The following is a 72,089-nucleotide window of genomic DNA, read 5'->3' on the forward strand; positions in this document are numbered from 1 at the left end:
CTTTTCAGCAGACGCAAGTCCTTTCAGTCTATAGACGTCCTGATGGCCGACTGAACATTCTGGTAAATTGGAGTTGAGTGTCAGTGTTTTGGGCAGTGCCACCCTCTTTCAGTGTTATCAATGGAGAATTCACAAGGCTCGCACATCTCTGCCTGCCAGGTTCTTTGCCGGACCCGTCATAGTTTTAACCTTCACTCATGTCATCTGTGGGGCAGGAGGTCAGCGCATGCCGTCGTCCTTCATGGGAATTCCAGGGCTTTACAAATTTGTTTCAGTTCAGTGAGAGTTGACTTTTTTTCAGGAATGTTGGGTGTGTCTTCAGAACCTGTGAGTTTATTGGCCAGTCCTTTATTTTATGTATCACAAGGTGCGTTGACCTGATAATGTCCAACTGCAGAGCCAGAACAGCATATATCACTGCAGGTCTATGGCATCAGAAGTTATGAGATGTAAGTTAAGGTTAGGGTTAGCGTGTAGTAAAAATGGTGAAAGTTAAGGTTTGGTGTGGTCAGCGTGTCAATCAGTTTGAGTTGTGACCACCTATGAATGTTTTTTTTACCAAACTGCTGGTCTAGACATGCGGTGATGTCACTTCTGCCCTGAAGCTTCTGGTGTAGTTCTGCAGTGACGAATGGTGCTGTGGCTGTGCAGGTCAATACAACTCCATTGAACTGGTGGTGTGTCTAAACCAAAGGTTGTTACTTTTTTCTTGCCTGTGTGGGTTTACCTCCTAAAGTGACCTGGTATGTGAGTTTGCATCAGCTTTATGTTTAGAGCTGCTGCCAGGACTTTTACTGAACTGGACAAGCAGCTTTGACAAGGGAGGAAGAAAATTGACTCCCATGTCGGGAAACCAAAGCCCGAACACGACCAGGCCAATGCAGCAGCAAAACAGTTCAACATGCGATATTGAGAGGAAGCGGTGAAAACGGATAGCTCAATCTGAAAAGGAAAAGGCCATAACGAGAAAAAGGAACTGGGTGTGTATTATTATACCAGACCAAATGGACACCCTGTGGATGAAATAAAAAACGTGATCTACAGCAATTACTTCGATTTCAGCCCATCTTCGAGGGTAGCACAGCTTTGCCATCTGTAATATAACTAGCTGGACTCGACAACTGGAACAGCCAAAGCTTTTACATCACAGAACTTGCACACGTCAACCATCAGCAGAGGTTGATGAACTGGAATGTTGATTGCCAGCCAAGTCTTCTAGTCCAACATCAGTACTGAATGTGCACTCCAAAATCTTGTGCAACGCCTTCCCAGAAGCGTGGAGGCTATTATAGCTACAAATGGATGGGCAATCCATGTTAATGTCCATGGCTTTGCAATGGGAAGTCCAACAAGCTCCCAGAGGTGTGATGGCCATGTGTCCACAAATGTTTGGCCATATAGTGTAAATATGCATATAATTATTTCTATAGACAAACTTATTTTAACAGGTCATTTTTAAAGCCAAAGTAAATTTGTCAAATGTTTATAAACACAAACTGGGACAAGTGAAGATTTGGCAGGTCCTCCTTTTCGGTCTTTCTGAACCTGCTCTGCATGCTGCTCACTTGTGATTTTGTCCCCAATATTCCTGACAGCTGTTCAACAGATCAATCGGGTTGGTTGGTTCAAATGAAGTTGAGTTCAGTTCTCTGACGAGGCCATTGTTGGATGTCAGGAAGGTGAACCTTCTCCTAGGTCTCAGTCTCTCTCAGCCGACTGATGTGGGTTCTCTTTATTTAGTTCTGTCCTTTCTTCCATCAGTGCTGACAAGCGTCCCCGCACCATTATACTGCCATTGCTATACTTCACTGATGGGCAGTGTTAGCCCACCAGGTTTGGCTTTGAGGCTCAATCGCAGTATCATCTGACCACAGACCTTTTTCCACAGCTGGGCCCCTCGCATGCATCTCATGGATTCTGCCATATAATGGCTGGCATAGCGTTTTAAGGTTTTGGACTTCAAACCCTAAGGGTGCAGGTTCAAATTCTGCTACTGTCACTGTGCGACTGTGATGAAGTCACTTCACATGTCTGTGCTCCAATTGGAGAAACAAAAGAAACGTAACCAACTGTATCTCAGCTGGTGTCAGTTGCCTTGGATAAAGACATCTGCTGGTAATGGCTTCTGTTCCTGCCACTCTGATGAAGAGCTCCTGATATTGTGGACTCCTGCATGTTTATCCTCGTTTGTGTACTTCCTTCCAAATAATGGACAGCTTCTCTGTAGCTTGGGTGTGGAGTTTTGACAGATGGTCTGCTTTACACTGCGAGGGGGTCGTGTGATACGCCTGCCACTTCCTGATGGTGGAACTCGCAGTGGTCACTGGGACAGCCAAGACCTTTGATAGTTTTGTCCCCTTTTGTCTCTTCCTTCTCTGGTCTGCTCTTTAGTCTTCTTTTTTCACAGTGGGGTCTCGGCCTGGCTAAAGCCCCCTGCACAGATTTTAATTACCAGAAAATGTGATCTTTGAGCAGTTTGAGTAATCAATGAAGTCCAAATGAGACAGAAAGGTGCCTTGATGGAAAAAACTCCACCACTTGAATGAAGCCTTTGGAGCTTACAGTATAACTTATGTGCTTATGCTATGATCTTTATAGTGAGAAATAATTTAATTTGGCTTTAAAGATGAACTGTTAGAACACATAGGCTGTCAATAAAAATACACTGGGGTTGGAATTTTTTGGTAGTCAAAAAGTAGTGCTGACTTTCAAAGAAGACGGAATACTTCTGCAAGGCACTATACATGTCAGAGACCCCTTCTGCAAGTCATCGAATCACATTTGCTATGAATTCTGCAGCATGGCTACTGTACAGTGACATCTAGTGACAGGAACAGAAAGTGCCAACGCATTGAGAAGCATGCAAAACAAACTAGAGGGCAATCGAGCAAGCTATGATACACACTTCACTCAGGGGAGGCCAGAGCCTGTTCTGGTAATGCCACCCCAACAAGAAGACCCCCACAGACGATACATGAGCTCGGGCCATCGGCCAAGTGACGTGCTCACAGTGTGGTGTTAAAGGTCAAATCTCACCTGAGGGTTGTGAACTGCACTAGCAGTGGGGGCTCTTTAGGTGGGCTCCCTTAAAATCCTCCTCCTGTCCTCTGCTCCACAGCTGTGGTTCCCACCATTCGGTGCCCCGGTGGCCGTAGGTTTTTGCTCCAATCAGCTTCTCAAATCAGTTAATTGATCCCATTCTTCAATTAGTTGACCCTTTTATTTTGCATTTAGAAAAGTGCAGTAATGTCACATTTAAACTTCTAGATATTAAGACATCTCTGCAGTTTTTATCCCCACCTGTGGAATTTCCATCCATCCATCCGTTTTCCAATCTGCTGATTCCGAACACAGGGTCACGGGGGTCTGCTGGAGCCAATCCCAGCCAACACAGGGCACAAGGCAGGAAACAATCCTGGGCAGGGTGCCAACCCACCGCAGGACACACCCACACACCAAGCACACACTTGGGCCAATTTAGAATCACCAATCCACCTAACCTGCATGTCTGTGGGAGGAAACCCACGCGGACACGGGGAGAACATGCAAACTCCACGCAGGGAGGACCCGGGAATCGAACCCAGGTCCCCAGATCTCCCAACTGCGAGGCAGCAGCGCTACCCACTGCGCCACCGTGCCGCCCCCCTGTGGAATTTGCCTTTCTTAATTCTGTCTGAAAATGGACAAAGCAAACCCCAGCAGGGAAAAATCTGAAAGGAGAAGCCCCCTTCAGTGTTACCCACAGGTGTGCTTGTTAGGAATTCATTATTGTCTAGATAACCACAGCATTAAAATATAAAAAAAATACGCTTGAAAGGAAAAAGAATGAATTATTCTCTATTTAACACAGACACAGTCCTCCTTCAAAATATTTGCACAGAACCAGTTTGTAATTTCTACACGGCTGTAAACACACAAACTGGGAAATAACGGCTTGCCTGCCTTCATCTTCTGCTCACTTCACTATTCACACTAGCAGACATTTTAAGTGAGGATGCCACCATATATCCCAGTCCGGTCACCCCACCACTTTGTTGCCCTCCGTCCTCCCCTCTTCTATTTCCCAGCTCTCCACAGCCTTTTCTTTTACACGTTTTAAATAAACGGATCTCAAGAAGCGCTAAAGCTACTGAAATCCTCCTGGCATCTCACTGGAAAAACTGACGACATTAACGTCTCTTCATCCACCATATCCTCCCAAACTGTTCATTTTGCTTTATGATCCTTACCATTACTGATGATTGGGGGTCTAAACTGAGAAGGTGTCTTCAGGTTGGGTTCTTTTTCTCATTTCCTTGTTCCTTTAAAATTAAATTGTTTACACCAAACCTCTGTTAACAAGTTTGGGACTTGCTGTCCAGACTGCAGCAGTCGACATGAAAGTCACTTCACTTTTGTGCCCATCTTTATGCGGGTGAGACCACTGAATGTTACAACACATGACACACACACGTGACACACAGGAGTGTATTCTGCATGGAATACCGGCAGCTGGTCCAGCAGTTTCACCGAGTTCAGGGCAGGAGGCCCAAGTGTAAGCGAAGTGGAAAGTTGAAGGAGTTCACACAGTGCATTGAAACATTCTCCTGTCTTTAGCTCTGAAGACCTTTGTTTTGTTTTTCGCCTTATACAATTTCTTGTATTAGGAATTTGTTAGTTTTCGCATACCCCTTGGGGTCAGCTATTGTACAGCGCCCTGGAGAAACTGAAGGTTAAGGGCTTTGCTCAAGGGCCCAGCAGAGTAGGATCTCTTTTGGCAGTGACGGGGATTCGAACCGGCAACCTTCTGGATACCAGCGCAGATCCTTAGCCTCAGAGCCACCACTCCGCCTTGAGACAAATGTCATCCTGCAAAACCTCAGCCACCAGCACACAAGGAATCAACTAGCTGTTATGGTCTTTCAACTTTTAAGATTCCATTATGCAGAAAATCTTACGCGTTAAACCAACCATTGGATTAATAATAAAATAGCTGAGCGTAGAGCCTAAAGCTTTCAGACCTTGTAATCTCAAGGCTGTTGATTCAAACAATCAGCTCCGGCCCGCTGTGTGGCCTTGAAGGCCTGCGCTCCAATTGTACAAAATGAACACAAACCGCTGTAACCACAGATAACCACAATATGCCTACAGTGGCAATCTTGGAAAAGGCTCTAAACGGAGTAAGGGCGGACTTGCTTGTAATTAGATACCGAGTAGTGTTGGGGAACACTACTTGTAAAAGTGGCCATGATAACCCGAGGGTTTTGTTCTCTCTAGTTAATGAAGTACTTCAACCTGCGTCTGGCCCAGTTACCTCCTCTACTTTTTCCATAGTAAAATTAAAGATCTAAATAAACTAACATAAATCCATCGTCTGTTTATATCTTTCATTGTCTTCCCAACCATCCAGCTCCTTTTCTAAATTTTCCCCAGACACATCTGCTTTTGTTAATGACCTGCTTTGTAAGATGAGGCCCCCTACCTGTGTACTGGATCCCATCCCCACCACACTTCTTAAATCATGCCTTCATGCCACAATCCTGACTGTTACAACAATAATAAATACATCCTTTGACACTGGCTTTGTGCCAGACATTTTTAAAATTGCTTCTGTAACCCAAATGTTATAAAAGTCTGGCCTTGATGCTGACAATCTTAACAGTTTTTGGACCATTTCTCACTTACCTTTTCTGTTAAAAGTTCTTCAGCATGTTGTAGCCTCCCAACTCACCAATTACTTAATTTCTAATAATTTGATGGAACCCTTTCAGTCTGGTTTCAGGGCGCAGCACAGCTGTGAAACTGCTCTGTTTCGGGTAGCTAATGATTTGTTTATGGCATCAGACTCACGACAAACCAGCATATTACTTTTGTTAGATCTTAGTGCAGCATTTGACACTGTCAGAAATGACATTCTATTGTCCAGAATGGAGACCATGCTGGGTATCTCTGGCATTGTCAAGAGTTTGTTAGTCTTGGCAACAGCAGATCCAGCTCAACGCCAGTCACACAGGGCTCTGTCCTCAGCCCTCTGCTTCCCCTTGGCCATATAATTCATAGTTTGGACTGAGTTGTCGTTTTTATGCTGATGATACTCAACTCTATTTCAATGTTAAAAGTAAAACCTCATCAGGGCTTTATCAGCTCACAACCTGCCTCAGTGAAATTAAAACCTGCATGGAGCAGAACTCTTTAAAATTAAAAGTGAACTGCAAATTGGCACTAAAGCGCAACTTAAGAAAATTAGCTCCTTCTCAGTCACTTTTGACAGTGATCTCATTAGACCTTATTCTGATGTAAGGAATCTTGGTGTCATTTTTGATTCCTACTTTTCTTATTCTGCCCACATAAACCACATTAAGAGACTTTCTTACTTTCACCTCTGTAACATATTCTGTGTTCACTCATTCCTTTCTTTTCAAAATGCTGAGAAATGTGGCCATGCTTTTATCACACCCCACACTGATTATTGTAACTCTCAACTTCCAAGTGCTGCTTCTAATCTTATAGTTGTATTCAGAATAATAGCAGTGTGTTTAAAAATGCGAGTAAAGCTCAACATCCTTATAATAGCTTTTATTTTCATACATGCAAATCCATTGGGAACACCGTACATTATATTCCAAATCAAAACATAAATTTTTCTTCATCAAATGTGTTATTCCTTTACAGAAAGTGAAGAAAAGGGAATATTAGGCTGTTCAAAATAGCAGCTGTGTGAAGTTCAATTAGTGAAGTCATTCATTTTGTGAAAAAACGGCATCAATTATGGGGAAGGAAGGCAGCAAATGTTGCATACATCGTGCATTTCTGGCTGAAAATCAGTAAAATGGGTCGTTCCAGACATGCTTCAGCAGAACATAACTTTAATTTAAAAGTTGATTGCAGAGGGGAAAACAAAAAAGTGCAGAAAATGGCAGGCCGCTCAGTTAAAATGATCGCCAATGGACTGACTGACTGATCTAAAGAGAAATGGCACAACATTCTGTGGCCTGATGAAAGCAAGATTGTTCTTTTTGGGTGCAGGGGCCGCAGACAATTTGTCAAGATGACCCCAGTGAGAAATCAAGCAAAATGACACCTTTAGTTAGCCAATAAAAGGGGTCATTTTGCTTGACTTCTCACTACATTCATAATGGCTAACGCGGTACAACACCCTAGTACTTCTGATGACCCCCAAACACTGAATTCAAGCTGCAGTACACCGTGAAGAGAGTGAAGCAAACATCATGACGTGGAGAGGTTTCTCAAATTATGGTGTTGGGCCTCATCGTATACCAAGGATCAGTACCAGTTTGAATACCTCAAAATACTTGGAAGAGGTCATGTTGCCTTGTGATGAAGAGGAATGCCCTTGAAATGGGTGTTTCAACAAGACAACGACCCCAAACACATCAGTAAATGAGCAGCTTCTTGGTTCCAGACCAACAAGAGTGGCCAGCCCAATCCCCAGTCCTTAATCCAAAAGAAAACTCGTGGGGTGACATCAAGAATGCCGTTTCTGAGGCAAAACCAAGAAAAGCAGAAGAACTGTCGAATGTAGTCCAGTCATCCTGGGCTAGAATACCTGTTCACAGCTGCTAGAAGTTGGTCGACTCCATGTTCTCTGAAACGGTGCTAAACTACTAAACGTTACTTCTTTCATTCAAAGGAAAGCAAAATCTTGAAACATTTTTCAGTTTATACAGTGGATGTTTGCATTCTTCTTTACAAACTCAGACACTGCTATTTTTTTGAACAGCCTAGTTAGTATTCCATTTTCTTCACTTTCTATAATGGAATAACACAAATTTGATATTTTTTCTTCATGTTTTGATTTGGAATAGAATGTGCAGTGTTCCCAATGCATTCGTGTGTATGGAAATAAAAGCTATTATAAGGATTTTGAGCTTTATTCACTTTTTTAAATAGTTATTATTCTGAACACAACTGTATATCACAGCTCCAAATGATTCAAAACTCTGCTGCAAGAGTCCTAACCTGAACAGGCAACAGAGATCACATCACACCCACCCTGCTTCACCTTCACTGGCTCCCAGCGTCTTACAGGATTGAGTATAAAATCCTACTAATAACCTACAAAGCTTTAAATGGCCTCCCACCAGACTACATCAGTGACTTTCTCCATCACTAGGCTCTTCTGATTCTGGTAATCTTGTTGTGCCTCACACTAACCTGCACTCTATGGGTGACCGGGCCTTCAGCTCCATAGCACCCAGACTTTGGAATGACCTCCCTATAAAGACTCGATTCATTCTTTTAAAAAACAACTTAAAACTCATCCGTTCAGGGAGGCTTTTACCTTAACATTCTGCCCCTTCTTTCAGTTTACCTCTCCGATGTTACTTGTTTCAGGCTTTTACTCTGGTTTATTGTCTATTCTATTTAATGCTTAATATCTCCTGTACTTATATGTTTAGTGTTCTATGCAGAAATATTTGTACCCAATGTTTACATATACTCTGCTGTTTAAAGAAGTGCCCTGAGCATGAGAAAGGTGCTATATAAAATGTATTATTAGTCATATTACATACCCAAAAGAGTAGCAAAATATCATATCTAGTTATTATATAATGTGTTACAAACAAGTGCATTATTTTTTTCCTACGAGAACATGTACATTCCACTGGCCAGTATGTTACTAATCCTAAACCCACATATGAAGCTTCATGAAACTGACCTGCCACACGGCTAAATCTGGCAATTTTCTTGTATTTTATAAATATGTCTGGTCCTTCAGGGGCAGTGAAGTAAGTAACATCCAGCCCTTTTTCCCCATCCACAAAGCAGGCCTTAAAGATTGAAGGTATAAACACTTTATCACCTTGTTTCAAGATATCAGTAGCAGGTAAGTGGATTAAAACTAAACTGGCACTTTGTTTATGGTCCTGTTACTGCGGTGCACTGAGCACTCGAGTCTGCATGACTTTGTGATTGAGCCCTTAAAAAGGACTGGCATGTCATCCACCATTGCCTGCTTCCTGCCTCACGCCCAGCACTGCTGTGAGGATCACTGGCTCCATGTGACCTTAAACTGGTTTGAGTTTACCTCTCAGTCTATGCAGCATTAAATGTATACTTTTTTTTGTTTAGTTCTTGTCAATTGATTTCCTGCTATGCTTTTGCTTAACCTCTTCCTCACTAAGCGTTCACACATGTACATGATGCTACTGAATACATTTACACAGAAGTATTGTGTTTATTCAGTAGCAACATTTTTTTTTTTTTTTTTTTTGAAGTGCCAGGAATAAGCTTCAGTAGTAATAGAGTGATGCATTATTTTTTTTTTTATATATATACATAAAGTTAACAGATTTTTTTAAACTTCGATAATAAGTTTTGTGTTAGATTATTTGGTACATGCTACGTAACGCACACCATCTCCAACACTGCTCACAAGTAGTACTTGGTAGCACTGGGTGAAACACAAAAACTAAGCCTTGATGCAGGACATCCTGATACTCAGCCCCACACTCGGTCAATCTGGAATCACCAATTAAATAACACGCATAAAGAAAGCAAACATTCTTCTGCTGGAAGACATCCAAACACCACAAACAGCCGTGATTCAAAGTCAACCTTCTACAGCGGTGAGGCACCAGCTATAACCAATATTCTGCCCTTCTACTACTAAATCCCCATTTATTTTCCAAAAGAAAGAGTTGAATGGGACACTAACTTGGCTTTAAATAACAGAACATTGAGAAATAGAACAGGAGTGGGATGGGGATCAAAATAAAGAAGCCAAGCACAGTACAGTCTACATAATTTTATTAAAGACTTATTTAAAACTTAGAAGAAAAATCAGAAAAAAAAAAACAAAAATGGAAAGGACACCAAAACTTTGGTCATGTAATGCTGTAATTTTTGACCTTGGATTTAAAAATGTAAACGCTGCTGCTACAAAACCAAGGAAATAACTGATGATGCTTTCTTTACTAAATAAAAAAAGGGGGGGGGGTGGATAGGGTGGGAGATGGTGGACTCAACTAGTCAAGAGTTGAAAATTAGGGAGTTGCCACTTCACAAGCTTACAACAGATGGAAGCTACAAGAACAACCACTTGAAAATAAAACGTGGCCTGGAACTGAAAGGGGACTATCAGTGATACTCACTGAATTCCGTCTGAATGAGATGGCCGGGCAGGGGATGAGCAATCTGTGGGAGAACATCTGCTAATCTGCCATTTCCAAGTCTTCACTTAGTTTTGGCTGAATTGAGAAATAAGAGTTCCCTCCCCTTGCTGTATTCTCAGAGTTTGAAAATGCCTCACAGATCCAAACTAAAAATCGCAAATTACACATGAGCTTTTTATATTATATATATAATTTTTTTTTTTTTTTTTTTATACAGTGAGTTCAAGTGTTGTCCCTTTAACAGATTTTAATTCCAGGCTGATATCAGATGTAAAGAAAGCTGAGATGTAGAAAATAATCTCATCCCTTTTTTAAATGGACTAGCTGAACATTAGCATTACATATTGGGGTAGGATTACAGCAAGAACAATTTACATTCTGTACTGATATTTCATAAAAATAAATTCATCTGCTTTTTCATATAAATAAAGTGTGGAAAAAAGTTTCTTTCCAGGTGGACAAATAGCTGGCAGGGCAAGAAAAGTGATGTTATAGCAAAAATTATGGGCAAGTCAGAAAAATAAGGGAAGAAAACAGTTGGGAAGCTTTTTTAACGCAATACATAACAAATGTGTGGGTGGAGCCAAATGTGAGGGAATGAAAGAAATTCCAGGTACAAGGCGACAAACATTTTATTCATGCAAAAGTCATCTTCTGCAGGATACTTTCTTAAAGCTGTACCCCCCCAATAAAAAAAACAGGTTTTCTGGTTTGCGTGTGTGTGTGTGTTTAAACCATGAATATGGAGAGTCACAAACAGTTGAGGGGGTAAGGGGGGTAAAAAGATGTATCCTACAAGTTTTTTTTTTTTGGTGAGACGCCTGGTCTCGCCTTCTGGCTCTAGAGTGACTAACGGGGAAGATTCCCTTAACTCCTAGTTAACTCACATAACTCTAGGACATCTTCAGGCATCCTCACCAATACAAATTACTATTTTACTGTCCATGTGGGCAACAGGATTACCTTTGCCCTTCCCCTCTTTCACCCATTTTCATAAAATTTCCCAATTGAAAGCTTTAGAGGGAACTGGAAAAAAAATGAAAAAGAAAATGACTCGTTAACTCTACTTTCCCCCAAAAACTGGAATTAAGCAGGCCCACATTGAGGTGGAGTGGGCACTCTGTTTTTCTCTTCCATTTTACTGCTTTTACAGTCAATCACTAGAGTCATTGCTGCAGCAACTACAAAAATACACCAATAATTTAAATTCACTTTGTTTTTTTTTTCTCCCAAGGAAGCATCATATTTTGTCCCCAAAGATTAGGTGGCTCAGGGACTCTTCCCTTCCACTGCCAAGAGACTAGGGTCCTTGCTTAAATGCTCATTTCAAACTCAGATTCTGTTTAAAAATTAAAAATCCTTTACAAAAGAGCAATTTTTGAGCAGGCAAACTTTGAACGTGTCTTGATTTGCCACCACGAACTATGAATTTCCTTACCAAGTGTTTAAATACGTATATCTATATATTAAAAAAAAAGGAAAAAAAAAAACAAAACAAAAAAAAACAAAACTTTGCAACTCAAAGCTTGACATCCCAGGAGCAGCTTCTGTGCTTCACGCACCTTCCTCTCCTCATAACATAGCAGTTTTGGGTGTCAGGATAATCCCCCCCAATTTTTCTGCTTTCTCTGCGCTTTACACCCCCCCTTTATTTTGCATACAGAAAAACAGAGTAAAGAATGATCTGAGAAACTGCATGAGGTCCTCTCACCTTCACCATTCGTTGGTCAGCACAGTAAGGTCCTCAGTCAATCTGACATTCAATGTAGAAAAAAAGGGTGGGAGTGGGGCTTAGGTGTGGGGGGGTGGGGTGGGGCGGGCAGCGAGGCTTTTGTGTTACAGGGAGGAACAAGATCAGGTCCCTGCCATTCCGCAACAGGCGCTGCTACGCACGCTGCGAGTTCTCCTGCGTGTCTCCGTGCCTCAGTGTGCTAGCAGGGTCTTCCCTCTGGCTCCCTCTCTTTCTCTCGCCCCTCTGTCCGTCTTGTCTTTCTCTCGTGATTGGTTTGTTTCTCGCTCTCTCTCTCTCTCTCTCTCTCCTGTTGCTTTCACACAGTGGTGCTTCAGTTGTAGCAGTGGAAAACAGGTATCCGTTTTTTGTTTTTTTTTTAATAACCCAGATTAAAATACTGACGAACTAAGCCCATCTCAAGCTTAGCTCCTCTTCCCACAAACTAAAAGAAAAGAAAAAAAAATGGGTAAGGAAAAAAGAGAAGGGGGAGGGTAGAGGGAGAAAGAAAGAGAGAAATAAGACATCAGTTGTAGTTACAACAAACCAAATAAATAGGCAGCTAGATGAAATGTACTATATACAGTCGTGTTAAAAAGAAAGTACACCGTCTTTCAATTCTAAGGTTTAACGTATCAAAACATAAAAAAAAATCATCTGGTCCTTAGCAGGTCCTAAAATTAGGTAAATACAACCTTAGATAAACAACAACACAAGACATATTACACAGTGTCATTATTTAATTCTTTCAGGGCTGGGGTTGAGGCATTTGTCGACATTACTTGACATCCGGGGTAGAGGGCGGTAATCGGCTGTTAACATTGTTGAAACACGCGGTTACATTAAAGTTCAACTCTATTTGCTAACAGTATGCTGTTTGCAGAATGTGTTACACTGCTGCTGCTGGCAGCTGACAGCAGCTGGCTGCAGAAACAACTGCCCGCAGCTGTGGCCAGCCACTCAGACACATCTGTGTGGTGACAGTGGTCACAGTATGTGGCAACAGATGCCTGAAACAGCAGCACCAGTGTAACACATTTTGCAAGCAGTGCAACGTGACAAGGCATGCTACTTGGCTGCTTCTAACGTTATACCTTGCAGGACATGCAATGTAATAGGTATGTGAATTCACATAGTGCAGAGGCTCATAGAATATAAAAACACAGTAACATTTGTCATAAACAATTTAAGTCGCTTTATGTGTGAAACCATTGCTTTGTGTGCTTTTCAGAAAACTTTTTTTTTTTTTTTTTTGGAAAAAAATATTCAGCCTTGGTACAAAATGGAAAAAAATAATTACCCCACAAAGAGTTAAAGACTAAGCCAAAATGCAGAAGCACTGTGTGAAAAATGTAGTACAGTGATCCCTCGCTATATCGCGCTTCGCCTTTCGCGGCTTCACTCCATCGCGGATTTTATATGTAAGCATATTTAAATATATATCGCGGATTTTTTGCTGGTTCGCGGATTTCTGAGGACAATGGGTCTTTTAATTTCTGGTACATGCTTCCTCAGTTGGTTTGCCCAGTTGATTTCATACAAGGGACGCTATTGGCAGATGGCTGAGAAGCTACCCAACTTACTTTTCTTTCTCTCTCTCTTGCGCTGACTTTCTCTGATCCTGACGTAGGGGGATTGAGCAGGGGGGCTGTTCGCACACCTAGACGATACGGACGCTTGTCTAAAAATGCTGAAAGATTATCTTCATGTTGCTATCTTTTGTGCAGCTGCTTCCTGAAACGACATGCTGCGCCTGCATGGTGCTTCGCATACTTAAAAGCTCGAAGGGCACATATTGATTTTTGACTGAAAAACAAACTCTGTCTCTCTCTCTCTCTCCCTGCTCCTGACGGAGGGGGTGTGAGCTGCTGCCTTCAACAGCTTTGTGCCGCGGTGCTTCGCATACTTAAAAGCCAAACAGCCCTATTGATTTGTTTGCTAGAGATTGTTTTCTCTATCTATGTGACATTCTGTGCTCCTGACGCGCACTCCTTTGAAGAGGAAGATATGTTTGCATTCTTTTAATTGTGAGATGGAACTGTCATCTCTGTCTTGTCATGGAGCACAGTTTAAACTTTTGAAAAAGAGACAAATGTTTGTTTGCAGTGTTTGAATAACGTTCCTGTCTCTCTACAACCTCCTGTGTTTCTGCGCAAATCTGTGACCCAAGCATGACAATATAAAAATAACCATATAAACATATGGTTTCTACTTCGCGGATTTTCTTATTTCGCGGGTGGCTCTGGAGGAGGGATTACTGTATACCCTTACTGTTTCCATATGGATTAAGAGGCTAATCACATGCACTTGATTAATTGATCATCAGCAAGTGTGACCACCTCTGTAAAAGCAGACGTTTTGGCAGTTTGATGGTCTACAGCATTCAGGTGTGTGTTAACACAATGCCAAAGAGGAAACACATCAGCAATGATCTTAGAGCAGCAATTATTGTTGCTCATCAATCTGGGAAGGGTCATAAGGCCATTTCTAAACAATTTTAAGTTCATCATTCTACAGTGAGAAAGACTGCTCACGAGTGCAAAACATGCAAGACAGTTGCCAATCTTCCCAAAAGTGGATGTTCCAGCAAATTCACCCCAAGGTCAGCAAAAAACTCCAGAGCTGCAGATTAGGGCTTAAAATGTTAACGTTCATGACAATACAATTAGAAAAAGACTGAACAAGTATGGCTTGTTTGGAAGGGTTGCCAGGAGAAAGTCTCTTTTCTCTAAAACGAACAAGGCAGCACAGCTTAAGGTTACCAAGTTACATCTGAACAAACCACTTCTGGAACAATTTCCTTTGGAGAGACAAGACCAAAGAGGAGATGTATGGCCCTAATGCACAACATGATGCTTGGCAAAAACCAAACATGACTACAATCACTTCATACCAACTGTTAAGCACAGTGGTGGATGGATGATGATTTGGGCTTGTTTCAGACACAGGACCTGGACACCTGAGGTCATCTGTCCGACAGTTAAAGCTTGCCTGAAATTGGGTCATGCAACAGGGCAATGATCCCAAGCACACCAGCAAATCTACAACAGAATGGCTGAAAAAGGAAAGAATCAATGCGTTGTAATGGAAAGTCAAAGTGTGGCGGGACCTTAAGAAAACTGTGCATAAACGAATGCCTCAATGAATAATCTTCAATGAACCAAAGCAATGTTGCAAAGACAACGATGTGAGAAACTGATAGACATACAGAAATGATTACTTCATGTTATCGCTGGTGGTTCTACAAGCTATTGAATCATGGGGTATACTTAGCTTTTCACACATGGCTTCTCCGTTTTGACTTCATTTTTCTTAAATAATGACACGGTGGAATCTGTTGTGTGTTGCCTTAAATCTGAGGTTAAATTTAAATAATTTTAGAACCTGTAAGTACCACATTTAATTTTTTTTTTATTATGTCCTGATATGTGAAACCATAAAACTGTAAGAGGGTGTACTTTCTTTTTCATATGACTGTATGACAGAATATATGCAAAGAAACCCAACATGACAGTGCATCACAATGACCGCAAAAGAGGAAAAAAAAAAAAAAAAAAAAAAATGGTACTGGGCAATATTATCTAATTAAATCAGACTCTTTTCACCTCATTCTCCTCTCAAACAGCTAAACAAAAATATTCTTGGGGAGACCAGGTAAAAAGTAATTGTGTCTTAACCTCCTTGGTGTTAGCACCAAGCAGGACTCTGGTTTGGAATTCTACGTACTTATGGTTAACCTTGAGTTACTCTTGGGGTGACATACAATGATATACTATATAGTGTTAAAAGTGCTGTACATCTTAAAGTAAAAACTCAAAAACCAATACAGTGGAACCTCGGTTCACGAACGTCTCGGTACACGTACAAATCGGTTTACAACCAAAAAGTTCGCCAAACTTTTGCCTCGGTTCACGACCACACACTCGGTATACGAACAAGCCAGTTTCCCTTTTGGTTTGTACATGTTCAGTCTCTCCCTGTGCATTTCCTGTGCAGCGAGCAAGGGAGAGAGAGCGCGACACACACACACAGGCAGCACGAGAGAGAGAGCTGTACGCAGAAGGTAGGAAGGCAATTAAAAGAATGCACTGGGCTTGATTTTGTTTTCACTTCTGTTTACAGCGATCGGTTCGTAGCGTGCATTGTTGCAATGTTACTTTTCTTGGTGGTTTATTAAATTACGGATTTTTTTCAAATGTTTATTTTTTTCCCTGTGCTTAAAACTCATTAAAAAAAAAGTATTTTTAGAAAGCGGTTGGTAGCGCTATAGCGCGAACTATTGTAGTGTTAGTTTTCTGTGTTGTTCAAAGTTTTCTCAGTGTTATTCAATGTTTTTACATTTAGTTTACTATTATGCTGTGCATTCTATGGTTTAACTAACTATATTTGTGCTTAAAAACTTAAAAAAATATATATATTTACATACAGTTCATATGGTCTGGAACAGATTAATTGTATTTACATACAATCCCATGGGGGGGAAATTGCTTCGGTTCACGACCAAAACGGTGTATGACCAGAGTTTTGGAACGAATTATGGTTGTGAACCAAGATTCCACTGTATTCTTTATTTTATGCTTTTAAAGACTAAGAATGAATGTTGTCCATACCATATTAAAATAGCAAAACAAGGTTTAAATGTTTTAGTAGATTGTGTGCGTGCATATTTTTTCTAGGTCCAGCTCAAATTTCTGGTGTGGAGTGCTGTAGACTAAGGTGCACACCTTTATTACTCCTCAGAAAGGCAAATATTTGTGAAGTCAATCACTTAATGCTGGGGTAGAGCTTAATGCACTTTTTTGGGGAAATACCACAAAATATTATACATTTATTTATATCATAGGGGCTTGCTAAGTATATCTCTAAGTATTGAAATCAGTTCCTGTGAGTAAACAGTTAAGACTACATAAAGTAATACCTCTGTATCCATCCTCAGTTTAAATAACATTTCTTCTATTAAAATGGTAAAAAAAGGTTTTATTTATTAGATGATTACCTAACGTTTATAGAACTTACAAAAATTAACATTAACACCAAATTTAATCAAAATACCAAATGATGAAGACCTGACACTGCAAAGACTCACCACAAACTATTATACACATAAGGTACTTTACGTAAAAACAATCCATAGACAGTGATTTGTCACTCATTCAGTTTTTAAAATAAATTTAGAGACAATTTAGAAAGTATTGTATGGGGAAAAAAAAATCAGGTTTGAAACCACATGAGCCAATTCACATTCATATTATCACCTCTTTCAATGCAATTCACAAATCACACTATTATTACATTTGTAGCACTGGACTCTGCAAAAAACTCGTAGTGTATATACATCTTGTTACTAATTCAATAAGAAGTATAGGTCAACTTACACTCTAGTACTGTGACAGTCCGGTCACCCCGCCATGTTGGTATGCTCGTTCACCCTGATAAGTCGAGTCCTGTGACAAAGCCACATCAATCTGGGACTTGAATTCATCACCCAGGTAACTGTCCTGTTTGACAAAGAAAAGCATGAGGTAAAACAGTAAACCAAGAACAGACAACAGTATGGATTGCTGAAATGGCTGCTTGCCTGTGACAGCTCAGGTTGGGAGAGCCCTGGCTGGCTCATTTGTGAGGGCTGGCTCATTGAGATGTATCCCTGGGTCAAAGGAGCCTGTGAGAAAGGTTGTGAAGCAACATCCTGGCTAGCCTGACTGTTAGGGAGGTTGGACTGACCAGCACCCTGATTCCCAAGTCCACGGCGACTCTGCCGTCCTCCACGGCCAGCTTTCCCCTTCATAGCACCTCTTCCTGGTAAACAAAAGACAAAGTAGAGTGTGTAACTATATTAAGAGCAAGAAATCAAATGACAAGACAGCTGTTACTGACATTCCTAAAGACATCATCATCATCATGGCAGACTCCATCAATGGCTTTTTCTATATACTGTTTGAAATTTCAGTTTCATGCCTTTTCTTAGCCCACTTTGTCCCGACCCTTTCACCCATCTTTTCAATGCACTTTTATTTGACCTCATCTGTCCTTTATCATAGCATGACTATCTCAAACTTGCATGCTTCAATTTAGGGGAGAGTGGGAAGGGAATGGTATTACTCTGGCATAGTGTCGGAAATAATGAGGGCAAGGGGCAAAAATACCCTAACAATTTTGCCTATTAAAACAAGAGGTCATGGGCAAAAAAAAAAATTGCCTGAAAAGTACCTATCATTAATAATAATGTAACATTTATTACTATCACTATCATATAAATTTTTTTTTTTTTTTTTTTAATTCACTTTTCCCTTTCTTGAGCTCATACAATAGAATGGACCACTTTGCTGTCTGACCAGCCACTACAAAATCAAAAGGATAACACCACCATCACTGTTTTAACACCCATAACCATTAAATAGTTCAATTTAACAACCACTGGAGCCTGGAAGTTTCACTGACTCGAAATTAAAAGGTACACTGATAAGATATCTTGGAATGAATTACAAGGTTCATTAGGCTTTTTTCCTCATAATTAAGGTAGTGCTGCTGGTGATTTTATGAATGGCAACAAAAACAAAACAGCTTTCCAGCACCAACTGACCAAACACTTGTCTGCACACAGAAAGTGATGCTCACTCTCTCTTATGATGATTTATGAATGGGTAAATGTAGGTTGCTAACAGGCTGGCTAATGTTAGCTAAAATATTACATTATTAATACATCAGTGGCTCTGAAAAGTGTGGTTTGTAAATCTCAAGTCAAGTGGCCAGCAAGATGACAGTCATTGTATCAAAGCAAAGTGATTTTAAACTACTCAGTTACATCAGCCCACTAAACAGGCATTGATAACACTCAAGCTGCAGCACAGCATCAATACTACAAAGATTAATTTAGGCCTATGAGAAACTGGTCTAAAACTCCTACTATGAAGCACATCATTCAGTGTTCTTGCACATATATTAATTCAGTGCTTTATTAACATATGGTTTTAATTTAGTTGTAATGTCAGTTCATAAATTACAAGAGTGCTATATTTTTATTGGAATGTGGCAAACAAATGCAATTTGAGAAGTGTTTTTCTTTTTTTTTAACTTGGTTTTTAAGATTTTCATAATCACCAATTTTTCATTCTGCTTTTCCTTGGTGCTCTGGGTATTTAGGCTATTATTTACTACTGAGCACACTAGCTTTAAGTAGCTACCAGCATTTCTGTGTCATTTGCTCTTAAGTCTCCTCTGCTGTTTTCTGACCAGTTAGATTACAATTAAGTGAATAAACTGGTAAGAAAATGGGGAAAAATAGAATTAAGCATTTAAAACTATGGCCAAAACGATTTCTGCTCTGTATGTTCACATTCACTTTAGTGATTGCTCTTTGGATCTTTGACTTTAGCAAATCTCTACTCTGCCAGAAGCACTTTAAGCACCACTGAATTGTATGCAACATATTTTCTTTGGACAGGATCAATATATTGCTTACTGCTTATGTTTCAAATAAAAAAAGTAAACTGAATCTATATTCTATACCACTACACTATAAAACTGTCCCTTAAACTTTCTTTCTACTATGCACTGGCAACACTAAGCACATTTGGGAACCATTCCTGGACAGAATGCTACACCAACCCAGGACCCAATCCCACAAATTACCAATTTAGTCAATTAACCAAACTGGCATGCTTCTGGGCATGTGAGAGGTAAACAGAGTAACCTATGCAGACCCAGACAGTGTGCAATTTCCACGCAACGTAAAGTGTACCACATTTAAACTTCGAATAAAAGGATGTGCCCACTGCTCTTCATCTTCCTGAATAATGCATCTTTTCCCTCGTTGGGCAAAAAAAATAAAGAACAATGCTAATGTTCTGGATCATTTCAACACTCAAACATGAATAATCTCTCGTCTCCTTACCTACTGCTGGACCATTAGCTGGCCCAAAGTACCCAGGTGGAGGCATTGGTGGCATCATCAGATTGAATGGAATGGGGATGTTCATTGCTGCAACATGGCTGGGTCCAGCTCCAATCATTCCAATCTGATCGTGTGTTTGAAAATACATGTTTGAAGGACGCCCTGTGAAAAGCCAGAACTGTCAGTGCAAACCTCATCAACTACACAACAAGTTTGAGAAAGAAAAAAAAAAATCAACTGACACAGAAATGTGTAAAAGTCTCAGGCCAGGAAAGAAAACTTTTAAACTTGGTTATCTGTTCAGCAAGTATTTCTTGGCTAAAAACAAGATACAAAATACCTACTGCAATAAAAATGCAACAGAAATGTCTTGTTGTTAAAACAACCAAGTATTTTTGTGTCCTTTCCTTACAATGCAAAACTGTAGCAATCCACTTTTGTTAAAGCATTCCTTCTATAAATTCAAGATTCTTGCAGGATTTGCTGTAACAGTTCTTTTGACAAATAATAGCTTTTTGTTCTTTTTGCTGTCCAAATCATCCCACACAGTTTTAATTATGTTGAGATTGGAGCAATGAGGTGACAAACCAGTCCGGTCAGGTTGGGGAACATGAACTGGTACAGCGCGTTGTAGCACCCACCACACAATGAAACAGCTCCGGATCCTGGCTGGCAACCCTCCAAGCAGACATGCGGTCCAGTCCCACCCTGGCGGTAATGGCCATAACTGACGCTCCCTCACAATGCATGTAATGTGCCTCATTCGGAACTCCATTAGCAACCGCTCATTCAACACAAAGTCAAACCAGCGGATTCTCCAAAGAGACACAGTACCAAAGGAGGTCAGTCTTCATCTCAAGTCACTGGATATCGTCTATATCTCACAACCAGCAAGAGAGGAAGCACCAGGACTCTAAAGATTTGGGAGCCCAACAGACCCCTTTCCTGCTACCTCATAAGTAAGTATATTCCAAAGTTATACAGTGTTTTTATGAACAAATGAATGCCTGCTGCCATAGGTCTCTAGTTTTAAATTTTTCTTTGGTGACCTAAGCATTTTTACATAGCATTGTACATTCTAAAAACATGTAAAATCTGTACTATGAAGCTCTTGACAAAACCATTACATTTCCGTAAAGCTAAGCAATCAAATGAAAACACTTCAGACAGTTAACAGAAGAAAAAGACCTACCCTGGCTACTTCTGTCATAAACTGATCCTGGGATAAGTGCTTCTCTGGCATCATACATGGCAGTGCTCATAAAGCGTGCCCCCTGAAAGTGAAATGTTAAAGATATTTACATCCAAATCAACATTAGATTCTCTTTTGACTTCTCGGAAATCATACTAAACCCATCTGTTCTGGCACACTCACGGGGTTGATAGTGTTAACTAGTTTGCGGGGTTTGCTGAACTGCATGAGGCTCTCACGAAGATTGTTTAGGGGACCTTCCACCAGCACCTTCTGTTCCTTGTAATAGTTCAAAAGGTGGTTCCACAGCGGTTGCTTAGATAGAGCCTTGGGGTTGCCTACAATTATCACACCATACCTTACATAAAGGAAAAACAGATAAACCCCAAATGAATACAAACAATATACTAGACAAGGCTGACATGAGAAACTAAGGATAAGCGCCAATGAAGGAGTTGCTAATGATCTGTTCAAGTAACTTACCTTGCCCTGGTAAGGGCTACATTTAGTCGTCTAGGGTCATTTAAAAATCCAATGCCTTGATGTTCATTTGCTCGGACACATGACAAAATTATAAAATCCTTTTCTCGACCCTGAAAGGCATCAACACTAGCAATCTCTACCTCCTAGGGAAATTATTAAAAAAAAAAAAAAAAAAAAAAGTTATAAAATAAAGCAAGAATATGGCATAAAAAAAAAAAAAACACAGAAGAGCTGCCTCTACACACAGCAGTTTTTAAATCAAACCATAGCATGAAATTATAAAGATTCATGATATAGACTAGCTTGGCACAATTAAATCTACTGCATATACTGCACCAATAGAAAAGAACATTTTGTCAATTAAAACTCTCCCAACCTTGCCCTAAAGACAATACAGCTAAAGTGTAACACATACTATAAGAATGTGAGGCACGCTTCCTTATGTGCAACAAAAAATATGAACATTTGTTAATCATAACCCACCACCACAGGTAACATTTAAGTGTTAAGATACAAACATCTGAATAAAAGTGGAAGCAAAGTGTCACTTCTAAAAACTTTTTTACAGAATGTGATTCCTGCCTTTACTGACCTGATAGAGCTTTGTGTGCAAGGAGCCACTAAATTGCATGTACTGCACCAGGTAGGAGCGCTGGCCTTCATAGGGTGTAATGATACCAATTTGGTCAGGCTTGGCTCCGGCCTTTAAAAGCTTCGTGGTTATCTTTTCTACATTAGCAGCCTCAGTCCTACGTAAAAAAAATAAAATAAAATAAAAAGTAAATAATAAGACATGAAACTTGAGATACAAAAGTTGGTGTATTTTCCACCATTACCTGTTCAAGTATGATGTTCCTGAGCTTGCAATCTCCTCCTGACCCTGGGTGACATAAAAGAACATAGGCTTGTCTGGCTGTGGCCACTGAAAGTCAAAGCCCTTCTTAACACGGTCAGCTTTGAGGGAAGAAAATAGGACATTTCACATATAAACTGGGTCAGAATCAAGAGATGTCACACAGTTGAATAATATTAAGATGTTTAAAATATTTTTCTGCTGCTAATCTGCAACATATACATAAAAATTGGTATAAATAATCTGAACATTTCAGACCTCAAACACTACCACATTAAATGGACTCTTAAATAATATAAAACTTACAACATCCCTTTGAAGGAAGGAATTTAAAAACAGTTATACAGGATAAGTAAATCTACTAATACTAGTGTTAAGTATGTATTTACAAATGTACAGAAGCCCACCTGCTGTGACTCCATTTTGCAGTGAACCTTCATAGAATATGTTGGAGGGAAAGGCGCTGAGGGCAGGATGCATACGGTATTGCACCTGAAGGCGAATAGGACGAATGCCAAGGACAACTAGGCGCTCAAACAAGGACTGCGATAAGCCAGCCTTGGCTGCCTTTTTGCACATTACAACAGGTCCCAGCTGACAATGGTCACCCACAAGGATAAGCTGTAAAAGGCAAGGAAGTCTGTGAGAAATAGATAAATAAATGCCTGGGGGAGACAAAAAAAAAATGAAATTCCCCATAACATGGTTTCAATTTCTTTGAAATTTAAAAAAGAAATTGCATATCTGATATGCTTCAGTGTGTATTAAAAGTTCAAATAATGAGGATAGTATTTTATTATTAAAAAGCCTTATTAAAATGGTATGCCCAGTATTTTTTAAATTGAAGTTTTTTCTTCATAATTAATGTATATATTAATTTGCTACATGAAAGTGTGTTCCAAAGTGAATAATTTTTAATCAAAAGAATAAAAAAATACCTATCCTCTTCTTGCATTTTAAAATAGATTTCATGGGGCAAAATAGATCTGAAAATATCCTACTGCGTTAGTCTTTTCTCAAATCTCATACTCCTTAACTTTATAACCAGTCTAAAATCTCTTCTTTGGATAGGATGTGGAACGAGAAGAGTCCACTGCTACTTCATGGTTCAGGCCCTACCCCCCAATTAAAGCAGACTAATTAAATATTATGCTTTTACAGTGTGTTAAAACAGTACATTTACAGTATGCTTCATCTGCCACACACACACACATATATATATATGCCCAATTGTAGGTTCTGTTTCTAGCTCATGTGTAATTTTTTGCAGGTTACAGTGTATCCATCAATCCACCCATTAGTTTCAGTTGGAAATTTATCTTCTTTCTTACATTTTTTAACCCAATTATTTACATAAATTAAAATAAAAGCAGCCCCAACACAAATACCACTTTTAACTTTATCTGTTGGCAAATAAAGTTGCCATTCTTGATAATCATTGGATTCTTTCACTTTTACATGCACCAATAACAATCTCATGTTGCTTCTTAATATTGTTTAATTTTTACATGCACCAAGTATCTCGATATTCAGGGGTGGAGAAATCAGCAATTCGGAAGCCTAGGACACCCAGTTTTTAATTCTGGAAAAACAAACTGCAGACTCTAAAAATCAACGTTTTGGATATTTGGTTAATGGAATATTTTCTTAATCAAAAAGGATTTGATATAAACGAAAGACCCAAGTCCTCAAGTACAATTTTGACTTGGGTGCTGCTTTGGCAGCTTACAGTGTGTCAAACTGTGGTAATCACAGTCTTGCATGCACACACAGTTCAATTAAGCAACATAGTGAAAATGTACAGCAATTCTAGAAAGCAAACAAGCAAGAGGAAAAAACAGCATTAGCTTTAAAGCAACTGGGGCAGTGAGGGCAAGAACACCAAAAGTTAATCATATCCTCTTGTCATTTACAGTGATATAACTAAGGTAAGAATGAATACATACTTTATTATGGATTAAAAAAAAAGGAGAGGGAACACAAATGGTGCATTACTATTTCAAAACCAGTGAAAGAAATCAGAATTAAAATCAGCATTATGACAAAAATAAATGGAAAGAACTTTTTCAGTGAATAAAATATGGAGGGAGAGAGAGGGCATCATCACAACCAAGTCAGAAAATGTACCGTGGTATATGCAGAGAGAATCTACAAATCACATATAAGCAATCTTTTGTTTTCAGTCAATACTAATGTGTAACAAAGTGTTTACTATACTAGTCCGCCTGCAAGATCTAACAAATGTTTGTGCAGTGTTGAGTCATTTCACAAAATGTACAACATGCAAACAAAAATGTACACCGATGCAGCAGTGTACTCATTCCTTTCCACTGACAGGGCTTGGTACAGTTGAGAAAATTACCTAAAATATTCAGTAGCTTGCTGGTCACATGAGATGGTCAAAAGGTTTTAATAATGCTCCTGTCACAGATTTTCAAACATTCAGACACAGGAAATTGCCATTAACCTTTGGAAGTCAGAGGGCTATATTTTATTATAAACAATTCTCGCCTTATATAGTTACAGAAAGGGCACGAGAGAAAACTCAGAAAAAATAAGATGCTTACCATTAAAAAATATGTACTCTGGGCTGCTAATACAAAATGATGCCTCTTATTCTGGAATATCTGTTCATTGTGAAAACACTCTACTATTAGCCATAACACTGCACTGTGTGAATAAGCTTTTTCAGACCTAATCCTCATCTTTATCAGCACTAGGCCCCACTTCATAGTCCAAGTGTGTCATATTTTCCTGCAGCTGTATACATAGATCAATGATTGTTGTCATATGTTTATTACGCTGGACATACTGCACCACAGAATAACCTTGAAGGTCAAATTGATAATTTTTTGGACAGAGAAACTAATTGTTGGTGTTTGAGAAGAATTTGAGAATACAACATTAATGCAGTATCCATAGTTCACATTCCTTAGAAACTACTTCGCAGTACACTATGATTTATGGAAAACACAAATTACTAGTTAACTATCTTGAGCACTCTTGAGTAAATTTTACCTGGCCCTTGCAATCTGACCCAAGGCTTTTTAATTGTAAAAGTACTTCTTGTACGTTAATATAAAAAAATAATTCAGCATTTCATTAATATTGAATTTGACTACTGGGAGGTTTTCAACTTCACATGCAAATACTACAGTGGGAGAAACTGCGGACATTTCCATTAAGATCAGAGTAGTTCTCAAAAGTAGACAGCCAGCTCATGGAGAAGTAAAGCAATCTGCCTGTCTAGGATGTCACTCTGTGCATTCATATTCAGAAAGCTATAGTATATAGAAAAAATCAATATTTTTATGTAACTATTTCATTAGCAGGATCTAAAGAACTGTATAATAAATACAATGAACAAGAAATCTTCCAGTATAATGATCCAACACAAAAAAAAAAAAATTTAAAAGTCATGTGTAATTTTTTTTTGAAAATGTAAGTTACATAGAAAATATGCAAACGGCACACAGGTTTCTTAACAGAAAGCATGAACCAGGCCTACATTTTCATGTATACATTTTCTGAAACTGCTTATTCCTACATGGGGAAGGAGAGCTGAACTATACTACCATCATTGGCACAAGGCAGGACAAAACCAATGACAAAGTTCCATGCCATTTCAGGAAACACTAATCCCACACACCTGCAATCTCTTACCCTGGGAAATGTCAACTAACCTTCATGCTTTTGAAAATACCCTGAAAATAAACCTATGTGAAATCGACAACAATATGCAATTCCCAAAAAGACAGCACTATGGCTGGAGTTTGTTCCTAGGACTCTGGAGCTTTTAAGCAGTATTGCTAAGTATTGAGACATTGCAGGGTGTACTTTTCTTCTACATGGGCAAGCAGTATGTACATATACTGGCATTCCTTCACATAGGTTTTACATTCACAAAATGAAAGAGAATATTGTGGAATTTTTCTGTTTCCCAGCCACCTGTTTGCTTGATAGCACATAACTGTAAATGCTTTTTAGCAAGAAAATTAAATTTGACAGCACCTAATTTAAACAAATCTTTCCTTCCTCTTTACATATTACAACTTCTAAATCCAACAGTAGTTCTGTTTTGCTGCGGACACGTTTTGCTTTTGCATAGCCATTTTTCAGAGCCTATATTAAAATCTTACTTGCTCAGAGTCAAAATCATACACGTAACTTTTTGGCTGCCATTAAAACAGTGAAACAAAAATTTTAGAGAAGCCATAGAAACTTCAATGGATACAACTGAAAGAGTTAAAGAGTGAGGAAGAAAGAAAGAAAAAAATACTGAAAAGTAGTGTTCAGGAATCCTACTAGTCTTTCAAAATTTTTCTAAGTAGTTTATAAATGGGGATTAGGGTTGGTATTTGTGGATTGTTCTCACCTGTTTGGCCCCAAGTACAACAGGCACCATGCACTCTGGTTCTGTTGCTTGTGTACTCTCATCGATAAGAATAGAACGAAACTGCATCTTTGCTAGGCGGGGATCCCCAGCACCAACACAGGTACAGCAGATTACATCAGCATTCTAACAAAATGAAGCAATTAAGGATTGTTATGTACTGTATATTTATAGATAACTGAACTATATTCATTAACATAAACTGCCTTGGTTTCTCACCATAAGTAGCTCTCTCTCTGCTGTACGCTTCAGGGCTCGGTAGCGCTTCTCATCTGCCGACGACAGCTCACCTGTTTCATCCTTAAGCTGTTGCAGTTTCTGAAGCTCTGGCATGCTAAAAAGACAGACAATTGTTAAAAGTGATTACATTTAAAGGAAGCCCATGTAATCTAATATAAGTTAATAAGCAAAATTTTCCATGAAACAATTTTTTTTTCTGCTAGGGCCAAAACTGAAACTGAAATGCATGTTACCTATCCATATTACGGATTTGGTTGTGAAGGGCCAGGAAGGACACAGGAGAGTCAATGGCCTCACGGCTCTTGGCACAAAGACGTACAACCTTAAGCCCGGTCTGATGAATCTTCTCAGTTAGCTGATCCACAGCAATGTTGCTGGGTGCACACACCAGAACTGGCCTAGTAAAGTGGTATTGAAGAAGACAGACATAATAAACAGCACTCTAGACAAAAACAGAAAGAAAGCAGAAAGCCACAAAAGGCATATCTACCCATTGCCTTGTCGTGCCAGATGATAGACTATGGTGGCCGATGTGACAGTCTTGCCAGTTCCAGGAGGTCCTTGGATGAGACTGAGGGGTCTCTGCAGGACTGTCTTGACAGCATAAACCTACAAAAAAAGAAATATACTGCGTGTTTATGGAGGGAACTGAATACCAAAGAATCAGCAGTGTTAAGAAATAAAATGGAATAGGTAAGACGGGCTTTGCTCCACACATTTTTGTGTGGAGCAAATAATAAGCAATAAATAAAACGTAAAAAGATCCATAAGAGAGACAGAGAGAGAGAGAGAGAGGGGTCGACATTTCTACCTCAGCAGAGCTCCTCATGAATTTCCATGGGGTGTGTGCGCCACTTGTCCTCACTTGTCTCTCAACAACAGAGTTGTACGTTATATCTGTGGCGCATTCTACACACTCTTAACATTTCTACATTATTACTAAACAAATAAGGTTTTTATAATAGTGTTCTAAAAATTTTTTGCTATTTCTCTAAATATTAGATTTAATTTCACTGTAAAATTTCAGAAGTGCTTAATAAGCTGGAACCACTAGATGCTAAATAATACAGAAAAAAAATACACATCTCTTTGCCACAACGTGAAGGTCAAAAGTGTCAGATGTGCTTTTTATAATTTTACCTTTTTTTTCTTCTGGGAAATGCTAGGTAGAACAGCTAGTTTTGACTATAAACAGAACACAGAAATTTGATCCACCATTTAAAACTTCAGGACACTATATCAAAAATACTTGAAGTGATTGCGTTTTAGGAGAAGAAAATGTCATGAACAATGAGCACACCAGGGTAAAACATTGCTTAACATGCTCTGCTTCAGCATAGCATATCACAATGGTTTCTTTTTACTTGCATATTTAGGAAGGGATGGATCATTTGGACAAATGCAAGTGTTGTCCTCGACAACAACCCAACCAGTTCAGTTCAACATTAACTTGTCTGGTGATACTTAGTGTCCTGACTAAACTGTCCATCACAGCCTGTTTATTCTGGCCAACAAATAACCTCCTATACCTTATTGGCTAATTCTCTCTCACCCCTTTCACCACCTCAAAGCTAATGTGTGGTGAGTGTACACCTGCAAAAATGATTGCCATGACATCATCCAGGTAGATGATATATACTGGTGGTGGTTGAAGTGGTTCCTCACTATGTCTATGTAAAGCTTTGAGCTGGTTAGAAAAGCACTATATAAATGTAATTAACACAAAAGTGGTAATATATTAAATAGATGTCTTCACAGGTCTGTTTTTCAAAGCCAGGTAGACGTACCTGAGAGTGATTGAGATCTGGTAATCCCTGTGCGGTGAAGCGCTTTGGCAACTGACACTTGATGATGACATCCTCCACTTCATGTCCCAGCAATTTATGGTAAATATACCCTGACACTGATGTCTCATCTACTGCAAATGTCTTCAGAGCACTCTGCATTCTTCATGGAAACACAATAGAAGACAGAACATTGATTAAAGTGATTAAACAATGTTTATTTCCCTTACAATAAATGCACAAAAATAATTTTTCAACCATGCTTTTTAATCTTGGGGCATACACTATTTTGCTTTTTCAATATTGCAGCAATCAAAATATTAACAACTCTCACTTTTTAAAAGGCTGTGTGCAAACCTGTCAACATTCTATTCTTTGTAGAATCATGTCATGAATACCAGTCTCATTAAACAGGTTTTTTGATGACAGGGGCACAATGTTACTTTATTTTGTCTTTTAACTCACCTATCGAAAGATGTCGATTTCCACACAAAGTCAACCTGGAAATTATGTGGCACTTCAACAGGTGCACCCACACTGCTCCTCAGTTCAATTGCAATCTCATCCCCATAATCTTTAAGCAGACTTAAGGAATGCAATTCAAACACACTAGATATATTGCATTGTGCAAATTAAAATGTTGGGATTCACCATAAAGATATATGTGAACTGTACCCCATTAAGCATCCCCCTCCAATTAAATGTTGTAATTGATCTTATTAGTGAAGGATACTGTCTGGAACTTTGATGACATGTCCAATTCCTTTCCATAGTGGAGCCAGGTCTCCTTTATAGCGTAGACAGATCTCATCACCCTGCATGAGACGCATATCTAAAGCGAAATAGATAAATATATAAATAGCTATTAAATGTAGTACTCTGCAGGCTTATTCTTGCTAAGTTATTAGATGGAAATGGAAGATTTCCACTACTTCTGAACAAAGTACATATATAGTATGCATAGCCTGTGAAGTGACATCACTAACCAAAACCTACTGACACCAGCTTTAACAATGACTCCAAATTCTACCTGAATCAGTTTTGGGCAATGTGAAGTAAGCAATTCTCTTCTTGTTCAGTCCCAGATCCCATCGTACGGTAATGTTGTCCTGTGTCTGAAACAAAGAGAAAGAGCACTATGGTGTTTGTACTGTAGGCTATATGTTATACATTACCTAGAACAGACAGTGAGCTGTGTACTACAAATAAAACTAATTAGGAAAATGCAATCATTGAACTACCTGAGACTCCTTGAGCTTTTTATCATAGTCTGCCTCAAGCTTCACCAATGGCCCAAAAATATTTTGATACTGATAGGCATCTTCATAACGCAGTAAAACATGCTGTGGTTCCTCATCCACTCCTGGCTTCTCTAGGTCTTCCAGAGTGGCAGATGGGTTCTCCTACAATATAATAATGGAAGAAAGTTCAGTAGCAGAAGCAGCATGAAAATCATCTGTCATATCAAAAGATCCTAATCTTCATTTTCTCTTTTATAATTCTTTTATGCAACAGACCAGCACGACCACAGTCCCAAAATTTTAGGTCAGTCTGGCCACTACCCATTTATTCTATCCCATCATTAATCCACCTTTTAACAATATTGTGCATGTTTAATTAGCCTGTTTAACAGTTAGTACTTTTCTCCCTCTCCCTTCGTATCACCATATGCTCATTAATTTTCTAAATGAGATCTGTCTTCACCCTATTGCTTTAAATAGTGGGACCTCACTCATTTTTATTTTATAAGGCAAGTTTCCCTTACCTTCCACAACTCTTCCAGTTTATTAATCTGTTGGGCAGTGATCTGCCGAGCCCTCAATTGCTCTTGCTCAGATGGGATCTTGACCAACCATGAAAGAAAGCACCGGTCCTGGATCAAGGGCTGCCACTGCGAGCTGTCCCAGTTAATATCTTTTAAGCTGCTTTGACTAGCGCAGGGTTGCCTGCATCATAAGGAAGAAAAAAGGCAACACCCACAAGTCATTTTCAAGCAAACCAACTTAACCATTGGTCTTTACTGTACAAGCCAGTGGGAGATATTGGAATTATTTGGATATTCAACTGCTTTAAATTGTTGTTCAGAACAAAGTTGTAGAACATATTTACTGTCTTCAATTACAAAAATATAGCATTAGGGGAAAAAAAATACTACAGCTGTTGAGGAATGGGAATAAATGCTCCAAAAACTTACAGTTCCATCACAAACTAAACACCTGATACTATTGTCATAAAAAGCAATAAAACATTTTTAAAATCCTACCTGCACAGCAGAACAACTACAGAGTCAGCCTTGGCAGGGATGAAACCTAGCAAAAAAACATTGCGGCAACCACAATTGTAGCACTCAAGTACAGTCTCTCCCAGTGGTCCATCTTTATGTAGAGTCACCTCCTTACACTTTGCTCGCACAAGATGATTCACAATGTGGCTAAATTAAGCAGAAGAAAATACTTTTCAGTTTCAAAACCTACACACTGATTACTTTAAAATATATTTTGCTAATGTGGTAGCAAGATTCTGGCTAAAAACCAAGGCAATCAAAGGGAGAATGCATAATAGGAATATAGAAAATGATTTGCTTGAAGTCACATAGTGATTGATCAATGGTGGTGAATAAACCCACAACTTTGTAAACTGAAAATTGTATACTAAAATCTGGCCTCAATTAAAGAGTTCATGCTCAGTATCTGTCTCTCACACAGTGTGCAACACTTAGACCAATTCAATTCACTGGCAAGGCACCATTGATAATAAAAAAAAAAAAAAATCCTACAGTAATGTCAGAAATTGTGTTCATAAGTGTGACTTCACTTCTCCATCCTTTTTCTAACATACTTGTAAAATGTTATTCTGTTGACACCTTACTAACTGAAATTCTACATATTAGCCAAAACACAACACACATTTGTGCACTAATGTATGACCCTGCACAATGATATAAGACCTCAAAGTAATGTAAACAAATTACAAAATAATGACTGCATTAAGTGGCTGACCAATGTCTATGTAAAAGTGCTTTATGTAGTTAAAAAAAAAAAAAAAAAAAAGGCATATTTTGGATATATACTCACCTTCCTGATGTATTACCACGCCCATTACAAAACCATTTCTTACTGGTGTTGCAGTACACGACACAAGCTGGGTCATGGATGCCACAGTAGCTTAAAAAAGGAATTAAAATAAAAAATGTTTAGAAACATAAATCCACTTGTTATTTGTAGCTGGTGCACAAGAAGTGTAGCAAAAAAAAAAAAAAAAGTTTAGTATTTAAAGCCCCAACCTGCAGGCATGCACTGGGAGATCCTTGGTATAGTAGGTGTCCTCTTCATCTTCCTCAAAATTCAGCTCAGCGAGTAACTGACTAGCTTTGGCCACACCATCATCCACTGAACCATTCTGCAGAACACCATCTGGGCCATTTACCTAAAATGTGTAGGCAAAGCACAATTACAGCATAACAAACACACATTTAATAATAAAAAAAGAAAATGTGGTTAGGTAGTTTATAGGTTTAAGTAATTAATATTACAGAATTGTACTTGTATGACACTAAACTTCCAGAGGCTACAGAACCTTATTTCAGACCTTCTTAATTCATCCAGAACAAGAATTGCGCCCATCTGTTGTTCTCTGTTCCTTTTCATCCCGAAACTCGGCTCCTAACCCTACATTGCCGTCTAGCTGAAGCTAGGATTCAGTCGAACACTCTTGCCTTCACCATCAGGTCCCTTCACAGCCTTGGTGCTCATTGCCACCATAGTTGGGGGACAATGTGGCAGAAAGCTGTACGTTATCACAATCTAAGTACATTTCCCAGTAACACAAGGTGCAGAATGTGTTAGTTTACATTGTTGTAATTGCATTACAGTTACTAACTGTAATTTTCTTTGTGGCTTTACACCTTTCTGAGATAAAATGTAAATATCTTAAAGGGCAGGGATTCTAGCACATATAATGTTCCAGGAGGAGAGCCATCCAAAACCTGCCTCCTGCCCAATTTGCAAAATGTTTCAGTATTGTCAGATGTATACAAGATATTTGTGCTGTTTTACAACATTAAATGATAGTTTGTTTTACTTCGGGCTTGAATTGAGAAATAAATATTCTGAATATTAGTTTGAAAGATAAATTTTCCAGTTTACATACAGTACATAAAAATGATTTAGAGAGAGAATACAATTCTAGTTTAAGGGAGCAGGGAGAGAATTGAACTGCATGATATATTCAGTTTACTTATTGCGGCAGTGACATTCATGTCTCTGGTGACTCTTCCAATGAAGTCAGTGGACGGACTGTGAGAGCATGGGGGTCATGAGGTTGCTGGAAAGGGGTGTGTGACACTCCCGATATCTATGCAAAGGGATGAAAGTCCAAGTCTTTAGAGTCCTGGTGCCTCCTGTTTTTCTATACGGTTGCGAGACATGGACAATATCCAGTGACCAGAGACGAAGAATGGACTTCTTTGGTAATGTGTCTCTTTAGTGAATCCTTGGGTACCGCTGGATTGACTTTGTGTCAAATGAGAGGTTGCTCATGGAGTCCCAAATGATGCATATCACCTGCATTGTGAGGGAGTGTCAATTACAACACTAAGGCCGTGTGGCGCGATTCCCAGAGGATGATCTGACTCACAGGATCCCCATTGTTGAGGACCCGAGTGGCTGGACCAGGCCAAGGGGAAACCCATATAACACCTGGCTGCGGCAGATAGAGAGTCATTTCCGGAGGGTGGAACTGGACCACATGTCTGCCTGGGGGAGTTGCCAACCAGAATCCGGAGTTTCATCGTGTGGTGGATGTGGCAACACATTGTACAGTGCATGTTCCCCAACCTGACCTGGTATATTCAGGAATATTTATAACTAAATGTTAGCTGCATTAATATTTTTATTAAACGTAACATATAGCCTTTGATCAAATAGGCTCTAACCAACTAACACTATAAATATCTCTGGTTGTAAAATGTAGTGCCATATCCTGACATGCACATTGTTTTCTCGTCACACCTCTGACATTCCCTTGAAACTTATTAAAATGCTGAAAGAACATACAAATGTCATCTTTGTACTTTCCAAATGGAACGTATTTGCACAGGTTTAAACAGTAATATATAAGTAATACAATTAGTAATGGGATTACTTTTTTTTCAGGGTGTAATAAGTAAAGCAATCCTGTTACAATTAGAGAAAAGTAATTTGTTATTTGTGACTGATTATTTTCCTTGAGTAGCTGTCCCAAATCTGATAACCACTACACTCGGGTTTCTCTATAAGTAATCTCCACTGTAACATTCCAGGTCTCACCAGACCGCCAAAAAAAAAAATTTTCTTATGTCAAACCGGCGGAACAAGTTTACCATAGTTAACCAAACTGCTTGGAATCTGGTAATGTTTAAAGGCCTGTTGAAGACAATCTTCTTACAACCTCTTGAAAGTAGTTCTAAACCTCTTTGCTCCTGAAGTATCTACAGTTGTACTGAGCCTCTCAACTGTTAACCAAATATTTTTCAATACTGACAGTTTTTATATAGCCTTAAACCTACATACCAAAATACAGTCGACCCTTGATATACGACCGGCCTGACATGCGAACAACTTGCTTTACGACCAAAATTTTTGTTTTGAATTACGACCATCATCTTGCGTTACGACCCGAATGCGGTCACGTGTATCCGCTTGTGCGACTGTAAACAAACAGCTGAGAGCGTTTGTAAGCGTCAGTCGGAGCCCAGATACATGTGTTTGTGGACGTAATTTTGGTCAGTACAGTGATTTATATAATTTATTTCGATAATTGCTAAGGAAGGAAGCGAAGGTAACGAAGGTAAAGAAAGCGATCACAATCGAAACAAAGAAGGAAATTGTGTGGAAATATGAGAGTGCCGTTCGTGTGACCGATCTCGCTAATATGTACAGCATGTCGAAATCCACCATCTCGACAATTTTACAAAGAAAAGATTTGTATAAGGAAACTCCTTCCAAACAATAACCACCTTCCATTTCATTCTCCTCCTCCTTCCTTCCTGCAAGCCAAAGATGTCAACTTAAATGGTGAGTACAGTATGAAATTGTTGTTTCTGGTAGGCTAGGCACTTTTTATAACTTTTTGGTTAGTACATTAGAAAAAGTATTGATGTTTTTGGTAAATTATGCACATTATACAACCCTTTTCTATTAAAAAAAGTTAAGTGTTGCTGTGGACGATTCGGAACACATTGAGGGCATTTCCATTATTTCTTATGGGAAAAATAGTCTTGACTTACAACCAACTTGAGTTACAACCAGCCCTCGCGAACAAATTGAGTTCGTAAGTCAAGGGTCCACTGTAAAAGTTAGTGCTCTATCTTCCCATTGCTTGTTAATTTTCTGCTCCTTACTAAACATGCATACTGTAGGTACTGTTTGTGTGTGTGTATATATATTGCAAGTGTTAAATGAATATTAACTGTCAAGCAGATTCCCAATTAATTCAAAATCTTTACATATTAGTTGCTTTTATACAACATTTAGATTATCTTATGGAATGTAAATTTTGAGATGTCACAAATAAACATGGTAGTAAGGGCCAGGAAAAAAGGTTCATTGTTCCAAAATCGAGTGACGATACTTTCAAAAGGGTATATCATATCTGCCCTTTGCTTACTGTTTACATGATGAAGCAGAGCAGCCCTTGTCCCACTGCCGTGAGATATGGTGAATTGCCAGCGGCCCCGATATATGCATTTTCTCCATAGTTGCAATAATGAAAGTTCTGTTATAACAAAATATTTTTATGGTCCCATGAGTTTTGTTATATTGGAATTCCACATACTCTATAATAGTGGAATAAAATGAACAGAAAAAGACAATTAAAATCATTGATTGCAAATCATTGGTATGAAATCATCCACTAATATTCTATGATGGTGACAGCCCTATCAATGTGACAAGGAATCAGATACACCTGTGTGTTTTAAAGGACGTCAATGAAAGGTTAAGGCAAAACACACCAATCTACAGCATGAATAATTATCTAAAGTTTAAAGATCACAAATTTTTTTAATGTTGAGCAAAACCACCTTTTAATCTGCTAGAATGATAATAAACATTTAATTATGATTTTAATGTTTTCTTTCCAATAGGCTCCTTCAGCATTTACTTGTCACCAGCATGAATTTAACGAAGAATCAAAATGGTGACCAATACTTTTAATTGCAAACCCAAGTGAACAAAACTCAGCTACTTAAACATTTTCTGAATATATTAAAAGATGAAAACATTAACATGTTTTCTTTTTCCTAGCTTTAGATAGATAGATAGATAGATATATTAATTGAGGGGGAAAAAACAGGCCTTTAAATCTCAATATGCTAATATATCTAATCCTCATTGTCTAATGTCTCCTATGTTTTTTTTTTTTTTTTTTTTTTTTTTTTACCTAAAAACATAAGTTCACTGTAGGACTATTAGCTGTGAAAATTAAGTCAAACATTTTGGACAAAAATCACCGAATAAAATCCCTGAAATACAAAGTTATGAGTTATTTTTTCCCAGTTTTTGATTATTTTTTAAGTCCTGTTGTAGGTTTCCACATTCTGCACATAGGCAGTGAATCAGAGGCAATAATGCTGAAAAGATACCAACCGTGTAGCTGTAGCAGGTATTTATTAGACAGGCAAGCTTTCTTTTTTGAGTCCCCTTTACAAATTTTTTGCTAGAAAGTGTTAGAATGGCACCTTTCAAAGGAAGGCCATCAGATAAACAAGTAGTATATGAGTAACAGTGCAAATACTAGATGTTTCAGAAGACATCATGCAAGTCCAATTCCTACATTTAGTATCAAGAAATAAAATTGGATTCTACTAATAAATTAAATGACAACTCATAATGTATACATTAATTACTGTGGTTTAAACGGGCACAGAAAGTGAAAAGAGAATGTCTAAACCACATTAACACTGAAATTCTCGTTCAAAAATTTGAAATACAACAACCTTGATCATGGTTTCAAAAAAGAAAAAAAAAACTACCAGTGAAGTGCAACTTTGCAGCAAAGTGTAGCTGAAAAGAGAACTGAAAGCAACTTCAAGAAATAGCAGGAAATAAGCTATGCCTGTAGAAAGTACAGCACTCTTGTTTGGATATTCACACATACAGTAGACACTTCTTGCTTGCCGATAATTGGAAAATATATCATCATATGCCTGAATTAGACACTGTGCATACAGTACCTCAGATACTTTCTGTAAAGGCTTAAGCTGTTTTGTAACCTGTGTAAATTATGTCACAGATCAAAGGCATTAATGTACATATTTAAGTTATTATTTACGAAACATATATTTTGATTAGGCAAAGTGTACAATGTGGCGGACCCCAGCCGGGAAGCCCCTTCACTGTATATTCATGGGAAGCAGCCCTGGACAGTGCAGTACCTCCCCCTGGACACTGGATGGCCGCCCCCCTGGGTTGGAGCGGTGCCTCAGCCTCCCGCAGGGCTCCATGGGAGATGGAGTTCTCCACAGCCCTATTGGGATCTGGTGTGGCCACCAGGGGGTGCTACATGGGTCCCTGAGCCCACCCGGGAATGCAACCAGAAACACATGATCAAGCACCTGGAGCACTTCCGGATGGGCCATGAAAGGAGCCAACAACCACCACTCAATGGCCAGAGTGGGGAGGAGGAGGACAATGCTTGTGGAGGAGTGGTGGTGGGAGAGAGAGAGAGAGAGAGAGAGAGAGAGAGAGAGAGAGAGAGAGAGAAGTTTATTTTCTATACGTGCCTCCCATGTCAGGTCGGGCACAATATAGCCTTTGTTACAACAGATAATCCGTGAAAGAAAAATGCAAACCCACCAATGTAATTAAACTAAAATGAATATACTTAAAATAAATATAGTTTACAGCAAGTAATGTTTTACACTTGTGGATTCTGCTTTTGATTGAATACATTTCTTAACCAAGTTACTAATTTCTACATTTAAGGGCAAATATATTTTACCTAAAAGGGATGTTTACCAGAGTATTTTTTCTGTCAAATAGAACAGTACGCTGCTATGCTAACAACAAGTCATGGATTACAAGTGACACCAAGGGCCTTTTGAACCAGAAGAAAAGGGCTTTTAAAGGCAGTGATCAGCATGAGCTCAAGCACGTGCAGAAGGAACTCCGAGTCCAGCTCAGGGCAGCGAAGGAGCAGTACAGGAGAAAGCTGGAGCAGAAGTTGCAGAACAGCAGCATGAAGGAAGTGTGGGATGGGATGAAGATCATCACTGGCTGCAGCTCGAAGCGGGGTGCCACCATCGAGACAGATGTGGAGAGAGCAAACCAGACGAACAACTTTAACAGGTTTGACCACCTTAACTCACTCTCACCTCAGAGTACTGCACCCTCCACTCATCCTTTTGCCGATACCAGCATAGGAGAGAGTTTCCCCCAACCCACAATTACAGCAGCGCAGGTGAGCAGAGAGCTGAGGAGACTTTGTGCCAGCAAAGCAGTGGGTCCAGTTGGAGTATCGCCACGACTGCTGAAGGCCTGTGCACTGGAGCTGGGGAGTCCTCTACAGCGCATCTTCAACCTGAGCCTGGAACAGGGGAGAGTCCCGAGGCTTTGGAAAACATCTTGCATCACCCCCGTCCCAAAGGTATCACGTCCTAGTGAGCTGAACGACTTCCGGCCTGTCGCTCTGACGTCACATGTGATGAAGACCATGGAGCGGCTGCTGCTTCACCACCTAAGGCCACAGGTCCGCCACACCCTCGACCCTCTGCAGCTCGCATACCAGGAGAAGGTGGGAGCGGAGGATGCCATCATCTACATGCTACACCGATCCCTCTCCCACTTGGACAGAGGCAGTGGTGCTGTAAGAATTATGTTTCTAGACTTCTCTAGCGCCTTCAACACCATCCAACCTCGGCTCCTTAGGGACAAGCTGACAGAGATGGGAGTAGATTCATACCTGGTGGCATGGATCGTGGACTATCTTACAGACAGACCTCAGTATGTGCGTCTCAGGAACTGCAGGTCTGACATTGTGGTCAGCAACACAGGAGCGCCGCAGGGGACTGTACTTTCTCTGGTCCTGTTCAGCCTATATACATCGGACTTCCAATACAACTCGGAGTCCTGCCATGTGCAAAAGTTAGCTGACGACACTACTATCGTGGGCTGCATAAGGAGTGGGCAGGAGGAGTATAGGAACTTAATCAAGGACTTTGTTAAATGGTGCGACTCAAACCACCTACAACTGAACACCAGCAAAACCAAGGAGCTGGTGGTGGATTTTAGGAGGACCAGGCCCCTCATGGACCCCGTGATCATCAGAGGTGACTGTGTGCAGAGGGTGCAAACCTATAAATACCTGGGAGTGCAGCTGGATGATAAATTGGACTGGACTGCCAATACTGATGCTCTGTGTAAGAAAGGACAGAGCCGACTATACTTCCTTAGAAGGCTGGCATCCTTCAACATTTGCAATAAGATGCTGCAGATGTTCTATCAGACGGTTGTGGTGAGCGCCCTCTTCTATGCAGTGGTGTGCTGAGGAGGCAGCATAAAGAAGAGGGACGCCTCACGCCTGGAAAAACTGGTGAGGAAGGCAGGCTCTATTGTAGGCACGGAGCTGGACAGTTTGACATCGGTGGCAGAGCGACGGGCACTGAGCAGGCTCCTATCAATAATGGTAAATGCACTACATCCACTAAACAGTGCCCTCTCCAGACAGAGGAGCAGCTTCAGCAAGAGACTGCTGTCAATGTCCTGCTCCACTAACAGACTGAGGAGATCGTTCCTCCCCCACACTATGCAACTCTTCAATTTCACCCAATGGGGGAGGGGAGGGGGGATAAATGTTAAAATTATACAAAGTTATTGTCTGTCTGTATACCTGCATTGTTATCGGCATTGTTATCACTCTTTAATTTAATACTGTTCTTTATCAGTATGCAGCTGCTGGAGTATGTGAATTTCCCCTTAGGATTAATAAAGTATCTATCCATCTATCTAAATAAAGTCTCTTTAAAAATTAATTTGTACCAAGATTTATACAAATGAACATCCCAACTTGTTCAAAATCTCCCTCATTTTATTTAAAAATATATCTTGGTGATAAGCACTTGTGGGAATGCAAATTATCTTTTTGTTTTGAAAACATATAATATGTTCCTGACCTTTGTCTTTGTTAACTTTATACCTTTGTTATACCTTTATCAACTTATATCTTATATGTTATATCTTTATACCTTTGTTAACTTAAACCTTTGTGTTTGTTAACTCCTTTCCATTAAAGGATAGTAATGCATTAACTTTATAATTTTAATAAAAAAATACCTAACCTATATTTGACTCTACAGAAAGAAAACAGAAACATGCAAATAACTAAACTCCTGATTAGCTCCAAAATCTGTTCATATAATTTAATTTCCTTTAAGTACAACACTGATTTTAAAAACCAACAATTAAAATTAAAATACCAAAACAAGACAGAACCTCCTCCTGAAAAAGGCCTTGTAACAAAAACACAGACGTAGTTAATATTCAGACTAATACTTTTCTAAACAGATGTTTTTAGAAAGAAAGTCGATAAAACTCATTCCATCCATGTTCTGACAGACAAAACGAAAAGCCAATGATAATAGCACGGCACCAAACCAGTCTTTGGTTAGAATAGTTACAGCCACATCAAGTTAGGTTGACACACACAGTACTGAGCATAGTAGTAGCTGACAGCAGCATCACACGTGCGAATGCTTGGGCTGTTGTAGCCCTGTACTATGGAGTTAATTTGCGCTTGTAAAATGCGCTCAAAATGGCATTCACGCTTATAAAATGTGTCTTCCTTGCACACAGACTATAGGCACTACTGTAACCCCATAGTGCACACCAATACGTCAGGAGCGGGAGCCAAATAATAGAAAATGTTAATGGAAAAAAAAGTTCAGCGTTACAGAAGAAGACACCCCAAGGTTCAAAAAGCAATGACATTGTTGAAAAGAAGGGTCAGAGGAATTTGGTAATGAGAAGATATTTTGGCCATTTAAAGCATAACCCCAAAAAGACGTGTAATATCACTAATCTTTGTACCAACTAAAAGAGTGCCATCGTTTATAATGCAAGACTTTACAGTCCCAAACAAGTGCTGCACTAATGGGTATTTTTAGTGCCTTTCTTTTTTTTGTGTGTGTGGCTTGGAGTAGAGGTTTGCCTGGGACAGATTTTTTTTAAACTCGTGTCCGCCCACTCCCAGTACACCATTCAGTGTCTACCCGCTCTTGCATACACTTGGCCTCATTTGTCCTGCTCCCACCCGTAGAAACATATTGCTTCATTTAAGGAAAAAAAGTCATGTATGGTTGATAAGCCTGTCTAACATGATATTGCATAAGGAGGTGACTGAAGATTTCCTCCTTTGGCCCAGTTGTTCTTTTCACATTTTTTGCGATGATTCTGCTTCATCAGTATTTAATACAGATCTTCAGATGGAACTTTAATGATTTCTGAACACAAGTTTGCACATCTTTTTCACAGAAAAGATAAAAAAGAGCAGTTTAAGCAACATGTCTTGTTAAAGCTTTGTAAGTAGGCAATTACTATTCTATATTAAAATAAAGTACGATATGTTAATAATTGCTATTTAATCCGCAAAAATGTATAACTAACATGGAAGGTAGGTGCCGTCTACGTATAAGTCACACATATAAGCTTACATTTAAAACATACACTTTTCTAATCAGCATATTACTGGTATATTAACAAACACTCCCCACTTTCTCACAATACTTTTGCTTAACAATACACGCACACTGTAACCAAGCAAAGCACCGTGAACGTACAGGCATCTCCTTGTCTACTTACAAGCCCCGAGATGAAAGAGGGGGTTACTAACACCTGACCAGTGTACTTCATTGCACTTTTTCATTTAGTGCAATTGCATTAAATTGCAGTTATTACAAATTATTACAAAACTCTTCTTATTACTGTGCCTTTGTGATCCTCTTAAATAAAAGATATAGGTGCAGAAGCTTTGGGATGAGAAATGTTGCTTCTTTGTAGAGCACGAGGGTAAGAGCTGGTGTTAAACAGTTTGTTGATACTTTCAAGTAATATCCGATTCTAAATCATCCGTCACAACTTTGAATGGTTTCAGAAGACAGACCACAGTTGTATTTCTTTTGTTGATGTGTCCAATCATTAAATTGCTGTAACACTGAATTCAGCACTATATCTTGTCTCCACAGACCTGATGGAGTGACCTTGTTACCTTGCCTTGTCCAGTAGAATACCTAACTAACTTTTTTACATTAGCCACAAGCTGTGCAACTTTGGGTGCTTTTGCCATCACTGCTGGTGTAGAAGCACTTTAGAGACTGTGTTAAGAATGTAAGCACTATAGTTTAATCTGGTGTAGCCGTGCAAGGCAGCGATCGTGTTTGCTCCTCTGTCAGTAACAGTCAATTTTTCAAATAGTAAAGTGGGAATGTTTTCACACGTTTTAATTGTGCTTGCTTCAAACGGGGTCAAAAAGCACCCTTGACACAAGACTGTAGCTTTCTTTAATATAATGGATAGTAGCAGATATGAAAGAGGTTTTCTCAAAGTTTTTGCTCCAAATATCAGTTGTGCCAGCACATCCATAATTAACTGCCTCTAGCATGTCATATACAATATTGTGTCTCAGTTTTTGACCTTTTCTAACATGTACCTAGATACAGATGGGGCAGTATCTCTTTAAACTTCAGTCTTTCTAATTTTGGCTGTCATGTCAATCAGGTACTTCACAAGCTGAATATTACCATTAGACACTGTCACAAAGCCCTATTTCCTTGCAGACAAAATCCTCAAATTTATCCTGTGCTTCACCTTTAGCATTAGTGATTACTTTTGACAGGTTTGGTAAGAATGTCAGTTTAATTTGACCCTTCACTACAACACATACTGTATGTGGCACTTTCAACCTGAGTTTCCTGACTTGTGTCCACTGTATGTTAGCATATTTATTGCAGCAAGCAAGTGGCACTAGATTGCCTGTGCCATTCATAACAATTGAAAATGACTGCAAAATGTCAAGACTTCCCTTTACTGAGTTTTGCAGTAGTTGTACAGTAGACCACCGCAAAGTCGCGGTTCAGACTTCGCAGCCTCAGTCATTCAAGGATTTTTCCTTAGAACCTAATAATTGTTAGCAGAAACCACAAATATCCTCCGCAATATTTATGGCTTTTTTCGTGGAAATACTGTACTGTAGAGAGAACAGGAAGCAACTGTAGAGCAAAACGCATCTTGGGATGGTGAAAGTTGCCAATAGAATTTGAAACTGCAACTCCCAGCAGTGGCTCCGATTGGTCTTCTGCTGAGGGTGCTGAGACTGTTGGGGGTCAAAGGATGTCAGCGTGACTTTTATAAAGGGGGCCGGTGACCAAAAGCAAAAAGAAAGTTTTTGTAATTTGTGTTTCAAGTTCCTGTCTGTCTTCTGTTGGGTTACCTGTACTTATTCGTTTTGTCCTGGATCGTTTCGTGATTGGCGTCTGAATTGTCTGCCGTCTGCCTGCGTACATGAGGACTGCAAGTGGATTCATAGCCATCCTGCAAAGAAAGGAGCGCTCCTGAACCCGTCTTCACCATTTCAGGAACTAGCGGTAGGACTATCTTTACATTCCCATTCAACGTGTGGATCTCTGGACTATCTATTTTCATCATTACATTTCATCCATTGCCATTTTTCATGAACGTTTTTCATGATTTACTGTGTGTGTTTTCTTCGTGCTTTGTTGTATTTAATGTGTAATCGCCGTAAGGGGAACAGGGGCTACAGCATTATTCATTTCTCCTTGCTGCTGATTGACTGTGATGCATCTCCAGCTGAGTGTTCTTGTGTTTTCCGTTTTCTTCCTCTGAACCCTTAAATCGCCACAACCTGCTATAGTCATTTACCAGTGCCATTTGCGTGCACGCAGGAGCTGATCAGTCAGTGCCATACATTCGGTGAGTAGCCAGCTCATGACCACTGCTAGCCCCTTGTGAGCAGGGGGGCTGAACGCACCCCTAGAAGACATGGATACTCCTCAAAAAAAAACCCTCTTAAAAAATGGTGATAGACTACCTTCACATTGCTCCCTTACTTGCTGGGCTTACTTGCAGCTGCTCTGTCGCATGATATGCTTATTGCGCTAGTGCTGGGCGGTATACCGGTTCATACCAAAAACCATTTTTAATTTTTGTTATGATATGGATTTTTCTTATACTGCAACACCGGTTTAAATACCTCTGTGTGTTTGCGTGCAGGCAGTTCCAGCACAGTTGTCTCGGTGATTTCATCCATGGCGTCAGTTACATCTTGTACATATTGTTCCAGTAGTTTTTTTAAATAGTTTTTACAGTTCATGAGAAGTGTTTAAAATTATCAGTGTTGCAGTAATTGTGATGCTCTTTGCATGAAAAAAATGGTGTTCCATTAAAATTTCACTTTTATTTTGTAAATTGTGATGTTTACTTAAAGTTATAAAGTTAAAGTGCAGCAAACAAGTAATTGGCGTCCAGGGATGCATTAACCCGCAAGTATGTGGCAGTTTAAGGATTAAAGCCCCAAGATGCCATCGAAACGCCCTGCACCTTCTAAGGCTTCTGGCAATGAAAAAGCACTCGCATGAATTACAGTACATAGCAGTAACATCAGTATTTTACATACAAGCACTGCGGGAGACATAGCAGTACAGTGCTGTGCAGAATATGGGCTTACCTTTACAGTCTTTTTTTAGGTAATGTATTAAGCTGAGTTTGAAATTAAAGTGTTTTGGGAGCATATTTAGGGTTTAAACTATAAAAATAGTCTTTTTTTTAACCACATCCAAAATTTGCGGTTTTTCAGAATTCGCGGGTGCTCTAGGAACGTAACCCCCACGAAATTTGGGGGTGTACTGTACTATTTATTTGTGGGTTTGTTTCCCAGCCATTTAAAACAGTTTGAATCTATACAAAGAAAAGGATACAGTACAGAGGTAGTTTCTGAGATTTTTGTATTAATACCTACTTTATCTGGAACCGACCAAAGAATTTACTTTGTGTTCTTCTGCAAAACTTCAAAGCTTTAAGATTTTAGTTTTAGATTTAAGATTTTAGAATTAAGATTTTTTTATTTATTTGAAGTTGACCAAGAAATTCAGTGTGTTTTTCTGTAAAACTTAAAAAGTCCTTTGACTGGTCAGAATTGAGACTATTTTGTATTAACTATTTTATGTATTTGGAATAGACCAAAGAATTTTGTTTGTGCTCTCAATGTAACACTTAAATCTTTTGAGTGGTGAGAAGATTTTAGTTTATTATACTGTATATGCCCATTTTATTATTTTAAAATACAGTATAGTTATATGATGTTCTACGACATTTGTCATTTGTTCAACTTCTGACAAAAGAGAAATAATATTTAAACCAAAGTAAATCTTTTATTCACACCTGACTCAGTTTAAGCTTGACAGAAATAGTGATTTGATTTATATTGTGATATATATTGATATCAACCGATATGAAAAAAATGTTCATGGTAAGATTTTTTCTCCATATCGCCCATATCTAGATCAAATGTATTACATTCAAGTGTATAAAAGAGGTTTTAATTAAAAAAAATTATACATATATATATATATACATATATATATCATTTGCGACGGCACGGTGGCGCAGTGGGTAGCGCTGCTGCCTCACATTTGGGAGACCTGGGTTCACTTCCCGGGTCTTCCCTGCGTGGAGTTTGCATGTTCTCCCCGTGCCTGGGTGGGTTTCCTCCGGGCGCTCCGGTTTCCTCCCACAGTCCAAAGACATGCAGGTTAGGTGGACTGGCGATTCTAAATTGGCCCTAGTGTGTGCTTGGTGTGTAGGTGTGTTTGTGTGTGTCCTGCGGTGGGTTGGCACCCTGCCCAGGATTGGTTCCCACCTTGTTCCCTGTGTTGGCTGGGATTGGCTCCAGCAGACCCCCATGACCCTGTGTTTGGAGCGAAACCTGGTCTCCTAACTGCGAGGCAGCAGCGCTACCACTGCGCCACCCTAATATATATATATATATATATATATACACATAGAGAGAGAGAGAGAGAGAGAGAGAGAGAGACATTGATAATCTCTTAGCCTTTTTAGTAATAAGTCTGCTATTCTGAATGCTTGATTCTAACTTTTCTTTATGCAAACCTGACTGGGAACAACAGCTTAAACGGCAAATGTTGGCATGACATGTACATTGAGAATATACCAAATGTTCTAGTTATCACAGTTGCCTCAATAGCAAAATTATGAATATTTCTAATTAATCTCATGTCATTACAAACTTAAAATAGGTTATATTTTGGAGACATAATGGATATTCACTATCGAATTTAACGACATGATCAGCAAACCTGGAACTTCAACAGAATGAAAAAAAAAATTGACAGTCATCTGCTACAGTATTAAAATTCTGATAGGCCTTTGAATCTCTGGAAATGTTTTCTTAATAAATGGTTTTATTTAATCACAGTGGAAACACCTTTCACTGCCCAAACAAATAATTAAAAAAAAAAAGGTTATTTATATTGTTCATAAGAATGAATGACTTTACATATGGCCTTGTCAAGTTATCGAAGCCTATTTGAAGAACACTGTAACACTATCAGTAATGATTCCATCTATGCAATATCCGTGTGACACATCTTCAGATACGGTGGTGTGCAAAACTATTCAATCCCCTTGAAAGTGATCATACTTTTCTGCACGACAAAAGATTTGTACACATTCATCCATTCAGTATTTTTAATGTGTTATTACAGCATATAAGAGTTCACATTTCCAAAGTCAAAACAAACCATTTCCTGTAAATATTTAACTGAAGAAAATGTAAAAAGTCAGTGTTTGCATAAGTATTAAAACCTCTGTATTACATAAGACTGCAATTAATCACAAATGGCACAAAGGTGACAGTCATTTGACCACAATTAAACATAATTAGGTGCTACTTCTAAGTCCTTTATCTCTCTCCGGATATAAAAATCATCCTTAGCAAGGGTCATAGTATTTGTTGGACAATCACTGCAGAAATGAAGAAAAAGGTAAATTCTGCTAATGTGAGAAACAAAGTCATGGCTATAAAAAAATATTAAAGAGTTTGAAGGCCCTGTTAGATCTATTATCAATAAGTGGAAGATTAATTTCCCCATCCAGACTAGTGCAAGAACAGGCTATCCTTCAAAACTAAACATCAGAGCAAGACGTCAACTGGTGAGAGAGGCTACTAAAAATCCAACTGTCAATCTCAGAAGTCTACAATGCTCTTTGGCTGAAACTGGAGTGAAGGTGCAGGGGTCCACAATTTCAAGAGCTCTTCATAAAACATACATCTACGGGAGGGTAGCAAGAAAGAAGCCACTCCTTAAGAAGGTCCACATTAAAACACATACAGTATAGCACTTGCTACAAAGTGTGAGAATGACCAAGTTAAGATGTGGGAGAAGGTTTTATTGTCTGAATACTGTCTGAAAGCATACCCAGAAGTTTTAAAAGGGGTTTTGCCTAACAGTGTACATTCTACCTGCATGTGTCATGTCATTAGTTTGGTGAGAGACCCCTGGCAGCACTATAAATACTCAATTGAAGCTGCATCACTAGTGATGTGTGTCAAGTCTGCCTTCTTCAAGAAGCCTGCCAAGAACCCCCGAGCCAGGAAACACCAGGTGGAATAGCTGGTTCGAATCAGTAGGGTAGCTCACTGAACATATTCACCTTTACAAGAAGTTATTTTTGGCTGAGAACACATCATCTCAGGCTCCAACAAATATCCTAGACCCTAAAAGTGAAGTTAACCTTCATCTCAGAAGGATGCATCAAACTAGTAACAGCTCCTACAATTCTGGAGAGCGCTCACTGTCCTACTGCAATCTCAGCATATATAAAAAAAAAAGACCCAAACATCCGAATCAAGGAGAAAGAAAAAAAAAAAAAGAATTTGTGAAAAAACAGACTCCATAGGGCCCTACAAGTACCATGTACAAAAAGTTATTATTGTCTTACTGTTCTTTTTGAACCAATAACACTTGCATTGATGAAGATTGGGGGGTAGTCTGTAGTCAAAGTTCAATATCATGCGCAAGACAAAACCTCCAACTCGCTCTTTACTGAGACAAGCAAAAGGGTGCAACTGTGATGGGGAGCTAGACGCGGTTTTTACACCCCCCCCCCCCCATAAAGAAAACCATGGCAGAAAGGTGAAAGAAAACTTACCACTTTTATAATGATTGGAAGGCAGTGTTCTTTTTTTGCAACAGGGAAAGAAAAGTGTGCATGTCTCATTTACGGGGCTACAGTGGCATTAGCAAAGCAGCACAATGCAGAGGGACACTTCAGCATGTGTCACAAAAGCTCCCATGCTAACTACCCACCTTGCTGTGCACTCTGGGCAGAAAACGCCCGAGTTAAAGGCAGCTTTGGTCAAACAGCAGTCTTTTTTCACGAGGCTGGTGAAATACTCACAAAAAGCAACTGAAGCTTCATTTAGAGCTGCAAATTTTTTGATAAACAATAAAGCCTTTTTGGACAGGAAGGTCTTGAAAGAACCAACGATGATAATTGCACACACTGTGTTCAAAGATGAGAGGAATGGTCCAGATATGTGTCATTCATTTCAAATCCTTTCATGTAACTGGACATGACCTGCATTGCTGAGCAGCTAAGTGCAATGTCCAACTTGGATGCTGGGCAGGTGGAGATTGAAATCCTAATGTTGCAAAATGACCACCACCTCAAAGCCCATCCAGGTGCACCAAACTTTTGGTGTCTTGTGGACACAGAAAAGTACAAAGGTGTATGCACAGCAGCTATGAAAGTTGCCTGCCTTTCTGGTTCAACATATCTCTGTAAATGAGCCCTTTCTGACATGAACTTCATCAAAAACAAACAGAACACACCTTACTGATGCACATCTACAAGACTCACTCAGAGTTGCAGTGTCAACTTATACCCCAGATTACAGTACACTGGTGAACAGCATGCAATGCCAGGCTTCCCACCAACAGATATTTACAGACAAAGAAAGAGATAACAAATGTTTTCAGTGAAACACCACTACAATGTTAAACTCAAATATTGTTGAAAAATGTGTAACAGATGTGATGATTTGTTTAAAATGCTACAGATTTGGTGATTAGTACAAATGTGATAGGATTCATTTAAAAATTGATTTTTTTTTTTTTTTTTTTTTAAATCTTACATACCAGACAACTTGTACAAACATGGGACAAAATTCATGATTTGTTCAAAAATGTCACAAAGGTAGTGGTTAGTACAAACAGAACATGACACATGTATATTTATTATTATTACTACTACTAATAATAATAATATCATAAATGTGAACCGTGCAACTTTGTTATTCATGAAGTTTGTATTAAACAAGTAGTCCTTCTTATTACTTAGAACCCTTGAAGTAGCTCTCAGTTTCAAAAAGGCTGGTAACCCCTGACCTACGCACTTCGCCTTGGCCACTTTATTTGTATCTTTGGACCGAGTTATCACTTTTATGCAGAATCAACACAAAACTATTTCAGTGGTAAAAGTTGAAGTTCAGAGTTTTGTTAAGTAACAACTTGCATTAGTAAATTTAAAACCTGGATGGAATATAACTCTTTAAAATTAAATTGCAACAAAACCAAAGTGATGTTAATTGGCTCTAAAGCACAGCTTAAGAAAACAAGCTCCTTTTCAATCATTCCTGGAGATGGAATCATCAAGCCTTCTTCTGCTAGGAATCTTGATGTCATTTTTGAATCCTGCTTTTTATTATCCTACCCAAACTCATCACATTAAGAAACTTTCTTCCTTCCACCTGCATAATATACCCCATGTTTGTTCATTGCTCTCCTTTTCTAATGCTTAGAAACTTGTCCATGCTTTTATTACATCCCGCATTGACTACTCCAGACTAGCAGGTAAACTTAATTCTATAGCTGTTTGGTTCAAAACTCTGTAGCAAGAGTCCATACACAACCCCAAATAAGGAAGCACATGACACCCATTTTGCTCCACCTTCACTGGCTCCCTGTGTCTTATAAGACTGAATATAAAATCCTATGGCCTTGCACCACACTACACCAGTAACCTCCTCCATCTCTATGCTCCAACGATTTCAGCAATCTTCATGTGCTCCAAAGCAACTTGTGCTATATGAGTGACAGAGCCTTCAGCTCTATTGCACCTAGTCTTTGGAATGACCTCTTTAAATTACCTGGATCAACTTATTCAATTCATTGTTTTAAGAAACAACTTTAAAACACATTTGCTCAGAAAGGCACTTAACTTACCCTTATAGCTTCACCCTTCTTTCAGTTTTCCTTCATTGTCCAGGTGCTCAGGAGGGTTTGTGTATCACAAATTAATTTATTTGTTCACAGTTTTCTGCTAGTATTTGTATTTTATTCTAGTAGTACTAGGGTGTTGTACCGTGTTAGCCATTATGAATGTAGAGAAAAGCCAAGCAAAATGACACCTTTTATTGGCTAACTAGAAAGATTACAATATGCAAGCTTTCGAGGCTTGCATATTGTAATCTTTCTAGTTAGCCAATAAAAGGTGTCATCTGAGTTGCCTCGAAAGCTTGCATATTGTAATCTTTCTAGTTAGCCAATAAAAGGTGTCATTTTGCTTGGCTTTTCTCTATTTTATTCTAGTTTATTGTTTCCTACCCCTATTTCAAATCTTCACGTTTCCTGTATTTATCTTTTACAGTTTTATGTTGATATTATTTGTATAAATGTTGCATATGCCCTGTTGCTAATTCTGAACTTCTGTGAAGCTCTTTTGAGCATGGGGAGGATGTTAAATAAATTACAATATAGTCATCTTGTCTAGAAAGTCTTCTCCTACAATTATGTCAAATCTTGTCTGTGTAAACATGACTAAATAAAGAAACCTAACCTAACCCTACTTTTGTTCTGCTGGACTAATTTGAAATCTTAATGTCAGAAATAAAAACAGACTAAATCAAAATGTATGTCAAAAAGGTGTGCAGTTTGACACTACCCTACAGCTCTCCAGGATCTCGGACAGCTTTGCCAGGACTTGATCATGGCACCACCTAAAACACTCATGGGTAAAAGCCACCTTACAACGTGAAAATATGTGCTGGAGGCTCGCCTTTACGCTCCTGCAGAGGGAACAGCCTACCTCCTCACTACACCACTGTGCCAGGTTCTGAGGGCATGGGAGGGTGTCATAGGTTTCCTCAACAGGAAGCTAAGCCTAGATTGTAGCATCCTCCAGATGTCTGCCCAGATGATGTGTCAGTTAATGGTAGCACCCCATTACATCCAAGCCCCTTGGCTGCCCCGGGATATTGCTTTCACATGGAAGTGCGCCTGCTCTAGCCTGGTGACTTCATCAACCACCACAATCTTGTTTCTTGGTGGCTTTGGACCAGAATCTCTGCACTGCTCCCAGATCGCCCCCACCACCTCTCGATGTTGCAAACTGGAGATGGCCCAATCAACCTCAATCTGATCCTTCTAAGTGATAATTTGTGTGTCCAAGACCCTTGGTTTAATGTTTCACCATAATTATCTTGCTCATTGCAATACTTCATTTATTTGAACTAAGTTTATGATAGATGGCTTTGTTCTTCGTTGATGTGTTTTTAAATTATGTCATGGTCCCCCTGTAACATCTGCTGACAAACCAAATTTCCCCTTGGGACACTTACACTGAATTGCACAGAAACCGATACTGACATACATGTAAGAAAGTTAATTAGCATAAATTACTGCATGTATTATATTTAACGGCAAACTGTATATGCATACACAGTACGTTCATATATACTGACATCCTAATCTACCAGAACATTAAAAGTTAAAGGTATATGAAAGAAAAGGGGCGTTGCAGCCAACTCAGAGCGAAAAGGACAGCTCCGCCTAACTTTATTGACACCTTCTATAGCTTCACGCGAACAAGAAGGCCGCCAACGCGCACCGGTGAAGCGCACCGACTTGTGAGCGCGCGCGCAGCAGCGGGGCATCTGTCATCCACGCGTCCCACCACCGCCCCCGTCTTCCTCCTATAGCAGCAGAATATTCAACTACTTTCCACATGAGACTATGGTGGAGACTCCCTTACCTCCGGTAGTTGTGACTTTTAACAGGCGGCACCACCGCGCCGGCCTCTAAGTGACAAGGCCACACGGCCTCACCTGACTGAGAGAATCTCAAATCTAGCCACGCATGATGCAGGTAGAACTCGGGCCTACTCCGTCTCCGCAGTTTGACACCGCAGTCTAAGGCCCTGACAAGAGGAGTGCCGCGGGCTTGGGCTCGGAGATGGTGCAGGCCGCGAGAGTTCAAACAGAGATGCACATTGCCAGTGCTACGACGGCTCATCCGCGCGGAAAGCAACGCTTTGCGATACCCACCTGGCCGTCGAGCTGACTCTGAGTTTGGCCTTGTGTCTGTGTCTGGCTGGGCAATGTGAAGTCCGTGAATTCGAACTCCGAGCCCTGGGTGTCGGCGCCAAGTAGCTCCGCTTCTTCCGTGTCCAAGAAAGTGAGGGTCTGCGAGCTCGGCCCGTATGCCTCCACGCTCATGTCTTCAGAAGCGCCGCTGCAGTGTCAAGAGAATCGGAATGCTGAATTAAAAACGTGGTGTCGCTCTCAATCGAGGAAACCGCCAGCAACGCTCGAATTCGCCCTTCTAAAACGGCGCTTCTAACAACAGGCGAAACGGAACCGAGTCACGAAGACTACTGGGACGCAGCCGTCCGAAACTCCCAGCGACAGACAGCGCGCTGACGACACGCCCAGGACGTACGTAAACGCTGCGTATGCGTGATGTGCGTAGCGGTTCGCGAACCAATATGCGCATGCGCGCAACGCAAAGCGACACTCGTCTATGTTGATAGGAATTGAATCGTATCGTACTGACCAGAGACGTGTATTGGAAAGAGATATTATACACTCATTTGGTATCTTCAGAATTTTTTTAAAACGCATCTAGTTGTGTTTCATTTAATGCAAATGCGGTATCCTTACAATAGTGTTAAATGTTTACGCTAACTCGACAGATATTCAGACACTACATACAGCGTTTCAATTATCAGCATCCTCTAGAATAGATCTACGTGGATAACAAACACGACGGTTTGTCTTTTAGTGTTTATGGAACCTACTGAAATACTAAACTTGGGACGTAAAGTTAAATCGGGCCAAGGACAGACGTGTAGTGTTTATATGGTATGTGCTCACGTACTTTACGTTCCATATTAGTTGGGTATGCCGGTTTTCTCAAGAAATGCTGAACTGGTGGCTGTACATTTTCGTTCCAACTAATATCTTTTGTTGTTGTTAATTCTTGTTGCCCAAACTTAATTCTACAACTTGTTCCTACTTATTTATGTATTCCCACGGTTGTGTGATGTACCTAAAGCTAAAGATTTCGTAAACCACGGTAAGTGCCTGTAGGTTGTTAACCATCGTCTCTTGTTTATTAACAGTATACTAAAGCGGGAATTTTAAGAAAAAACAGGTGCAATTGAAGCGCAGTTAGTTAACTCATGACTGCCTTTTTATTACAGTATCATTGTTAATCCGCTGCTTGTTGGGAGGAAAACAGAATCAAAGATTTTTTCATCTTTGCGGTTGCTTAATCTAGTAGCCCATGAGGCCTGATTCAGTACTGGCTGCATAAAACACGGGGCAGAAACCAGTCCCAAAAGCATTCCAGCCAATCACAGACCGATTCTGAGTCCTAGGTGGATTTTATGGGATGGCCAGCGTGTTTTTAAAATAAGTCTGAACTAAGAGTTTTTTTCCCCCATTATTTTTCTTTAAAGGCCACACTTAATGCAAATATGTTTATAGTCAGTCAATACAGTGCACATTAACACAGTTGAAGCGTTGCTTCCTTTTGTAGTAAGGAGTTGCATGGTTTCTTCCTAATGTGCTCCTTGCATGGAGTTTGGACTTGACTCTGTGTGTGTTTCCTGTGGGTGCTCTGGTTTCCTCCTACAGTCCAAATAAATACAGTTTACTTGAATTTTCAATGCTAAATCATCTCCTGATTTGTGTGTGTTTTCAGCGTGCAGTGGCCTGCTGCCCTGTCCAGGGATTGTTCCTGTCTGAGCCCATTTTATGCTGTGAAAGGCTCCAGATACCCCCAGCCCTGAATAAGCGGGATTATAGAATTGATGGATCAGTGAATACTTTAATCAATCCTGCCCAAAGCACGACACTCTTGCATTTTACCTATGCTTAAACCCAAATTTTCAATTACAGGTTAGTGTACTGTTTATAGTTTAACCTAAGAGAAGCCATTTCAACTTGAATACAAAATCTACAGTATTTTTCTCTTTTACAAGTCTGATAGCTGCTCCTGTTGGCAAAACAGATTCTCAGATGTCAGCATGAGTGATTAAAGTGTTAGTACAAGCTTGCCTGGTACTTATGCCTTCCTGTTCAAATAGCGGTGTGGAGGTCTGGGGAGATATCGATCACGTGACGCACACACCACTGTGATAAAATATTTAAAAAGCAAAAAATTGTCTCTCTTTTGGATAAAGCAAATAACTGTAATAACAGAAAACACTCCCAATTAGTTAACTAAGTCATACCTAAATGTTATGCTATGTGCATATTTTCTAAGTTGTTAAAATAAGAAAGTGCTTATTTAACCACAAATAAAATACATTGTCAAACTTAAAAGGCAACATTTCCTGTCATTAAAATATTGTTAACGGTGTGTACTATTTTGTAATTTCACAACATGTTCACATCTTTTCGTCCTGTCCGGGACACCACCCATCTTCAGTCATTCTCCGACCCTATTGGTTAGAGTTGCTGTATCATTCATTTGTACAATACATGCTGTCAGCACAAAGCATGTAAAACAGCATAATATTAATATCAACAATAATTTCTTCTTTCTTCTGATGTATACAGTATGTACCATCCTGCCTGACTAAATGGGGAATAGTGTTTTTGCTGATGAGTAATTGAGTGAGTGTTCCAGTCAACCTTGCATTTACAGTATACATATATATATATATATATATCCATCCATTTTCCAACCCGCTGAATCCGAACACAGGGTCACGGGGGTCTGCTGGAGCCAGTCCCAGCCAACACAGGGCACAAGGCAGGAAACAATCCTGGGCAGGGTGCCAACCCACCCCAGGACACACACAAACACATCCACACACCAAGCACACACTAGGGCCAATTTAGAATCGCCAATCCACCTAACCTGCATGTCTTTGGACTGTGGGAGGAAACCGGAGTGCCCGGAGGAAACCCACGCAGACACGGGGAGAACATGCAAACTCCATGCAGGGAGGACCCGGGAATCGAACCCAGGTCCCCAGATCTCCCAACTGCGAGGCAGCAGCGCTATCCACTGCGCCACCGTGCCGCCTATATATATATATATATATATATATATATATATATATAATATACTATGGGGTTTTGCCCCCCTGCCAGTGGCCACCTCTCCGAAACCCCTCTTAAACGGTTATACAATGGGAAACAAATACATTTTTTTTACTCCTCTGCTACGAGCAGCTTCTGGCATGCTGCAATTCGCTCACCTGCCCTACCAGCGGTAGGTGCCGTTGTGAAGAGGGTCTGAGCTCACCCCAAGGACATGCAGCCGGTCCTCCGAAACCCCTCTTAAACAGTGATACATTGGGAAACAAGTAACAGGTGTTTTTTTACCTCCTCTTTGCTCGAGAAGCTGTTAGCTTATTGCTGCTGCATGCCGCATGATCTGCATTTCATGCGGAGCGTCAAACGTTTAAAAGCCTGTGCAGCACCTGAATATTCAATCTCTTTTCGTTGTTCCGTTATTTCCCTGGGTAATATTTTCAGGTTGTTTGTGCTAATGCAATGTTTACTCTCATTTCTGGAGACTTTCGAATTTTCCTACTTCCATTATCCCTAACCTGCTCTGCATGTGTATCACGGGACTTGCGCCTGAAGGTTGTAAGTATGAAGTGAAAGTGTCTCTGTCTCTCTCTATCTCTCTAAAAGATCTCTCTTCAAAAGATAACGTCTCGTCTCTGGAAAAAAGTCTTGTCTCGTCACAAGTTTTTTTTTTAATAGAGAGATATATGTGTGTGTGTATACAGTCATATGAAAAAGTTTGGGAACCCCTCTTAATTCTTTGGATTTTTGTTTATCATTGGCTGAGCTTTCAAAGTAGCAACTTCCTTTTAATATATGACATACCTTATGGAAACAGTAGTATTTCAGCAGTGACATTAAGTTTATTGGATTAACAGAAAATATGCAATATGCATCATAACAAAATTAGACAGGTGCATAAATTTGGACACCCCAACAGAAATATTACATCAATACTTAGTTGAGCCTCCTTTTGCAAATATAGCAGCCTCTAGATGCCTCCTATAGCCTTTGATGAGTGTGTGGATTCTGGATGGAGGTATTTTTGAACATTCTTCCATACAAAATCTCTCCAGTTCAGTTAAATTTGATGGCTGCCGAGCATGGACAGCCTGCTTCAAATCATCCCATAGATTTTCAATGATATTCAAGTCAAGGGACTGTGACAGACATTCCAGAACATTGTACTTCTCCCTCTACCTGAATGCCTTTGTAGATTTCGAACTGTGTTTTGGGTCATTGTCTTGTTGGAATATGACTGATGCTTGAACATTATCCTGAAGAATTTGTTGATATTGGGTTGAATTCATCCGACCCTCGACTTTAACAAGGGCCCCAGTGCCTGAACTAGCCACACAGCCCCACAGCATGATGGAACCTCCACCACATTTAACAGTAGGTAGCAGGTGTTTTTCTTGGAATGCGCTGTTCTTTTTCTGCCATGCAAAGCGCTTTTTGTTATGACCAAATAACTCAATTTTTGTCTCATCAGTCCAAAGCACTCTGTTCCAAAAGGAATCTGGCTTGTCTAAATGAGCATTGACATACAACAAGCAACTCAGTTTGTGGTGTGAGTGCAGAAAGGGCTTCTTTCTCATCACCCTGCCATACAGATGTTTTTTGTGCAAACTGTGTTGATTTTTAGAACGATGTACAGATACACTATCTGCAGCAAGATGTTCTTGCAGGTCTTTGGAGGTGATCTGTGGGTTGTCTGTAACCATTCTCACAATCCTGCACATATGCTGCTCCCATATTTTTCTTGGCCTGCCAGACCTGCTGGGTTTAACAGCAACTGTGCCTGTGGCCTTCCATTTCCTGATTCCATTCCTTACAGTTGAAACTGACAGTTTAAACCTCTGAGACAGCTTTTTGTAGCCTTCCCCTAAATCATGATACTGAACAATCTTTGTTTTCAGATCTTTTGAGAGTTGCTTTGAGGATCCCATGCTGTCACTCTTCAGAGGAGAGTCAAAGGGAAGCACAACTTGCAATTGATCACCTTAAATACCTTTTCTCATGATTGGACACACCCGTCTATAAAGTTCAAGGCTTAACGAGCTAATCCAACCAATTTGGTGTTGCAAGTAATCAGAATTGGGCAGTTACATGCATACAAATCAGCAAAATTACAGGGGTACCCACATTTTTGCACAGCCAGTTTTTCAAATTTGATTTAATTTCATACAACTAAATACTGCTTCACTGAAAATCTTTGTTCATAAAACACCCCAGTACACAGATGTTCCTAGGAAATTAAAGACCTTATCACTGTTATCTTTTTTGTTTAAAGTAGAGTAAATTATTATGCAGGCTTTTTCATATGACTGTATATATATTGTAATGGATGGCCGGCAGCTCAACCCGGCCAGGACGTCCCTGGAATAGAAGGGTGGGGGAAGGCAGCCACTTGCCGACACTGCTTCCCCCAAAACGCTAGATGGCAGCTTCCCTGGAGTGCAGTGGTACCCTGTATTCCCGCAAGGTAATATGGGGACATGGAGTTCGGACACGCAGCCATGCTGGGGGCTGTGGCTGCCACCATGAGGAGCTGTCAAAGGACCTGGGGACATATTCTTTCATTGAAGAAAATCCCTGTCACGTGGCCGGAAGAACGGAAGCACTTTTGGGTCAAAGACTATTTAAAGGACTGATGGGAAACCCAGCAGGCGAGCCGGAGTTGGGAGGGAGTGTGATGGAGCTTGCTGGGAGGAGAGAAGGAGAGAATTGTTGTATTCATTTAGTGTTTATTATGGATGTGGTATTTAGAAGGCACTATTTTGGAAGACAAAAGAATTAAAAGTCTTCTTAGTGTTTTACCTTGTGCTGAGTATCTGTCTGTTGTGTTCCACGGGGCAACAGCGCCCTCTAACGTCCACTATATATATATATATATATACTGTATATATATATACTGTATATGCACATGCCATATTTGATGTGGATATGATGTAGCACTACAGGTGAGACTCTAAAAGAGTAGTAATTTTTTTATGTTTCATTTGTTACCCAAAGCCTACACATCAAAATCCGCACATTTTTTTGGATAAGGGTGAAATCTCAAATAGACATTTGCAGAATTTAAGTGAGTTTGATCATTTTGTTTTGTGATGGTAATGGTCAAGACAGTGTGTGATTCTTTGTAGTATTTTTATTGTATGCTAATTTTTACTAAGTTATTAGTTCATCCTTATTTAATACATGCAATCATCCTTTTTCTAAATCAACATAATTTAGTTTTGTCTTGTAGTTCATGTGCAATGGTATTTCTCTAACCTAGTCCTGGGATAAAACTGTACCTTTCATTTTTTCCTTATGCCCATCACAGAGCCCACTTAATCCAGTTCAGGGTCACAGTTGCCAGGGCACATTTCAGGGCATACAGAGACACAAGTTTGTATGTACTCAAACAGGGTCAATTTAACATTACTGATTAAACTGAGAAGCATTTCAACTCATTTCCAGAGTGTCATCCCAGTATTTACTTAAGATTATCAATCATTTCATGTGTTTTCACATTCAGTTTTCCCCATCAATTTAGAAATAAGAGACAGTGTGTGCATTCATTTTCTTAGTGAAAATGATCATCTTGTTTATTTTTTTAAATGAATAGACAGTGTTGCTAACTAGCAGTAAACAATCTGCTTCTTTCTGAAATACATTTTTGATTGAGCAAAACATTGTTAAGAAACAATGGAGCAACTGTTTAAATAGAAATTTATGGCCAATGGACTTTGACAGCATCTGGGAACAAAAAGACTACAGTGTAGTATTGTGGCTTTCGCGTTTTAGTTCGTTTTTTTAAAGAATAAGTTCAGTAATTTTCAAGTCAAAGTTAATTTTTCATAATCATGTTGTATATTAATTTTTCACTTTACATTTTTTGTTAGCTCTACACACACCAGACACTGCTAGCAGAAAAATAAGCAATAAACATATCAGTATCAGTTGTATTTGGCAGTACAGTACTTCATGTACAGGAATTTGACTTGGTAGATTTGGAGCTGCTTATAACATAACACAAAGTCACATGCAAATAACATAAATAGCATATGTTAAAAAAAGAAAAAAGCTTTATACATACTTTTTAGAATAGTGCAATTATAAATGAGATGTGCAAGCGATGATGTGAAAGTGTGACTGTGTAGTGTGTATGCACCTTCACACAATATGACAGAACACATGAATATGCAAACAAGACAGGCTAAATTACTGGTTTGAGAGGACTATGGCTCTGGGGAAGAAAGTATTTAGGTATCCATTAGTTTTAGTTGTAATTGGGTAATTGACCTGAACTATTTACCAGAAGGGAGTGTTTGGAACTAGCAATGATTTGTGTGAAATGAGTTTGTGCTGATCCTTTTGACAAGGTTAGTGACACAAGATGTATACAGGTGTGCAACAGATAAAGGGCACAGCCAATTATTTTCTCAGCAGACCTCAGAACACACTGTAATCCATTTTTGGAGTGTGCCATATCTGAACTAAACCAGACAACAATGGAGAATGTGGTTGCACTGCTATTTGCAAACGTCAGTGACCATTTCCACTGTCTTGGTGGTATTGAGGACCAGGTTATTGGTAGCACACCAAGACACAAGTTAAAACACCTCCTTTCTATAAGCTGTCTCATTACCATTAGTAATCAGTCCAATAATGGTAGTGTCATCAGCGAACTTAATGATTTTTACTGAAAGATCCGTGGACCAACAGTCATTGAGATATTGGGACAGCCTAGCTATTAGCTAAACAAATAGGCTCGATGGATTGAATGGTCACCTCTCGTTTGTCATAGTTCTTAAAGTGGGCAACTCCTCATTTCAGCTTTCACAACAGTGTCAGCTTTAACTCTTTAAAAAATAACATTTTTTGCCATGATTGCTTTAATTTCTTTTTTTTTTATATTCTTTTTATTTTACTTTGCTGCATACAATGGTGGTGGTAGAAGTGGGTTATGGTCCTGCCTTATTGCTAAAGAGATCAGGGCTTGTTTCCTTAAGAACTTACTGGCTGTGTGTATGTGTGTGTGTTCTCCTCCCGCATTTCAAAGATGTGTTCCTTATCTTTATTGATAACTTCAGTTTGTTGTGTATGAGTGAAATTGAGTGTGCACTGGCAAGGACTAACACACCCTCTAGGGTTTGTTCCGGCCAGGTTAGGATCTGGCTATTGTGTAAGTCAATCAATCAGTCGATCAAATTTATTTATAAAGCACATTTAAAAACAACAGAAGTTCTACCAAAGTGCTGTAAAAAGGAACATGTAAGCCTACTAGAAAACATCCAATTTTATAAAACCATTGATCAAAACTACTTATTATCTATCCTTCCCCTCTCTATGACCTCACCCACTATAGAAGATGGAGGAGAAAAAGTGGGTTTTTAATTGGGTCTTAAAAACTTCAATTGAAGGAGAAGATCTGATATGGTTTTGCAGATCGTTCCAAAGTCTTGGAGCATTAACTGAAAAAGCCCTGTTACCCTTAAACTTTAGCTGTGATCTAGGAAATGATTTCAAAACTCTTGTACTCAAGAAGGGATGAAGGAGTTGCAGGTATATTTAGGGGTGACGCCATGCAAGGCCTTATGAACAAACAATAAAAACTTGAAGTCAATCCAAAATGTCACTGGCACCCAATGGAGGGAGGGCAATACAGGTAAGATATGTTCTCTTCCATTAGTGCTGGCCAGAAATCTAGCTGCTGCATTCTGTATCAACTGAAGGTGCAACTGGGCAGATTTGGACAATCCCACATATAAAGAATTGCAGTAATCTAGCTGAGATGTAACAAAAGCATGAATCACTGTTTCCAAATCCTTCTGTGGAAAGGAAGGATTTTAACTTTGAAATTTGCCTCATTTGGTAAAAGCTGAACTTTACTACTATTTGTCAAAGCTTAGAGACAAATCAGAGATGATACCCAGTTTCCTGACATCGTTACAAATTTTTGCCCTCAACAAGCTTAAATGAGTGCCAATTTCATTGACAGAAAAAGTAGGGCCAAAGATAATGACTTCAGTTTTATTTTCATTTAGATGGAGGGAATTTTGCACCATCCAGAGTTAAATATTGATGTGAAAAGACATTCTTTTAAAATTAATAGATCACTTTCTTGATATGATTCTAAAATTATCAGTGTTTCTCTCTTTTAAGGAAAGCACATTTTGAATGAACAGGCCCATCTGCAAATAAGATGGAGGCAGGTGGAGCCAGTCATTCAAAGATACTGTATTTGCTCCACTATGTGTTCATCATAAAGTGGTCTCCTTAGTTAAATATTTTGAAAGAAATGTTAGAAAAAATACTTTGGAGGAAATTCACTGTTGTTGGAAAGTAATGTACATCCATCCATTTTCCAACCTGCTGAATCCGAACACAGGGTCACGGAGGTCTGCTGGAGCCAATCCCAGCCAACACAGGGCACAAGGCAGGAAACAATCCTGGGCAGGGTGCCAACCCACCGCAGGACACACACAAACACACCCACACACCAAGCACACACTAGGGCCAATTTAGAATCGCCAATCTACCTAACCAGCATGTCTTTGGACTGTGGGAGGAAACCGCAGCGCCCAGAGGAAACCCACGCAGATACGGGGAGAACATGCAAACTCCACGCAGGGAGGACTCAGGAAGTGAACCCAGGTCCCCAGATCTCCCAACTGCGAGGCAGCAGCGCTACCCACTGCGCCACCATGCCGCCAAGTAATGTACATATGTCCTGTATTTTCTTTTTCATGATTGTTTAGTGAACATTCATCAGAACAAACCACACATGAAAGAAATAATGCAACACAGATACAGCCAGCTTTATAAACACCTGCCTAATCGTGAATTCAAGGTATAGCTAAAAGGTTGGCTAACGATACAAGGCTAACCAGCCCACTTTCACTGGAATATAGGAAAGCCACAGGAAAGAAAGTGTAGAAGATCAGCCCAGCTACAGACAGACATTGAGACACACAATGCTCAAAAGCACACTCTTATTGTTTCTTCTCTAAAGCACACACAGTGCACCAAACAGCCACAATAGCTCAGTTCCTTTTACTTGACTTATTTTTCTTTCTCCTTCTCTTCTGCCACCTCCACTCCTCTCCCGCAAGCTCTGTCTTCTACCTCCCAACTCTGGCTCCCCGAATGGAATGAGGTGGCTCCTTTTATAATGCACCTGGATGTGCTCCAGGTGTTCCCTGATGACCTTCCTGCAGCACTTCCTGGTGTGCTGGAAGTGCTGCATGCGCAACCGGAAGCACAATGGGTGTACCTGGTTCCTGTTCCGGCAGCACTTCCTGGTGTGGCGGAAGTGTTGCAGTACATGGCTCTGGGACCTTCCAGGTGCCCCCTGGAGGTGGCCACAGCCCCCCACAGGGTTGAGCTTCCAAGCTCTGTGGCCCCAATACAATCCAGGGGGGCTGCCCTCTTGCGTCCCGGGGAAGATACTGCCCATCTCCCAGGCCTTCCTTTCTCCAGGCATCCTGATGGGGCAAAGTCCCCAGTCGTCTCTCACAAAAGGAACAAAATGGGAGAAAGAAAAAATACACATGTATGCACATAAACCCCAACCCAGTTCAGGATGACAAAGCAAGAACTGATTCTGGCATCGTAGGACACAAGGCAGGAGCAGACCCAGTACAAGGTGTCAGCCCATTGCAGGGCTCATTCACAGAGAACCCGTTTGGAATCCCCAATCAACCTAACACATGCATCTTGTGTGGAAATACCCAGAGAGAACCCACACAGACATAGGTAGAATGTGCAAACTCAATATACTGTAATAAGAAGATAAGGAAATCCAGGACATTGGACACAGTCTGTCTGTCAGTCTTCCTGGGGGGTATTGAAAATTTGTTATGCTGAAGGATCAAAAAAGACACATTGATTTTCGAATAAATGGCAAGATAGTTCAAACCAGGCATTTCCTTCCAGATTAATTGGAACAAAAGAAATCTAGCTAGCTTCATGGAACTGTTTAAAAAACCACTTGTGTGATAAAAGTCTGAAAGAAGTCACAATGTCTAGTACAGGATTGTAGAAGACTGTGGCATATCCTGGCAGCATCAGGCAGAAACCCAAGAATGAGATATAAGTCCATTGGAGGACACACTTACAGTGCATCCGGAAAGTATTCACAGCACACCACTTTTTCCACATTTTGTTATGTTACTGCCTTATTCCAAAATGGATTAAATTAATTTTTTTCTTCAAAATTCTACACACAACACCCCATAATGACAATGTGAAAAAAGTTTACTTGAGATTTTTGCAAATTTATTAAAAATTAAAAAAAATTGAGAAAGCACATGTACATACAGTGGTGTGAAAAACTATTTGCCCCCTTCCTGATTTCTTATTCTTTTGCATGTTTGTCACACAAAATGTTTCTGATCATCAAACACATTTAACCATTAGTCAAATATAACACAAGTAAACACAAAATGCAGTTTTTAACTGATGGTTTTTATTATTTAGGGAGAAAAAAAATCCAAACCTACATGGCCCTGTGTGAAAAAGTAATTGCCCCCTTGTTAAAAAATAACCTAACTGTGGTGTATCACACCTGAGTTCAATTTCCGTAGCCACCCCCAGGACTGATTACTGCCACACCTGTTTCAATCAAGAAATCACTTAAATAGGAGCTGCCTGACACAGAGAAGTAGACCAAAAGCACCTCAAAAGCTAGACATCATGCCAAGATCCAAAGAAATTCAGGAACAAATGAGAACAAAAGTAATTGAGATCTATCAGTCTGATAAAGGTTATAAAGCCATTTCTAAAGCTTTGGGACTCCAGTGAACCACAGTGAGAGCCATTATCCACAAATGGCAAAAACATGGAACAGTGATGAACCTTCCCAGGAGTGGACGGCCGACCAAAATTACCCCAAGAGCGCAGAGACGACTCATCCGAGAGGTCACAAAAGACCCCAGGACAACGTCTAAAGAACTGCAGGCCTCACTTGCCTCAATTAAGGTCAGTGTTCACGACTCCACCATAAGAAAGAGACTGGGCAAAAATGGCCTACATGGCAGATTTCCAAGACGCAAACCACTGTTAAGCAAAAAGAACATTAGGGCTCGTCTCAATTTTGCTAAGAAACATCTCAATGATTGCCAAGACTTTTGGGAAAATACCTTGTGGACTGATGAGTCAAAAGTTGAACTTTTTGGAAGGCAAATGTCGCGTTACATCTGGCGTAAAAGGAACACAGCATTTCAGAAAAAGAACATCATACCAACAGTAAAATATGGTGGTGGTAGTGTGATGGTCTGGGGTTGTTTTGCTGCTTCAGGACCTGGAAGGCTTGCTGTGATAGATGGAACCATGAATTCTACTGTCTACCAAAAAATCCTGAAGGAGAATGTCCGGCCATCTGTTCGTCAACTCAAGCTGAAGCGATCTTGGGTGCTGCAACAGGACAATGACCCAAAACACACCAGCACATCCACCTCTGAATGGCTGAAGAAAAACAAAATGAAGACTTTGGAGTGGCCTAGTCAAAGTCCTGACCTGAATCCAATTGAGATGCTATGGCATGACCTTAAAAAGGCGGTTCATGCTAGAAAACCCTCAAATAAAGCTGAATTACAACAATTTTGCAAAGATGAGTGGGCCAAAATTCCTCCAGAGCGCTGTAAAAGACTCATTGCAAGTTATCACAAACGCTTGATTGCAGTTATTGCTGCTAAGGGTGGCCCAACCAGTTATTAGGTTCAGGGGGCAATTACTTTTTCACACAGGGCCATGTAGGTTTGGATTTTTTTTTCTCCCTAAATAATAAAAACCACCATTTACAAACTGCATTTTGTGTTTACTTGTGTTATATTTGACTAATGGTTAAATGTGTTTGATGATCAGAAACATTTTGTGTGACAAACATGCAAAAGAATAAGAAATCAGGAAGGGGGCAAATAGTTTTTCACACCACTGTAAGTATTCACAGCCTTTGCCATGAAGCTCAAAATTGAGCTCAGGTGCATCCTGTTTCCCCTGATCATCCTTGAGATGTTTCTGCAGCTTAATTGGAGTCCACCTGTGGTAAATTCAGTTGATTGGACATGATTTGGAAAGGCACACACCTGTCTATATAAGGTCCCACAGTTGACAGTTCATGTCAGAGCACAAACCAAGCATGAAGTCAAAGGAATTGTCTGTAGACCTCTGAGACAGGATTGTCTCGAGGCACAAATCTGGGGAAGGTTACAGAAAAATTTCTGCTGCTTTGAAGGTCCCAATGAGCACAGTGGCCTCCATCATCCGTAAGTGGAAGAAGTTTGAAACCACCAGGACTCTTCCTAGAGCTGGCCGGCCATCTAAACTGAGCGATCGGGGGAGAAGGGCCTTAGTCAGGGCGGTGACCAAGAACCACGAGGGTCACTCTGTCAGAGCTCCAGAGGTCCTCTGTGGAGAGAGGAGAACCTTCCAGAAGGACAACTATCTCTGCAGCAATCCACCAATCAGGCCTGTATGGTAGGGTGGCCAGACGGAAGCCACTCCTTAGTAAAAGGCACATGGCAGCCTGCCTGGAGTTTGCCAAAAGGCACCTGAAGAACTCTCAGACCATGAGAAAGAAAATTCTCTGGTCTGATGAGACAAAGATTGAACTCTTTGGTGTGAATGCCAGGTGTCACATTTGGAGGAAACCAGGCACAGCTCATCACCAGGCCAATACCATCCCTACAGTGAAGCATGGTGGTGGCAGCATCATGCTGTGGGGATGTTTTTCAGCGGCAGGGACAGGGGGAGACTAGTCAGGATAAAGGGAAAGATGACTGCAGCAATGTACAGAGACATCCTGGATGAAAACCTGCTCCAGAGTGCTCTTGACCTCAGACTGGGGCGATGGTTCATCTTTCAGCAGGACAACGACCCTAAGCACACAGCCAAGATATCAAAGGAGTGGCTTCAGGACAACTCTGTGAATGTCCTTGAGTGGCCCAGCCAGAGCCCAGACTTGGAGAGATCTTAAAATGGCTGTGCACCGACGCTTCCCATCCAACCTGATAGAGCTTGAGAGGTGCTGCAAAGAGGAATGGGCGAAACTGGCCAAGGATAGGTGTGCCAAGCTTGTGGCATCATATTCAAAAAGACTTGAGGCTGTAATTGCTGCCAAAGGTGCATCGACAAAGTATTGAGCAAAGGCCGTGAATACTTATGTACATGTGATTTCTCAGTTTTTTTATTTTTAATAAGTTTGCAAAAACCTCAAGAAAACTTTTTTCATGTTGTCATTATGGGGTGTTGTGTGTAGAATTCTGAGGAAAAAAATGAATTTAATCCATTTTGGAATAAGGCTGTACCATAACAAAATGTGGAAAAAGTGATGCGCTGTGAATACTTTCTGGGTTGCACTGTACATTTAGGAAGAAATCACTTAACCTAATGTGTAAATGTTTAGGATACTTCTTATTAATATAAAATCAAATTACTGGGACCAGTTAATTAAACAATGAGATCAATTAGAGGTAAATGGCTCTGTGATTGTGATACTGATTAAAACAAAAATCTGCAGGCACAGAGTTCCCCGAGGACTAAACTTGTGTACCTCTGGATTACATTTATAAATGCCAGTTAGACCAAAAAAAAAAAGAAAAGAGCTTTTCTTTCTATGGAAACTTGGATTGTTTAATTTAGGGAGCAAGCTGCTGTTCTACCAGTCCACACTGACTGCTGTATTGTTTTATGCTGAGGTCTACTAAGTAAATAACACTGCGTAAATTAATCTTGAAGAACAGCAACAGTATATTACATGACTGATCTTGGGCTCATTAAAGATAGTGGCAGAAAACAGGATAATGACAAACTAATGATGACCAGTCTCTCCACCATTAGCTACCAGAACATTCTGCCATAGTGTGATAAGTGGCACAATGGGTGTTTTTTGGAGGTTATCAATCTAATATAGTATCTTTCGTATCCACCAAGCCACAACTGGTGATATTCAAGTTACATTGTAAAGCCTTCTGCAGACTTTGAGACTTTCATTCTTTTTCTGAATAGGAGATCATAAAATAACAGGGGGTTTATTGAGAGGTCAAAGGTATTGGCCATGGGGGTCATTAATGTGAAACTCAGCTGTGCCCTGCTGACCTGTAAGTTTGTATGATCAGTATTACTCATCTTGAGAAACAATTCTCCAGCATGCATGTGTTCTAACACATAATGGTAGAATGTCGGTGAGGTTCAAGAGAAAGGTCGGTTTCACTTTTATCTTTGCTGTTTAAACCTGTGGGAGGGTTAGGGTTGTGGTGGCAATGGAATAGATTCTGATTTCCATGTCTCAAAACCATCTCGCCTGGCAAAAACAGGAGGCCTTTTCCAGTTTCCTCCTAAAGCAAGTTAAAGTGCTTTGACTTTTATCTCCAGATTGATCATGAAACAAGTTGGACTTCATTTCCTTTTTCATCTTAAAACAATTTGCATATTACCTCAGGTTGCCTGTTAAAGTGAGTTGGGTTTCATTTACATTGTTACCTTTAAATGAGTTGGACCTAATTCCCAGCTTCATTTCCAGTTATATTCTGAAGAAAGCTGGGCTTCATTTCCAGGCTCGACTTAAAGTGAGCCAAGTTACAACCTAAAATGAGGTGGACGTTATTTCCATGACCTGTAACCTGTTTTATATTAATCTGAGTTGAACAAGTCCTCTCCTGTAGCTGGAAGAACTCACACACAAACGTTTCAGTATACATGTTAGAGGTTTTAATTTTTATCTCTCACTACATTTGAGATGTTTTAGAGAGGTTCCAGAAGAATCTGAACAGGTGGTGTGAAAGGATCAACAAATTCTAACTGTAATCTGTAAGTGGTGGAAATTCTGAATGGGTTGGAAAAAAAATGGTGGAATTGGTGGGCACAGTGTACAGAACCCTTTAATGATAAAAGGTACTTTTTATGAGTACTGTTGACTTTCAACAGCTAAGCTCAGAAAAAAAATCAGCTAGAATTTATCTATCTTTGCAAAGCTCCAGCCTCCTTTGCTAAAGCAATTAGTGAGTGAGGAGCAATGGAGGAATGCACGCAGTTTCCTTTGGAAACTCCCCAATGGCTCTCGTGAGGCCATCTCAATGCAGGTTCCATGTGAGGAGGGGTGCAGCCAACTGGTATTGAGTGGGGGGGGGGGGGGGGGGGGGGGGGCAGTCTTAAGTCCAAAGAGCTGCTGTTGCTGTTTTTCTTTTCCCAGGCATCTGTGTAAGTCATTAGCAGAAAATGAAGGGATGAAGAAATGCTGGAGAAAAGGAGCATATGGTTGTCTTCCTCACTGCCATCTCTCCAGCTCTCCACCTTCGTTGTTATCTTCTCTCCAACTTGAGGATGAATTTAGCATTCTCACTCCTCATCCTGAGTTCAGTTACCCTGAGCTCTTTGACAGTTCATGGGCAAAGGTTTCCTCTTGTTCCTCTTCAGTTTTAAGATCTGCTTCTATAATATCCCCATCCTCACATATTGTTAGTCATCAACAGACAATAAAAGCAGTTAATTGGAATCCAAGTGGCATCCTCTGTTTAGTGCTGAATTAGTTTTATTTCATTTTAGTTCTTCGTTGATAAAGGACCTCCCTCCACCCGACTGTACTTTTCTTTAAATGTGTATATTCACACATATTGCATTTTCTATCATCATAGGTCCCTGTCTTGTATGCAGCCTGGCTTAAAAATGAGTCCTCAAAAGATGTGCTTCTGTGGGAAAAGAGGCATAAACGAGGGGGGTGTTGAATCGGAGTCTGTGGCAGGATGATATATTATGCTGGGAGTGGTGAAGGGCTGAGGAATAAAAAGGTGTCCAGAGACTGAGTGAATGTCCAGACAGTGAGGAGGCCAGAGTTTCTGAGTTGCTAGTTGAATTGGAGAATAACTTTTTAAAATTGATCGTTCTTGTCCATTTGCTCAAATGGGGATTTTCCACAGCATGAAGAAAACTCAGACTCTTCCCTTTCTAATTATCGTGCTTCTTCACAGCTCTAGTTTGATTTGTGGACAGCTTTCACTGAGTCAAGGTATGTAGTTGGAAAGGGCAGCAGAAAAGCCAACAGGGTCTCTGTGTGTGTCTGGAGGCTAATCAGAAAATGCAAAGCTAAATCTTGGTTTAGTGAATTTACTTTAGGACTGGATGTGGAAAAGTGATTTGAGGACATGTGTCTGTCACGCCATGTTTCTTAAAGTATGGATCAAATGCTTGTTAAAGATTATAGCAGACATAAGGAACAAACAAACCCTGGAGTGGTGGGGAAAATACTCTTTATAAATGTTCTGAAATGTTGTTGGAGACAACCACAAAAATTAGTGAAATATATATAACACCAAAGGTTGGTTGGAGTCAGTAACACATAATCAGCTTTTTAAGTTTATGTCAGTAAATGAATGCTTCTTCTAGATGGGAATACATGATGTTGTATTGTTGACCCTCTTACATTAAGTTGTTTATTTAGTTTTTATTTATCACATATTTAATAATTCTATTATAATACATACTATTGAACTCATTTATAGATATTTTTATTGATATTTATGAATCTGTATGTATTATTATTATCCTTAGTGTTGAGCAACTAAGCATTTTGTTACATATTGTACTGTATGTATAATTTGTGTGTGACAAAAAATTATAGAACATAGTGATAATGTCCCCCAGCTCTTAAAAATAAAAATTATTTTCATGTCCTTCTAAAAAATGTCCTTCTAACATGGAGGTGATGACTGGATTGAGACAGCACTGGGGAATCTTAATTCATGCATAGCAATAGAAATACAATACGGCAGCGTTATAGACTTTGGCTTGTGAGGGAGAACAGGCTGGTTAGAGTCCACAACAGGAAAACCACATTTTAATTGATGTGCACACACAGGCTGGAAAGCTGGTTAAAAGGCAGCAGCAGAAGCCGTCCCTTCATTTTTTTTTCCCTTGTCTTTTTTTCTGGGAGCAAAATTTAGTGAGGCAGCGCACTTCTGGCTTTCTCATTAGCAAATGTTTGGCATGAACCTGATACGTTTTCAGATTTTGCCTGCCATGTTTGTGATATGCTGTAAACAACTCATACATGAGAGTATTGCAATTGCTGTGCTTTTTTCTTGAACAACAGGATGAATTTTGGATTGGTGAGGCTTGTGGAGTAGACTCCTTTAGACTGCCAATGGTGAGGGTTCAAGCACTGGTAAGAAACTGGTCTTATCCTGTGCTCCTGGTTATTGCAATAGGACCACTGTTAACCTGTTCTGTTTTAAAGATCTAGCCTCCTGGTTCTGATCCAGGAGCCATGCTGATCATATGGAGTTGGCTACTTCTTCTCCATGATTCTGTGAGTCCTGCTTTCCATCCTCACTCCCAAAATATCTGCATTTGGTTAACTGGTGACTCTAAATGGGTGTGGATGTAAGTGGGCCCAGTAGGAACTGGCATCCAATCCAAGGTGTCCACTTGCCATGTGCTTTATATTGCCCATAGATCGATCTATCTATCTATCTATCTATCTATCTATCTATCTATCTATCTATCTATCTATCTATCTATCTATCTATCTATCTATCTATCTATCTATCTATCTATCTATCTATCTATCTATCTATCTATCTATCATTATCTCCAAATATGAGCTGTTCATGTATTCATGGGAAACTCAGGAACTAAGAAAAATTGCAGTTTTAGTGTGAGCAGAGGGAGGACAGTCAGTAGACAGGTGGCATCAGCAGAGGGACCTGAGGAGGAGTATTCAGATATTGGAGGTAATAAAGAGCAGAGCCATGTAGGTACCTTTGAATTAGAAGGATAGTTTCGAACTGAAACTGAGATGCAGTGAGAAGCTATCATTGAGAGCAAAACAGAGAAGAAGTTTAAGTGCAGGCAAGAACACAGAATACCCTGATCAGACAGCATTGCATGTGTAACAAGGATAGCAAAAAGGTAAAATTCCATGGCCTCACAATTTGCAGAAAGTTATTAATGCCTTTCAAGGTGCAGCATGACTGTACAGTGGTTAGATGTGGCTCCAACACAGCTTCAGAATCTTGGGCTCCATTTTTGGCTACAAACGGAGGCGGCGTCCAATTTGCACATATTCTATGTGTCATGGTGGGTTTTTCTTCAGGTATTCCAGTTTTCCATGATGACATGAGATTTATGTTTATTGGTGACTTTAAACTGGGTGGGTGGGGCTTATGAGGATTTTGTGCCCCGTCCACAGCTTGTTCCTGCCTTGCATCTGATGCAGAACAGAGAGGCACTGCAAGCCTGACTTGAATTAAGCAGGATGATGAATTAATATTCTTAAAAAAGTTATAAATTTGAAAAATATTCGTTAGTTAATATTAAAACATATTATTTGGAATGACATGGAGATCCTAATAATACGAAGCCCATAAAGGAAAATGTGCAAAAAAAAAAAAAAAAAAATTCTCATGTGGACGAGATTTTTTTTTTTTTCCATGGATGTCTTCAATGTTGTCGGGTTGCAAACACAAGAATTATGTTTTTATGGGAAACACCCAGCATAAAACACAGGTCTATAAATTCCATGTCAGTTTTCCGGTAGGCCACACAATGAAACAATTAAAGTTGCAGAAGCAGAACAGGTCTACCGCAAATATACGGGTTAGATGTATCCCAGAAAGACTATCATGTATGCACGCAAAAAGATCTCGTGACATCGAGACTGTCACGTTTTGTTTTTGTTTTTTTTGCTTTTTTTTCACACAATACATTAAATTACATGATAGAAGGAAAAGAGAGAGATAAAGATCATAACTATCCAAATGGTCTTTAAAATGAGCACACTCTGGTCTGGGCTGCCTCCACACAGAGGAGGACTGGATCTAATAATTGGATATATTTCTAAAATGTTGGATGCAAAGAGAGTTTAAGTTCAAGTAGTGTTTATTAAACGTCCTACAAATTTTTGAGTGTATCTTTGTGGTGTTCCCCGCTTACTTAAGAAAATAAATGCTGAAATGATAAAGTGAAGTCCTATATTCCACAAGGTTCCACAGTGAAGTTAAGCCATACTTACTCTTTGGTGGTGGTGAGGAGGATACAGGGCATTAAAA

General features: G+C 39.8%; 2 protein-coding genes across 2 annotated transcripts in view; one reads left to right on the top strand and one right to left on the bottom strand.

Moving 5' to 3' along the window:
* Positions 1-12,140: 12,140 nt before the first annotated feature.
* upf1 (UPF1 RNA helicase and ATPase) lies at positions 12,141-52,464 on the bottom strand. Its single transcript, XM_028816163.2, has 24 exons — positions 52,075-52,464; positions 31,967-32,109; positions 31,758-31,847; positions 30,947-31,114; positions 30,449-30,629; positions 29,925-30,086; positions 29,714-29,798; positions 29,417-29,515; positions 29,149-29,257; positions 28,687-28,846; positions 27,390-27,508; positions 27,133-27,297; positions 26,879-26,993; positions 26,642-26,785; positions 22,674-22,887; positions 22,250-22,367; positions 22,006-22,162; positions 21,414-21,556; positions 21,114-21,288; positions 20,931-21,012; positions 19,739-19,900; positions 17,423-17,643; positions 17,220-17,342; positions 12,141-12,289 (listed from the first exon to the last, which is right to left on the bottom strand). The coding sequence occupies exons 1-23, from the start codon at positions 52,243-52,245 to the stop codon at positions 17,223-17,225; spliced, it is 3,303 nt and encodes a 1,100-aa protein (XP_028671996.1). The 5' UTR covers positions 52,246-52,464; the 3' UTR covers positions 12,141-12,289; positions 17,220-17,222.
* Positions 52,465-68,607: 16,143 nt separating this feature from the next.
* comp (cartilage oligomeric matrix protein) overlaps positions 68,608-72,089 on the top strand; it is a 54,303-nt gene continuing 50,821 nt past the window's right edge. The window contains exon 1 of the mRNA XM_051935054.1: positions 68,608-69,049. Within this exon, the coding sequence (XP_051791014.1) occupies positions 68,944-69,049 (106 nt within the window). The 5' untranslated portion in view covers positions 68,608-68,943. The remainder of the gene's footprint in view (positions 69,050-72,089) is intronic.

Source organism: Erpetoichthys calabaricus, chromosome 12, assembly GCF_900747795.2.
Source record: "Erpetoichthys calabaricus chromosome 12, fErpCal1.3, whole genome shotgun sequence".
NCBI classification, from domain to species: domain Eukaryota; kingdom Metazoa; phylum Chordata; class Cladistia; order Polypteriformes; family Polypteridae; genus Erpetoichthys; species Erpetoichthys calabaricus.

Bases quoted from the DNA above. Each gene is read 5' to 3' on its own strand.
- upf1 (XM_028816163.2), bottom strand. From the start codon at position 52,245: ATGAGCGTGGAGGCATACGGGCCGAGCTCGCAGACCCTCACTTTCTTG. The intron at 29,258-29,416 runs GTATCCTTCACT...GTCTGCTTAAAG, and splicing joins TGTCATCAAAGTTCCAGACA to ATTATGGGGATGAGATTGCA. The intron at 22,888-26,641 runs GTGAGAACAATC...TGCCTTTTACAG, and splicing joins TTGTACTTGGGGCCAAACAG to CTTATCCTTGTGGGTGACCA.